The 72,089-nt window shown below is 34.4% G+C and overlaps 4 protein-coding genes and 1 pseudogene across 6 annotated transcripts; 3 read left to right on the top strand and 2 right to left on the bottom strand.

Moving 5' to 3' along the window:
* The window catches only part of LOC145580766 (endochitinase A2-like), a 15,907-nt pseudogene extending 10,512 nt beyond the window's left edge, over positions 1–5,395 (top strand).
* A 26,232-nt stretch (positions 5,396–31,627) lies between these two features.
* On the top strand, positions 31,628–36,412 carry LOC145581850 (SAGA-associated factor 11-like). Of its 3 annotated transcripts, none has more exons than XM_081638878.1 (4): positions 31,628–31,726; positions 32,079–32,152; positions 35,304–35,615; positions 35,758–36,412. In XM_081638878.1, the coding sequence occupies exons 2-4, from the start codon at positions 32,108–32,110 to the stop codon at positions 35,938–35,940; spliced, it is 540 nt and encodes a 179-aa protein (XP_081495004.1). In that variant the 5' UTR covers positions 31,628–31,726; positions 32,079–32,107; the 3' UTR covers positions 35,941–36,412. The 3 variants fall into 3 exon arrangements, with proteins under 3 accessions (XP_081495004.1, XP_081495005.1, XP_081495006.1); XM_081638879.1 differs by having other exon boundaries at positions 31,632–31,712; XM_081638880.1 differs by having other exon boundaries at positions 31,651–31,716.
* Positions 36,413–40,267: 3,855 nt separating this feature from the next.
* Positions 40,268–46,820, bottom strand: LOC145580765 (protein neprosin-like). Its single transcript, XM_081637876.1, has 7 exons — positions 46,674–46,820; positions 43,397–43,489; positions 43,107–43,313; positions 42,697–42,855; positions 41,464–41,517; positions 40,815–40,952; positions 40,268–40,663 (listed from the first exon to the last, which is right to left on the bottom strand). The coding sequence occupies exons 1-7, from the start codon at positions 46,818–46,820 to the stop codon at positions 40,268–40,270; spliced, it is 1,194 nt and encodes a 397-aa protein (XP_081494002.1).
* Positions 46,821–58,060: 11,240 nt separating this feature from the next.
* On the top strand, positions 58,061–66,397 carry LOC145580764 (B3 domain-containing protein REM7-like). Its single transcript, XM_081637875.1, has 6 exons — positions 58,061–58,123; positions 63,013–63,379; positions 63,540–63,655; positions 64,793–65,039; positions 65,811–65,944; positions 66,152–66,397. The coding sequence occupies exons 1-6, from the start codon at positions 58,061–58,063 to the stop codon at positions 66,395–66,397; spliced, it is 1,173 nt and encodes a 390-aa protein (XP_081494001.1).
* A 352-nt stretch (positions 66,398–66,749) lies between these two features.
* On the bottom strand, positions 66,750–68,693 carry LOC145580763 (protein STRICTOSIDINE SYNTHASE-LIKE 13-like). The gene is made up of 4 exons (XM_081637874.1): positions 68,323–68,693; positions 67,810–68,094; positions 67,425–67,592; positions 66,750–67,162 (listed from the first exon to the last, which is right to left on the bottom strand). Exons 1-4 carry the CDS (start codon positions 68,691–68,693, stop codon positions 66,754–66,756), a joined length of 1,233 nt encoding a protein of 410 aa, XP_081494000.1. The 3' UTR covers positions 66,750–66,753.
* Positions 68,694–72,089: the final 3,396 nt, after the last annotated feature.

Genomic DNA, 72,089 nt, shown 5'->3' with positions numbered 1-72,089 from the left:
CGTTTCCCAGTAAAGCTGCGTAAGTGATAACGAACACTAACAGGCTCAACGTCAAGAATTTCGGTGTCGGCAGGGATATCAGGGTTAGTAGGGTGAGAGGCACTTTCGCGGTGGGCAATAGTCCTATGTATCATAAAAGCGCGTTTTTCTTCTTCAGAAGATAACGTCTCAAATGGATAATCAATATTATCAGAAAGGGAAGATGAATTACCCTGGTTACTACCAGTTTCTTTGCCTAAGGATTGCCTAATTAAACGACGCCTAGCAGTACTAAGGTTAGGGAAATTCTCTTCGACACTATCTTCAGACATTTAATTTAAAAATGAGAAAATAAAACAAAACATGCAAAATCAAGGGGTTAAGGAGCAACAATACCTTCGACAAAAGTCGCTGATACGATGAACTTAAAGTGAGAAGTGACGAAGAAGAAAAGCACGCCGAATATACTGAGAAGCGTAGACCGAAATCAAGAAGAGTCAGGGAAATAAACTTTTTGTTGAAGAACAATTAAGACTGAGAAAAAACTTTGGAAGAATGAAAGTGAAATGAAAAATGGCGAAATTTTTGATCTAAAAGGAAAAAAAAAAATAAAAAAAAATAAAAATAAAAAAAAAACTGAAGAGTCAGTTGAGGTGAAAGGCGGTTCAGAAATCCAACGGCCCTGAATCAACAACCAATTTCAAAAAGTAGCGGCAGGATTTGTGACACGTGTATTAATTTTCCCGCTTCAAAAAAAAAAAAAAAAACGGTTACGCTTCCATATTATAACAAGTAGACCTTGTCTGCTATCGGCATATTTTGTAACAAGTAGACCTTGTCTGCTATCGGCATACAAGGTCACTTGGGGGGGGGAAAACGGAGTTTTTCGCTCCCACGAATTTTGTAACAAGTAGACCTTGTCTGATATCGGCATACAAGGTCACTTGGGGGGGAAAACGGAGTTTTTCGCTCCCAGGAATTTTGTAACAAGTAGACCTTGTCTGCTATCGGCATACAAGGTCACTTGGGGGGGAAAACGGAGTTTTTCGCTCCCACGAATTTTGTAACAAGTAGACCTTGTCTGCTATCGGCATACAAGGTCACTTGGGGGGGAAAACGGAGTTTTTCGCTCCCACGAATTTTGTAACAAGTAGACCTTGTCTGCTATCGGCATACAAGGTCACTTGGGGGGGAAAACGGAGTTTTTCGCTCCCACGAATTTTGTAACAAGTAGACCTTGTTTGCTATCGGCATACAAGGTCACTTGGGGGGGGAAACGGAGTTTTTCGTTCCCGGGAATTTTGTAACAAGTACACCTTGTCTGCTATCGGCATACAAGGTCACTTGGGGGGGAAAACGGAGTTTTTTCGCTCCCGGGAATTTTGTAACAAGTAGACCTTGTCTGCTATCGGCATACAAGGTCACTTGCGGGGGAAGAACGGTTAAAAGCCAATAATAATGCAAACGGTTAAAAGCCAATAATAATGCAAATGGATACAGTGCAGGATTATAGTACAAAGATTGTCTTCTTACAATCACAAAATAGAAATAAAAACAATGAATAAGAATAAATCTTCTCAGCAAAAGAATATAGAGCTTGAAGGAATATAGTGAATATGAGTCTCTGAGATGTTCTCAAGCTTCGTCTGATAATATGTGAGTATAAGCCAAGCAAGTATAACGAACTGCGGCAATGGCAAGGTCAATAATAAAGTTTTGTTAACGCACAGTGCTTGACAGAATACAAGAAATGTTGTCGCATGAAATTTCCAACATAAGATGAAATTTGAAGAATGAGAAGTGGGACCCAAAGTTTGTTTAGTTCAGTTTGTTGCCTGTGTTAACTGAGAACGATGATGTATGATCATGCGTCCTCACTTGGGGGGCTAATTGTATGGGATGATATCTGAGTATGACCGATATCTTGTGAAGGCACGTGACCAGGCTCTAAACAGTTATGAGAGGGTGCCGATATGTTCCAGAAAGATGACATGTCGGCTTGTCGGAATTCAACACGTGGCAGCAGAAGCACGACACTTGGCACAGAAGGCTCTGCATGGATGAGAGCCACCTGTCAAGGTAAGTCATTATAAATAGTAGGTAAGACCTCATTAATGGGGGCATGAATTACTCTCTCTTTCTCTCTCTCTACTTTCTCTCTCTTACTTATCTTCTTTTCTTAAACACTTTCTGACTTTATCATCGGAGTGGTTATCCCCGGATCACCCCGGGGTTAGCTAACTTCTTTTCATTGTGTAGGTCCTCAGCTTGTCGATAGGAGTATCAGGATCTCAGGTCCGAATTCTTGGGGAAGTCATGATTAGACGGAAACACATCCCTAGTAGTACGAATAATTTAAAATAGTACAAAAGGGCGTTACAGTATTATGTAAGTTACGAATAGTCGAATACATAACTAATTGATTGATTTGTGAATGGTAAAAACAAAAGGTGGATGGCCAACTGCAGAAGACGGACCGTATGCATGGGGATATTGCTTCATTAAAGAAGAAACCACAACCGATTATTGTGTTGCTTCAAATGAATGGCCTTGTGTTCCTGGGAAGAAGTACTATGGTCGAGGACCTATTTAGCTTAGCTAATACGTATTTCATTCACACCCTTTCTAATTAGTACATTTAGGCGTAGAAAACGCACCCTAATTTTTGTTGGTACGTATAATACCTTTTTCTTTGGTATGTCAAGGTATTGTATAGGCTTACCGGAGTATTTTGCTTTTAATTTTATTTAGTCTGTTTGTCCCCTCAAACAATTATATTAATTATTTTCGTAATGATTTAAGAATTACCCTTAGTGTAAAAAAAGACCAATTAGAACAAAATTTAATTCCGTTACACTAGCTAGTCTTGTGTTAAAGTCTTTATTTTGGTACACAAATCGTATGTGTCCTAATGTCCTTTATTTGTGGGATAAAATTTGCAGCAACTACAATTATGGACAAGCAGGGGAGGGACTAAACTTGCCACTTCTTTCAGATCCAGATCTAGTCGAAAACGACCCGATTATTGCATTCAAGACGGCTATTTGGTTCTGGATGACACCCCAGTCACCCAAGCCATCTTGCCATGAGGTAATGACTGGGCAATGGGTACCAACTCAGGCAGACAAAGATGCAGGTCGAGTACCAGGTTACGGCGTAACCATAAATATAATTAATGGTGGCCTCGAATGTAACATACCAGAACCAGATACACGAGTTGAGAATCGTATTGGATTTTACAAGCGTTACTGTGATATTCTTAATGTTAGTTATGGTGACAACCTCGATTGCTACAATCAAAAACCTTTTAATTGGGGGTATTTTCTATCTCGTGGAGGTGCATTTTCGGCCTAGCTACATCATCGATCGATCTTTAAGTTGATTATGGTCTAGGAGTATGTTGTATGTACTAGTATAGTAAGGTCATTATCTATATGTATGTGCAACATACAATATATAATAAGGTAGCGTTGAACTCCATAGCATGTATGTTGCATAATCAATAGTCATGGTCTCATGGACCTCGTGATGTACTAATCTTCTAAAATAAATAAATAAACGGGTTTACGTACCCTCCACTTTATTTATGATGAATTATGGAAGGCGGCACTTTAATTACTTACTCCATTTTATTTATTTATATTTAATTTTAATTGAAACAATTGGCCGAGTATATATAGATTGCTAAGTATGTTTGTGTTTAGAAGGTTTTTTAAAGATATATTGGAATATCAAAAGTTAGGGATAGAATTATCAAAGTAATTTATTTTAACGGTTTTACACAATACATACAATAGATAAATTTCAGCCTCAAGGACCTGTTTAGTTCAACTCATTTTCACTTCAGTTCAGCTCTAATCAGTTCAGTTCAGTTCAGTTCAGTTGCTAATTTCCCTCTCTCATAAAATATTCAGTTCAGTTCAATTCGGTTCATTTCAGTTCAGTTCAGCTCATTTAGTAAATCAGAACAGACTCTTAGATCTCCTATGTTATATGGTCCTATCTCCTATGGCTATGAATATACTAGGCCGTCGCTCATAACAACCTAAATGCTACGTACACCTTGACGAGGATGCATGAAAGGAGATTAGGGGCCATAAGGCAAGCTCACCTCTAAACAAACATACTCTCAAATATGGAAGTGTCACTCTCACTAATTCAATGCCAAACTTAGATTATGTTGTTAATTTTACTTAATTACTTTGACTTTTCTATACATTGAACCACTACTTACTAATAAGAGTCCATTCAAACATATAAGGATGAATAGTAAAAAGGAATAAAAATCAAACGTCAATTCAAATGTCCTACAGTAGTCTAATTATTTGACTCACATAAAAAACATGGTAATTTTACTTAGAAACCCAAATTCGATTACATTCCAAAAATACCGTAAGCGCAGCCTCCTTACTATAAAAAACATTCGTATCTCAGGAATTCAAGCTCAGTAGAAACTTCGTAGAAGCTAACTAATTAGTTAAAAATTTTAGACATTGACATGTAGAAAATAGTAAATTTATTAAGAAAATATTATTCAATTTATCATATGGTCAAGGTTGACTGATGAGAGATCTAACTTATACTAGTTGATTTGTCCAAATTAAATAATCAATAATACAATGGATTTAAACTTTGCTCGTAAACCATCTAAATTTGTATCGAGAAGTTCATTAGTAAAATTAAAGGTTGATAGCTATAATCGTTTCCTCAAAAAGAAGTTGATAGCTATAATCGCACAAAATTGAATATGACTATGAATTCCAGATGAGGGAGTAACGTTAAAAGTATATAGAAATAATCGACAAGCTAAGTGATTGATGTAAAATGTAACGAAAAGTCAAAGTATGTAGGATATAAGGGCACATAGCAAAGTAGCATAATAAAAGAGAAAAATTGACTAGTATAAACCTAATACTTAGTTAAAACTACATAACACAAGCAATGATGCAATGTGCAGGAACAAATACTAATTCAATTTCAAACCATAAAAATTCATTTACTTTTGGTCAAGCTACAAGAAAAGTTAGGTGAATTCAAATAAAGCACAAACAAAATTGGCACTATATATATGGACAATAATGTACTCCTATATCCTTAAACTTCACAAAAAGCTTAATAATCAACAATAATAAGCATTAATCAAGCATTCTAAAAGGTGTAGGTACGTACGTACTAAGTGAAAAAAATGATGAAATTCCAGCAAAAAAAAATCACTATGTTTATCACAATGGTGGTGTTTCTTGTACTCTCAATGCTTTGTTCAGCGGGTGAGGCGAGGCCGTTAATGGATGGTTATGGCTCCAACAATGGTGTATCAGTGTATCATTCGACGGTATATGAAAGCGCCAAGGGCAAACTGGCATTTTGGCTCCAAAAATTGGCATCAGGACCAAGCGATGGAGGTGCTGGTCACTGATTTTACATCTGTGATGGACCAACCATGCATATATGGTTTATAAAAAAGAACTTGATATATGTAAATATGTTCGGATATGATGATAGGAAACATTTTCTTGTACAAAAAACTATTGTTATTATTTTTTTTTTATTTGTTTATTATTTCATTGTATTTGGCCTGCTGGTGGTCAAATAATTTGATGACCAACTTTGAATGATGGTGTATTTTTTTTGCTAATGTTCTAAGAATTCTATGGAGTAATTAATTAAATGTTAGCTATTATTCGTTATGTTAGTTCCAATTGGTGGTTCGTACACCCGGCCGGGTGTATTATGCGCATGGTACACCCCGGCATGATACACCCGAATTAAAGCGGAAAGAACATAGTATAAATTATAAAGAACATCATGAATTTGTAAAAAGAACATATCACTGAAATATAAAGAAAACAATAATTTCTGAGAACAGTTTTTTTAAAAAGTAAAAGATAATTATTAATTGTTTTTACCATAAATTTAATGTCAAATCATTTTAAGATATTAGATATCAAGAATTCTTCTATTTACCATTTTATTCACACAGGTATAATTCAAAATTTCATTTTTAAATTTCAAAACTTCAAAATTCAAAATTTAAGAACAAGTAAAAAGAACATAATTTGTATTATTGATATCCAAAGAACATGATTAGTTTTTTTTCAAAAAAAAAGAGCATGATTAAATTATATACCTTAAAGAACATTATTTGTAACGTAAGGAACATATAATTTAGACTCAAAAAACATATTGATCAAACTCCAAAAACATATTTTATTCCAACTAAAAAGTGATAAAAGAACATTTATTAGAATATAAAGAACATCATTATCAACCTTTGAAAACAACACCAAATTAAAAAAATTGAAGAACTCATCATCTTCAACCTTTGATTATATTTTTTCAACAACGAATTCGTCAATTATATCTTTCAATTAAAACATTAATCGAAACAATATAATCAACTCCGTAATAACATTAAATCACTTCGAAATTCAAATTTTACCATAATTTCTCGCTATATAAATTCAAATTCTCTCTCTTAACAAAAAATAAAATTTTGTTTATCAAAAGTATTATAGAATGTAAATAATAAATTAATTCATAAATCAAGGAATAAATATAACAAATTAATCCCTCAAATCAAAGAGAGAACCATTTTGATTTTTTTTTCTTGTGTACTTTATAGTTGTATCCAATGTTCTTTCCACGTTTTTATAACTCTTGTATTTTGACCAGGTGTATCATATCCCGTTTAATTTTTTTTTTTTTTTGCAGAAAGCTCACACCCAATCAATTAAAAGTTCAATTCTAATACACTTTTTAAAAATGAATAAATAAATATTGTCTATATTTCATACTCTCTTTGTCCCTAAATGATAGTCTATTGGTGAAATTTCACATCAGGAATTAAGAAATTTAGGGGTTATTTGGTTGACAAAGCAAAACGGGGGAAGTGAAAATTCATGGGATTTTATAATATGGAGTGTTGTTTGGTTGACATAAAAAAGTAAAAATGGGGGAAGTAGGAATACATGGGAATTTCCACTTCCCACAAAATATAAGAAGTGAATTACCTAGCCCATCCCTTGGTCATTCAAAGTTCATGGGAATTCTAACTTCCTATTGCACAACCAAACAACTTAAAAAAATTCCTAGGAATTTCATTTGGGTAATGATTTCCCATGAAATACAACTTCCTACGGGAATTTATTTTCCGTGTCAACCAAACGAGGCCTTAAAATAAGTAGTAAAAGTGCATTGGAAAGGTAAATTTAGATAGGGTATGCAAAAAATTAGAGAGAAAAAGTAATAAAAGTATATGGAAATACAAAATTTACACAAGGAATTTAAATTTGCACAAATATTATTGCAAATTGGAGGAAATTTTGGTAAGTACGAACACCCTTAAGCTTTTAGGATAGTACGACTTATTTTTAGGATATTATAGTACTCCCTCCATCCTCAAAAGTTTGATGAACCCTCATCGCATAGCTGCTATTTGTTAGCAAATAAATATGATGACAAAAAGTATCACTACATGCATATCAGTGACAGGTGATAGGTATTTTGGTGGAAAATATTCAACGACATAGGATGAAAAGAAGTATCATTACAAATATAATAGTACATCTCGTCAAAAAAAAAAATATATATATATATATATATATATATATTATATATATATATATATATATATATATAATAGTACACAAAAAGTACTATTAAGACAACTTATACTTTAATGGTTAATATACATGTATAATAGTACACAAAAATGTACCACAATATGTAGAAAAACATCAAATGAAGAAATAAATAAAATGCCTATTTAATTGCCATACTATATGCTTGCCTAATAAATAGGTGCTATGCGCCTAAATGCATTCCAAAAGTTTGACCCTTATGGCCAAAATTTAATCCCAAAATGATCATCCTATTTGCATTAAAATACCTTCCAATTCGCAATCATATTTATGCAAAATTAACTTTTCCATGTAATTTTTACTCTTCCATGTACTTTTATTACTTTCTTTATCTACTTTTTTGCAAACCTCATGTAAATTTACCTTTTTAATATACATTTTTTTTAAAAAAAAATTAACTTTATTAATACATGTGAAAATTGTCCATAAATAAGGTGCTTTTTTAGGAAATAGTAATTGACAAATTAAATTGGTTTATATCATTAAAGTTCATTTACTCATAACACAAAATAAATGTGTTGAAAAATTGAAAATTCATTCCAAGTTTTCACAGTTTAGGCTATTCCTATTTCGCTCGCTGGAACGACAGTAATTTCCCTAAAATCGAAAATCCAGAGATAAAATCAGGTTGCACATAAGGCGGCCAGCTTATCAAAATATTCCAAAAAAGAAGGGGAATCGATTCACTCTTGACTTGATCGAGATTGGGTTGGTGTTCAATGTACCCGGTACAAGATCGAAAAGAATGCCGATTCTTGATATAGAATTTTTCGAGAAAAGGTCCCAGACTTCCCCTGATAGTACTATCAGACGGGAGCTCGCGGTTGTGTGTAGACTACCGAGCTCTTAACAAGGTGACCACAGGTAAAGTGAAGGGTCGGCGAATCCGCTTTTAAAGTAACTAGAGCACGCAAAAAGTAAGAAGCCGCCCCTTTCTTTCTTTTAGAACCTTGTGAACGGAAGAAAAAAGGGTGAGAATTCTTCGTTCCCTTTCGTGTGGATTCCCACTTGATTGATCAGAAGAACGGTCTACTTCTTCCCTCTTATGCTATGGAGGTTGTTAGAGCTACCAGTCTATTTCTTTAATTATAAACAAAATAATTTTATTTACAATAATTTCATATTATTCCATCTAATTCTAGGGTTCAAAATAATATAATTTCAGGTATTGACTTTTGTGATGTGGTATATTTATTAATTTTATATGTTTAAATTTGTGAAATTAAAGTTTTATATACCATTTTTACTTATTCTATTAACACAAAAGTAGAATTCTTTTACTTCTATTTCTTTAATTATTTAGTTTAGTTATTATTCTTTATTTATTAATCATGTTTGATATGCGACATTTCTTGTTTTGAAAAATGCTGAATTTCTTGTTGTCAATAACTTATTCAAAAATAATTTGACAAATTTTTTTATAATTTTGTTCATCGATAGATTTTTTTTATAAACGGGAAATGAATAATGAAATCAATAATTAGTTTTTTAGTAACATATTTTATTTTTGTTATAGGTTTACTCTGAGGGGGTGAGCCTTGTTGTCTATAATGTGAACATGCCACACTTGTTCGATGTCCGCTCTTCACCTTTTACGGTGGAGAGCACATTATACTGCCATGACCAGCAGAACGTAATAATTGATTTGTCAATTTTATTTAGAATATAATATACTACTTGTATATTTTTAATTATATATATAAATTTAGAATATAATTGATACTTTGAAAGTGGTTGATAATCGTACCAACAATAAAAAAAAATACAATATTGGATACATTCTGATTTAGACCGAACCAAAAATTTGACGCATACCTTGAAATAAAGTCACTAATTCACTATATATGTAAAAATGCAATGTTCAAAACTATTTAATTATAACAAAAAAAAATTACGTGAAATTATTTGCAAATTAATAATTTACATGAATTCAACCTACAACAATTTACAAATTTATATTATTCATAAGTAGTATATTAAAATCATTTTAAAATACGTTTTCCTTTTGGTTACTAAATTTGAATCATAAAAAATTGAAGTATAAAATTTTGGATGTTATCCATAATTTTATACTAAAAGAGAATCTGTATAAAAAAAAATTTCTACCTATTTTTCTATTTCAATTTCTCTAATATATATTTCTTATTAACTCAAAATAAAATGATCATTTTCCAGTAATATGTTTCATTAACTATCAATAAAAAAAAGTTAATAACTTTTTATATTTACAGAAAACGAAATTGGAAAAAATAATATTCACGAGTTTAAGAATTTGATCAACGAAAAAGAAAATGTATAAACAAATATCATTTGAAAATAAATTATTAATATATAAAAAATTCTTAGATTATTAATCTTATTTTTTTTATATTATAATTTTTAAAATAAGACATATTTATGTATCAATTAATTTTAGAGTTTGATTATAGGAAAATGATATACATATAACATGCGTACCGACGATGATATGATTTAAGATTTTCGATAATAACTTCATCCTACGCTGGATTTCTAGCCATGGGTTCGGAAGGAAAGTAAGGCTGCGCTGGGTTTTGAGATTTTTTTTTTTATGGTTCATAAAGCATAATGTTAGGAGTCTTTGGAAAGTGTTGGGGGTAAATATTTCCTTTTCTTTTCTTTTGTTTTCTTTTTGTATAATAAGAAAAAAAAAAATCAAATGAAAATATAACATTTATTAGACTATTTGTACGTGATTTTGTTAAGCAATTCAAAATTAATACCAAATTAGGAAAGATATTCAATTTTCACGAGTTATAGCTCACTCTCTTACAATTTTACCTAGCATGGTGTATATATCTTAACTTAAGGACACTCATGTTAGATTTTTTTAAGCAATTGACTAACTTTTTCTTTGATATATTTTAAATCTAAATTAAATCGCGATTTGTTTTCGATTTTGGACATGTTTTCGATCTTATTCCGGTTGAGACTTGAATGAACAGGGTTTTTTTTAAAAAAAATGTAGTTATAGTTACTATATACTCCGAAATAATTAATGATGACCGGATCTATTGATGACCTATAATAGTTAGAGTAACTAAATTATTACTCGATCCCATATTCCATACTCAATGTGCTTGCATGACTAAATGACTTTTAAGCTAAATTTCAACTTATAAGTTTTTTTTTTTTTCTTAATGTATAACAGTTATACACATTTTAGTTTGGTGTCCTTTTTTTTTTTCCTTTTTTTATGCAGGTATATCATCCTTCAAAACTAGATTGTAATTAATTACTTTCTTCATATAGATAAACAAAATTATGTAAAATTTTCTTTTTCATCTATTTCAAAATACTTTTTACACTACTATTTTAAGAATGACTCCACCAATATTTATGAAGTTTGTTCCTCACAAGCAACTATGATCCTATCAAATGATCTAATAAAATAACAATTGACAACCAAACACTATACAAAAGTGAGTACAGTGTAAACACCTTTCTGGAACAACTTGATTAATTTTTCTTCACATTTATATACATAATTACATTTGATATAATTTGATAATATTATAGGATAATTGATTTAATTTAGTTGACATCCATTGTACAAATATTAAATCTAATTCTATTACTCGTTGAGAAAATCAGTAGAAATTTATCACGCCATGAAAGTTCTCACTAGTTGAATTTATTACATAGTACAGTAGTAGTTCAATTGAGGTAAATTTACATTCATCTTGGTTTAAATAACTAAAGAAAGGTACAACTAATCCGTACATTACTCCATAAAGTAAGATTGAACCATTTAACCATTTAGAAGTTAGGAACCAATCAAGTTTTCTTTAATATTGCAAGGAAAAAAAAAGGTTAAAGAAAAAAGGAAAAAAAAAAAAAAAAAAAAGACTCCACCATGAGAAAATTCCACCGCCCTAAAAAACCCCATTTTTTCCAACCCCTCCTTCCTGAATTTCCCTACAATTTTGTAAGTTTTTCATGTCTCACTCTTTTTTAATTTTTTTTTTTCATTTCATTGATTAATTTTTCATAAATTGTGGTGATTTAATTTATATCTAAGTATGTAAATTTGAAATTATGTTAATCTTTATTTTCTTATCAAAGTAGAAAAAAAAATACGTCATTAATGTTAGTTGCATCCTTGACCACTAACTAATTTTACAATAATAAAAACAACAAAAAAAAAATTACTAACACAATTGCATGATTTTTCTTAATATGTTTTTTAAAGTTAAATACGTTTTCCTAACCATGTTAATTTATAATGTGATAAACTTATGCAGTCAATTCCAAAATCATTTCTTAAAAACTTGGGAAGAAAAAAGCTAGAGAAAAATGATGAAAAGAAGGCTAAATTAAGGGATAAAAAAGGCCGAAGTTGGGACGTTAAACTAGTAACATCAAGTGGTGATATTAGACCACATTTCAAAGATGGATGGGAGAAATTTTGCAAAGAATGTGATCTTCATGTTGGTGATTTCTTGGTGTTTAGGCATCAAGGTAACTTCATTTTTGATGTTTACATCTTTGATCATACTGCTTGTGAGCGCGAGCTTCCGATTTTATTAGAGTCAAGGTCAAAAATCAAAGCTTCAAAGAACCCTAATAAGGTCAAAAGTCCAAGAATCACCAAGAAAATGTTGAAAGGTTAGTGATTTATTTTTATTTGTTAGTAGTTGTATGTATTGTATACAAGAGTACGTACAAAAATTTTCAAAAATAATTGCTACGAAAACATTGTTTAAGTGGTGTTACACAACATGTGAGAATTGAATAATACAAGTAATTTAAGGTGTTCTATGTACGTATCTGGTTAATTTATGATCTTATATATTGGTTTAGTACTAAGTATATATTAAAATTTGTAATTTCTCTTAAATTATGATTTGAGCTTATATATATTTTGTTGTTACTAATACAAATCTAACAAAGGATAATTGTTGAATTTTTTTTTCTTTTTAAAAGTTGAAGATAAAGAGGAAATAAAGACGAGTGAAGATGAGAATTCTACTTTCAAGCCATCTAGCTATCCTTATTGTCGTACTATTATGACATAAGGACCAGGTGCACACGAGATGGTAAGTACTTTCTCCTTTTTATTTTACTTTCAAGCCATCTAGCTATCCTTATTGTGGTACTGTTATAGTGTTATGAGTCTTATGACATATGGACCAGGTTCACACGAGATGGTAAGTACTTTCTATAGCTCCTTTTTTTTCACTCTACTGTAAATTTTTATTAATCGATAGAATTTTCCCTATATTAAGACTTAAGCCAAAAATTGTACATGGGTTATTAAGGCCCTGTTTAGTTCGTCTTATATTTGCTTATCTGAACTTATCTGATCTGGTTTGATCTGATCTGAGCCGATCTGGTCTGGTCTAGTCTAGTCTGATCTGAACTGGTCTGATCTGATTTGAATGTCAGGTTTGACCAAACTTTGACCTTAAATATTCGATAATTTATACGGAAAAAATATATCAAATGGGGTCTTGTTAGATTCGTAATAATGTGTATTTTATTAATATGTGATTTTCAGAATTTTTTTAATTACGAAATTAAATATATTTAGCGATAAAAAGCTGCACATAAAACGATGATCTGATTTGATCTGAACTTATTTTTTCTGATCTGATTTGATCTGAACTTATTTTGAACTAAACAAGGCCTAAGTAGGCTTGATAGTGGGACTCTTAAGTTTGTAAGAAGAGAAACTTGTCAAATTTGATATGGAGCAATATTAGTTAGTTATCTACATTATACTACTTATATCAACTTTATTTTAATCTTGATTAATATTAATCGTGTGAATTGAAACTAAGGGTATTAATGCTCAAATATATATATGTAAGTTAAGCTAGTAAGAAGTACATTATTAAGGCCCTGTTCTTTTGAGCTTCTGGGCAGAGCAGAGCAGCGCAGATTTCAGGATAGCAGAGCAGAGCAGAGCCGAGCTGAGCAGAGCAGATTTCAACATTATTATTAATACTATTATTAATGTTATTATTATTATTATTATTATTATTACTATTATTATTATTACTATTATTAATGTTATTATTATTAATGTTGTTATTATTATATTATTATTACTATTATTATTAATACTATTATTATTATTATCTCAAAAACAAAAGTCATACAATCTACAATAAATTAGTGGAAAGCCGAGATACAATCTGGGCCCCCACTCCTCTATCTACAATAAAGTCATACTATTATTAATGTTATTATTATTAATGTTGTTGTTATTACTATTACTATTACTATTACTATTACTATTACTATTACTAAGTGCATATACTATTGATTTAGGTGAGTGAAACATAAATATATGTATACCATATTTAACATATGTTAATAGTAGAAAGATAAAAGACAACGGTTTACTCATATTTATTTCACAAAAATTTTAAAATAAAATGATTTAATGAGTAATAATGATTTTACTTATAAATTTGTCTTAATCATATATTTTATACCCTAAATATAATAATGATATACAAAGTACTACTTGAAAACAACCTCTTTTTTTTAATTCTTAAATTGTATGGAAAGATTTGAAAAATAATTCAACTCAATGAACTAACAATCAATACCCACATACATATAATGTTTCTACACATTGTGATTCTAATATCAAATGTTTATAAAAGAAATTGTTATTAATTGTTATTATTATTATTTATTTTTTGGAAAGAATTGTTATAATTATTAGAAATTATTAATTAATAATATTATTAAATATTAATTCTTAATAGTTTGAATTATTAAATATTAATAATGATAACTATTATTATTAATTATTATTATGATTAATAAATATTAATTATCATTAATATTAATAATTATTAAAATTATTTTATTAATAATTATTATAATTATTCAAAATAATAAATTATTATCATCCATACAATATTAATTGTTATTATTATTGAATATTAATTATCATTATTGTTATTATTAATTATTATTTGAAAATAGAGTAGAGCAGAGCAGAGCAGTGCAGAGCAGAGCAGAGCAGATTTCTTTTGAGTAGAGCAGAGTAGAGCAGATTTGATTTAAGCAGAGCAGAGCAAAGTAGAGCAGAGCAGAGCTGCTCTAAAGAACGAGGCCTAAATGCAAAAGTACAATAATGCAAAAGTACAATAGTTCTATTCATATATATATATATAGCCAAAGAGGTTTATAATGTGTTTAGGGACTTAGGATTCGACGATGAATATTACAAGTAATACATTACTCAATTCGTTATACGAAATATATATTTGCGGTGTGTTTGGATAAAGAAATGGGAAAGAAAAAAAAAAGGAGAGGGAGGTGAAGGGGAGGGAAGAGAAAAGGAGGGGAGGGAAAAAAGATGAATTTTCCTTCCAAATCTCTCTATTGTTAGAGAGATCAATTTCTCACAATTTAATCCCTTCATTTCTCTTTCCTCCAATTCCCCTCCTTCCTCATTTCTTATCCAAATGAAAGATAGTTCATCCCTTCATTTCCCTTCCCTTCCCTTCCTTTCCCTCCATTTCCTTCAATCCAAACAAAGTGTTGGGATCGGTTGCACTCTAGATACACGTATCCCCTCATTTAAAGGTGTGCATCTTCAATGCGTAAATAGTAATTAAGTGTAAAAAACTTTCAGGAACTAAAACGACAAAAGTAGCTAGTAGTAAGAAATTTTAATATACCATCCATGACTTAGGCCTTTGAATCTTTGCACGCAGCCTCTTCCTAGGGAGTTTGCGGAGAAGAATGGTTTGAGTAAAAGATGGTGCGAAATGGAACTAATTGACGAGAAAGGGCATTCTTGGAAAATGCTATTAAGACATTACAGAAAAGGAAATTGTAGTCCATACATTGGTAGTTGGAATGCATTCCGTAAAGCTAATGGCCTCAACACTGGCGATGCTGTCATTTTTGAACTCATACACTCTGGTGAAAGGCCTGTTATGAGGTTTTACAGTACGAGTAAGTTTTACGTTATATTCTTTATACGGATTATAGGCAATGTTCACTTCAACTTATTTAATTAAATACAAAGTTTTTATATATAAAAAAAAAATTCTAAAGGTGACTAGTTTAGACAAGACCAAAGTCACTAGACTATATTAGATTAGACCACATCTTTAAAATTGTATTTGGTTAACGTTATACAATATGCTTTTTATTTTTTAATTAAAAAAAAGTTAGGAAAATTTTATATTTGGAAATTAAGAGTAATTACAAGTCTAGCAAATTTGATTACGTATGATGATTTCAAGTTGTGAGCAAACACATTTTAGCACAATCAATACTTGATATATTGAAGGAAAATTTGTTGAAAACCATCTTATAAAAACCAAATTTTGTTGAAAACTATCTTATAAATTTTTTTTTGTGAAAGCACGCCTGTTTTAAAATTTTTTTTGTTGAATCCCCACCACTTTTCGGATTTCGACTATTAGTTGACATTTCCGGCGTTGATTAGCTTGTGCACCTCACGTGACCCACTTAACCACACTTTTTCATTATTTCCCCCCCTCCATTCATTCCCCCTTCGTTACTTACATATTCCGTGTAATTGTGTAAAAGGCTATAAAAACCAAATTATGATAAAGAGGAGTGACGAAGAGGGGAATGAATGGAGGGAAAGGGGGGAAAAATAAAAGAAAAGTGGAGTTAAGTGAGTCACGTGAGGTGCACATGTTAGTCAATGTCGAAAATATAAATAATTAGTCGGAACGCGGGAAAATGATGGGACTTAACAAAAAAAAAATTTAAAACAGGTGTGCCTTAACAAAATTTTTTTTTAAAACGGGTGTGTTTTGACAAAAATAAAATTTATAAAATGGTTTTCAACAAAATTTGGTTTTTATTAGATGGTTTTCAACAAATTTTCCTATATTGAATAAATTTTTGTATATTAACTTTGATGGTTGAAAGATAATGTAATAGTAATTAATACCATATTAATTTTCTTTTGCAGAGAAGAAATGATGACATTTCAAGTTCTGCTAAAGACGGTCCGATCCGTGTACTTGAATGTGGTGAATGGGAAATTTCAAGTTGTACTCATGATCTTTACTCTTGTTCTTGAAATAATTGATAATAATAGTATGGTTTACGTTTGTCAATTTAAATTTCTTTAAATCTACTCCCTCCATCCCCTTTTGATAGTCCATTGTGGGTATTTTTCAAGGAAATTAACAAACACAAATAAGAATAGTAAAAGTACATTGAAAAAGTAAATTGATATTGGGTATGCAAAAAAATAGAGAGATAAAGTAATAAAAGTACATGGAAAAATAAAATTTATATGGGAAAGTTAAATTTGCACAAATATTGTTGCAAATTGGAGGGAATTTTGGTAAAAAAATTAATATTAATGGTTGTTGAAAAAAGCAAATGGGTTGAACATTTTAGAACTAAAATTTGCCCATAAGAGACTATCATTTGGGGACGGAAGGAGTATGTTATAGACTACTTCCCCCTTAAGATGTACGAAGTATTACACTTTTACTTGCATACACATGGCACGTCCGAAGTATATAAAGTGTATGTCTAGTTAACAACTTCATGTTAGGTCAATAGGCCACATTTACATAAGTTATCGATTTTTGTATGCAGCCCTTAGGGCTGCATATAAGAAACTAAAAATGGAAATAATTGACAATAAATAAACATTTATTACACCGATTTACTCGTAAATTGTCGATAAATTGCCAACTTAATACTAAAATAGGAAGTATATTAAATGCGTATATGCAGTCCTTAGGGTTGCATATAGCATTACCCTTTTATGTTAATTAAACAACATCAGACCTAAGCATTTAATTACTTATCTCTACCTTTTAAAAAGTAATCCGTATGAGATAACTCTTTATGAATAGTGTGTGAATAATTATACCCTCTAAAATATTTATTTACTTATTTATCCTCTTTAATGTTAATTGCCACTTCTTTTGAACACTTAAGAATAGTGTGAGGACATTTATACCCCTAAGAATATTTGTTTACATTTTTTAACTCATTAATATACTACCTGCGTTAACAGTTATTTGCAACAAAGGGGGGTAGTACGGACTCGTAGGCAAAACTTTTAAAGTATGATTATTGAAAAATAAGGGCACTTGGTTAAGTATTAATCCTACCTAAAAAAAAACAATTAAACAAAAACCCATAACCACAGAAATCTAGAACCAGAACCACCACCGACAACCACCAGAACCACCGACACTCATAACCCAAAACCACTGAAACCCAACCATGAACCAGCCAAAACCACCGAAACCCAACCACGAACCCAACAAACCACCCACGAACCCAACAAACCACCACGAACACAGAAATACCCAACAAACCTCCACGAACCCACCCAAAACCACCACAAACCAGACAAAACCACCACGAACCCATCAAATCAACACGAACCCAAGAAACCACCACGAAATCCAATTAAATCGAAACCACCACGAATTGAATTACTCCCAATTAAGCAACCACCATGAAACCAGATCTAAAACCCCTAAAACCACCCACGAAACTCACGCCACCCCTACAAATTAGATCTGAAACCCATCCCCATGAAACTCACGCCAACCCCACGAACTAGAACTGAAACCCCTAAAAACCACCCCAACGAACTCGGATCCACGAAATTGACGAACGCAATTCCACGAATTCGGACCCATGACCACATGAACCCAAATGAACACAAACGCAAGAGGAGAGAGAAGGGGGGAGATGAACCAAAATGTAGGATTAGGGTTTAAATTCTTGAGATTTCAATTGAAGAAGGGTTAGGGAGATGAATGATTTTGATGAAGCTAAGATGAATGATTTTGGAGAAAATGATTACAATAATTAGATTCATTAGGTAAAGAGTTAAATCAGGTTAGTGATTTAATTAGATGTCTAAGTTGTTTAAGTAAGGGTAATATGGTCATTTTGTTGGCAAAAAGTTACTAAAAGTGGAAAAAAAAAATTGTTGCACATAATAGATAGCACCGAAAATGGCAAATGTTGCAAATAACTGTTAACGGAGGTAGTATATAATTATCAACAATTAAATTTGTGACTTAAGGTCAAACTGAAAGAGTTCCCCGAACATAGCAAGTTATAGCACGTGCATCATGCGTATTAGCCACACTGGTATTATAAAAGTACAAATGTGCAACCAAATAAGTTCTTGTTGAGCTCATGAGAAAACCCACACGTAAGTGGTGTGTTGTCCCACATTAATTAAGTGTATAAGTGAGAGTTTGTATTGGGATGTGTATCCCACATTGAAGAAAGAAGATAATTGATGTGTCCACTTTATAAGGCTAAGGGGCTACTTACCTTATCGCCATATGGTTTTGAGGTGGAACTTCCTTGGTCGTATAAAGTGGACAGTTGTAACGGGTGTAGTCCAGGCCTGTTTATCAGCTCTTAATTACCATATTAAAACAATGGCCAAGTTTACGCAATACAAAATAGCGAGTAACTTATTTTTATGGTTTACACTACACATCAATTAAAGTAGCATTGTAATAAATCTAGCAAAGTCAATGCACGACTATATTTGGATAAAACAATGAAAGTGCAATGATACTGGTTTTGAAAATATAAAAGGCATTTATACAAGACCCTATTATTTTCTATTTAAGGAAACCCTTAAACCAAAGGGAACCTTACCCTTTATAGACTTAAAAATGGAGGGTTCCTCTAAGAAGTTTTCTCTTATCAACTCCCATTTTTTCAAGCCTCTTTTGCCGGGTTTCGATTCTAATTTCGTAAGTCAATCTAATTTCTTGTAATTATCTTAATCTCTCTTCCTTTAAACCATAATATAATTAAGCTATATATCTTTGTTGATGAACTAACGTTTAATTAATTAATTAATGGTATGCGTAATTACATAAGTATTTTGAATTAACTATATAATGTTGGACGCGCACAGGCAATTCCGAAGTCATTCAACAAGTATCTAGGAGAAGACATTGAAGAGGCTGATGAAAAGATTGCTATATTAAGAAACTATAAAGTTAAGGATAATTTATGGATGGTAAAAGTGTGTTATTTTGATGATAAGTTGAATTTTAAAAATGGATGGGAGAAATTTTGCAAGGATCATGGTTTACAAGTTGGTGATTTCTTGGTGTTTAAGCATCATCAAAACTTGGTTTTCGACATTTTCGTCTTCGATTCTTCTTGTTGTGAGCGTTCATTTCCTGGTTTCAATAATCCAACTACAGAAAATGTGAGATCTTCTAGCTCAAACATTCCATCTAAGAAGGGCTCTTGCAAAATTGAGAAAGGTCAGTTCCTTCATTTTTCTAGTTGATAAGTACTACACAAACTCCATCTAATCACTTTTATTATATGAATAATTTAAATGTAAGAAACGATATATTTAGTTATGATTTTATTTAATTTGTCGTAATGTATATTAGCATAATATCAACTAATTTTACTCATTGATAATTGTAAATATTAAAGTCTTTAATAGACAAAAAGAACTGAGGAAATATTTTTATTTCATTGATAATTGTAAATAATAAAGTCTTTAATGAAGAAAAAGATATGGTCAAATGTTTGTTTATTTCATATGACACAACTTACAAAAAGAAAGTTATTCCATACCAATGCATAATATACATAAGTTGTGTCTTTGCATACATGGTAAATTTAAGTACGTATTGCAAAAATATGCTCCATATTATAAATATGGGTAATGTTATATGTAGCCCTAAGGGTTATATATAAACATTAAATAATTCTCTTGGAAACTATAAATTTATGACAAAAACACGTATAAATCAGTGTAATTACTAATTAGTGTTTAAATTTTTTTGATTTATTAACTTTTTACCATATTCAAGTGTAAATTTATTGTTTATATGTAGCCCTAAGAGATATATATAACCATACAAATGTGAATTTCACAATTAATAACTTTAATACTACTCTTCGGTAAATTTTCCATTTCAAATTTTGACAATTAACTCAATAATTTTTCAACATGTCCTAAATAGTAAATGTTTAGGATTATAGTAATAATTTAACAAATAAACTAGTTTTTGGGCCCGAACGATGCCTCGAATCGGATTATTACATGGAACTAATAATTAATATACGTTGTAATTTATGATTCAATTTTCTTGTAATTAAATTTGTTGTTCATATTGTCATTTACAACATATTAATAATTTATTTTCAAAAGATTGCATAAAAAATCATATAACTTTGTGGTAAGATACTTAGGGTCTGTTCTCTTCATATTATTTTCAGTTCAATCAATCAGAACAGGCCGTTAGTTTTAGAATTAGAGGTTGGGTGTTCAAATCTTATAGTGAACTTTTTTTTATTATTATTATTATTATAGTGAAATGAAAGACATATGGACATAATATGTAGATGAGTGGGTGACGTGGCGCAGTAAAGAGGGGTTACGTGACACGAGGACGTTTTTAAGAACGTCTTTTAATATAGTAGTATAGATTAGTGAAATAATGATGCTAAAATATTTTGTGCTTAATGACCAATATATTGAAGGGTTGAACAAGCCAGTAAAGGACCACGTCAAGGTCAATTCAGCATCGAAATTTACCTTCAAATCAAGGGGATATCCGTACTGCCACAACGTTGTGAAGCCATATTGGTTTAGCTGGGGAGGATTGGTAAGCATATAACTATTAATTCCAAATGAGAAAATACAACTTTATCTTGATGATAAACAAAATTTGTTTATCTAACGACATTTTCGTAAATAAATCAACAAAAAATCTCAGTCAGCATGACATTTTCGTAAATAAGTCAACATTTATGGGACCCGCATATTAATAAAAGTTGTTCTCTTATTTACAAAAATACCATGCTGACTGGGATGAATTGTTGATATATTTACGAAAATGTCATTAAATAAACAAATTTTGTTTATAATCGAGATGAATGGGGGCTCCCACAAGTTCCAAACGGAGGAAATATTAACTAGTACTACGTATTTTAAATTTCGCCAATTATTCGTACAACAATACATATGTTTTATTTTTAAATAATGTTCATATTTTGTAGCCTATTCCCATGGAATTTGCTAGGAAACACGACCTAGCAAATAAATGGTGCGACATTACAGTAATAGATCAAAAAGGAAAGGAATGGCTACTTCCATTGAGGCACCATAAGCGTGGTTCTAGTGTTTACATCGGAAGGCCATACGAGTTTCTCGTTGTTAATGACCTAAAACCTGGTGATCCTATCGTCTTTGAGCTTATTGCCTCAGGAGATTTTCCAAAAATAAATTTCTATAGTAAGTCACTCAACTCTTAATATCCAAGCATTACATTTACGTAAATATGTACATACATGTAACATTGTGATTATTCATATCGTATTATTAAAATTATAAAATAATACGGAGTAAAACAACTCAAAAAAGAAATAAAAACATTTAATATTGTCCTAGCAATATTAGTTTTTTTTTTTTTTTTTCTTCTTCTAATAATAGTAGTCGGTAGTAAAATTGAGGTAGAGGTGTTGTATTACGTACCTAAGCTAACGCATTAAAACAAGTTATTGCATTTTGCAGAGTTGAATTGAGTTGATGGTGTGCAGATAATTAATGGGGCTCAATTTAACAGAGAAGAGTTTATCAATTAGTTCCTTTTGCAGCAATAATTAAGTTGATGGTGATATTTTGCATGACTTTTCAAGTCCCTTATAAGTTAATGTAGACAATAATTAACGTTTTTTTTTTTTGAAAGAAGACAATAATTAACGTTACATTTTGCAAATTGTAGTATGTTAAAATGTACTGCATTAATAAATTAGATCAACTCAATCGACATTTTGTGAACGAAGTATTCGCTTTATGCCTACATATCTTGTTATATAAATGAATTTGGAATTTTTTTTTTTTTGGACACATAATTTGGTATTTACGTAATTACATATATAGTAAACTTATGTATATTTTTTCTTATAACTAACAAAACCTATGATATATACTTCATATAAGTTTTTAATTGACTTGGTCATTATCGAAGAAAAAATTGACCACATATGAATCCATCCCTTGAATTTGATCTTAGATGTAATAGGTAAAATTACTAAAATATATCTTACTTATAACAATTACTAATCTTGTTTTTGATCTTGTTTTTAACGTGGGACTGATTGTCCCTACCCATTATTGGGTAGGTTATTATCTTAACAAATGGATTCAAAGTCAAATTTAGATATGCACGTACAACACATATTGAATTAACTTTCTCTTTGTGAACCATTATAATTTCATCGATATATTAATTTATTAGGCCATACAATGTTGTGTGGGTACCTCAATCTCTCTTAAAGCATTCTACCGGAGTAGATTCTAACTAATCCGGTCAAATTCAAGCCAAGTTAAGATCCATTGCCCAACAAATATATGTTGATGCATGCATTTCTTGAGCTCTGATCCAAATCTAATCTCAGTAGTTAAAATATAATACTTCCTCCATTCCTTATTTACATGCCTATTTTTATCATTTATTATTACTCACATAATAAATAGAAATAAACACTTAAATAAGGGACAGAGAAAGTACTTTACAACTCCCTTACCAAATAATCCGAAATTTGTATATCAAATGTACTCCAAAAGGGCAAGCGCAATGTATAGGCTCTCCATTTCAATTTTAGAATGAAATAAAATAATGAAAGTGCAATAGTCGTAGAAGTCGTAGTTGTGGCAGAATAATAAAGTACCATCTGTTGATTTACCTAGAGCATTAATCACTATTTATTTTCTATTTAAGGGAATCTTGAAATCTGAACCAGGTAAACTTACACACTACTCTTAAACTAAAAATGGAGGATTCCTCTAATATGAAAACATTCTCTCCAATCAACCCCCACTTTTTCCAGCCTCTTCTTCAAGGATTTCAATCCAATTTCGTAAGTCATTTTCCCTTAAATTATTCTCTCTAAAATTTTTATATATTTAGTAATTAAAGTTCAATACTTATCAAGGTAATATATAATTTTGTAAATTAAGCGGTCAGTAAAAACGCATATTCTTATTGTGGATTATATATTAGTAAATGTATGTACCATATTACGTACGTACACTATTAACCCTAATTATATTGTTGCACTATATGTATGGCAGTCGATACCAAAGTCATTTCTCAATTATATAGGCGAAGAATATAAAGAGGAGGCTAATGAAAAGCATTCCATGTTAAGAAACCAGAGAGTTAAATCATCAAATAATTATTGGTTTGTTAAAGTGTGTTATTATGATGATAAGTTGCATTTTAAAGATGGATGGGAGACATTTTGTAAGGATCATGGTTTACAAGTTGGTGATTTCTTGGTGTTTCAACATCATCAAAACTTGGTTTTCGACGTTTTCGTCTTTGATCCTACTTCTTGTGAGCGTCCATTTCTGGGTAATAATCATCAATCATCTACAAAGAAGGTGAAAATTTCCAATTCAAACAATCCAAAAATCAAGGATTTTTTCAAAAATGAGAAAGGTCCGTTATTTGTACTAATTTGGACTTTTGGCTGATCTTTTTGATATATTTGCTTTATAATGTTACTAAATACAACGTATTAATTATGATTTGATGCTTTTTTTCTTCTTCTTGTATTTAGCTAAGCATAATACAAGAAGGTTTAATTTAAAATTTTAAAGTTACTCAAGAAAAAGGTTTAATTATTTGATGCCTTAGCTTTTTTTTTTTTCTTCTTGTATTTAGCTAAGCATAATACAGTGTTAAAAATAGGTCTATAATAATAATAAAAATAAAATAATAATAATTATTATTATTATTAATGTTTGGATTAATTCGGCTTTCTAAGAAAATTATTTATTTATTTATTTTTGTCTTCCTATATTGAAGGGTTGAAAAGGAACAAAAATTACAAGGTCTACTCAACGTCAAAAGCTACCTTCAAACCTAGGGAATTTCCGTATTGTGAAACCTTTGTGAAGCCATACTGCTTAACATGGGGAGGAATGGTAAGCTACTAAGCATACCGACCATTCGTGATTAAATATACACTAGGTATCGTATACAGTTATATATTGTACGTACATAAGATCAATCATGTTCTTTATTTCTATACAATAAACTCGTTCATTGTATACAAACTTTGCCTAATCGCCTTCCTAGTCTGTCTTTATCGTGGAATTTTTTTTACTAATGCTATTGCAATTGGCATATATTTGATTTGTAGCCTCTTCCGAATAAGTTTGCAAGGGACAATGATCTAGTAAATAAAAGCTGTGACGAAATGGTGCTTAAAGATGAAGAAGGGGAAGAATGGACAGTTTCATTAAGGAATACTAGAAAGGGTCGTTCAGCTTATATTGGAAAGTGGATAAATTTTCACAATAAACATGGCCTGAAAACTGGTGATTCTGTTGTCTTTGAGCTCATTGAATCAGGAGAAACTCCAAAAATGAATTTCTATAGTACGTTATTAATTTCTTATGATTAATAATTTTAATTGTAGAGTAATTGATTGCATTGATTTGATTGATGTATAATTGAATTGAACTTATTTTAATTTGCAGAGTTGAGTTGATTAATTAGATTGATCCGGCCTTTTGCAAAGTGGTCTATGGTAAATTAATCGTATCAATTGCAACAATTATAATGAGTCGGATTGGAGTTGAAGACTTGAAGCTCAGTCGTGACATCCCATAAAAGTTTTCACAAGATAGCTCATTTGGTGTTTTTGACTTCTATTGCAAGATAAATAGGATATTTATTTATCTTAATCAATTGTACATTATTATGTGCTGCCACTTTTGGAACTATACTAGACATAAATAGTAAATTGATTAAATAAAATATCTTAAAAAAAATAAAAGGACAGTTCGTATGACTTTTTATTTATTAATCAATGTATAATCAGTATATCACCCATATTACGAAATTAATTTAGTGAAATAGATGGAGTATGAGTACCTTAATGGGGCGTTTGGTAGGAGGGATGAGATTGAGTGGGATAAGAAGGTGGATTAATAGATGGGATAAGGATAAAAATAGTGTATTCTATTGTTTGGTATGAGTTAGGATTAGATTGGAATAACAAATAAAAATACAAAATTACCCTTACTATCCTTTTTTCACTCTCTTCTTCTTTTTATTTCATTAAGGGTAGAAATGTCTTTTACCCATTAAATATAACCCACATCCCTTATATCACCCCTCTTAGTTATTAATTTGGAGGGATAACTCCCTTTTTTTATCCCTCTCCTAACCCCCCTCATAATCCCTATCCCTCTAAACAAACAAAGGACATGTTAAATCCCTCCTCTTTTATCCTATCCCCCTCACTTTATCCCTCTAAACAAACACCCTCTAAGGGTATAGGCTTACTAATACTCGTCATTTAGGATTCATTTGGTTGAACCTTTTGGAATGGAATTATAGTCTATTCTAAATAACTCTTGGCGCATAGCACCTATGTACTATATTTTTAGCAATACACCATGAAAAAAAAGTATCATTTTATAGGTAAAAAGTACCATTAAATGTTTTAGTGGTATAAACGTTTTGCTGATAGTACAAAAAAGTATGGAATTGGTTCATCAAAATATTGTACCGCTGTGAGATATAATAGTACTACTAAAATATAATGGTACAATATACATGCATAATAGTATACAAAAATGTACCACTGTAATCGTAAAAAGTACCATTTTAAATGCCAAATGACTTTTTTACCCTCCTATTTGCAAAGAAAAAATATAGGTGCTATGCACCAAGATGCACCCATCTATTCCATCTGTTTTATTGTTTGAAATCTCATATCAGGAGGGTTTGTCAATTCACTACAATCTCACAGCCTCACATCTACCTCAGGGCCATCACCCCATAAAATTTACAATACATTTCTATAATGACATGTACTCCGTATTCCGTACTACGTAAAAATACATTTTAAAATATAAATCAAACAAGTTAAGACACGTACAAGATTTAGAATTCATAAATCCATTTTAAAAAAGGAAGTGTAAAAACATTTCAAAAATTAAACCAAAACAAGTATGAGTTTTATAATTTATATGAAGTACAAATTCTTAAATAGACCTAGTAGTCCACAATAAACTTATTGTGGACCAGCTACCTCTCACGTGCGTGGGGAAAGAGGCAACCAATTCAGACTACTTAATTTTCTACTCTGTATTTATTACCTTCTTCGTTTGATTCCCCTCTTTTTGTTTCCTCCATTTTCTCTCTCTTCAAGGCTCAAATTCTTCCTTTTCACAGCTACAACTTTAAGATTGTTCAATTTCTTCTTCAATGGCAAGAACAGTAGGTGGTGGAACATTTACGAGGAGAAAAGGTCTTCGTTCTTTAGACGCAAATTGCATTAATCAACCAAATTCTGGTACGATTATTTCTTCAAGTTGATTTTTAATACTTTTATGTTGATTAATTGTCGATTTTCTTCGATTGAAGCTATTTGCATGATTTTTTTTTGTTTGAATTTTGTTTTGTATTGAAGATTTTGAAAATCTAGGGTTTCAGTTTATTCGATTCATTTTTTATTCTGGTGTTATTCGGTTTTTTGAAGGTTTATTCTGGCTTTTTAGCTTCAATTACACCTAGTATCTACGATTTTTTTTTTCACTTAAACCTAGTATATACGAATTAGGGTTATATTTTTAAAATTCATGATTAATTTCAATTTCACTATTTATGTTTTATAATTAGGTATTTAATTGATTTATTTATGGTTCTGATTTTGTATTTTACTATATTTGCTAATTTGGAGAGTGTAGTTTGGTGATTGTTGATTATGCAAAGCTTAGCAGCTACTTGTAAATACTATTTAGAATAGACTGTATACTTCTTGCTTTCTATATCGTTTATGGCATATGTTGATAGCTTGAATCACTGAATGAGATTATTGGTTATGATCAGAACTAAAATTTGCTTCTCCAAACTGATTATTTGTTGACTCATTCTGCTAGTGTTTAAGGAGATTATGTCTTGGGCAAGTGAGGCAAGTGTGTGGTGGTTTGTAAGGTCTGGTTGGTGCGGCAATGTTGGTGGGGTGACATGTGTGGGCTGCTACTAGCAGCCATGTGAATTGTTTATGCTTTTGTGCGGGTATTGTGGTAGTTGTCATCGGTGGAATTGTTGATGGTAGCTGTTGGGACTTGCGAGATGGAGGTTAGGAATTTTGTTGTTGTTGTTGTGTGGTGGATTGGTTGAATGGAGGGAGGTGAGTGTGGTGTTATTTAATTTAAGGGGTGGTGGTGTAGCCGTGTAGGATAAGATTAGGCAAGCTCGCTTGTTTGTTTCTACTGCTTTGTTGCTTAACATCAAGGAAGTGCAAAGTAAAATATGCAAATAGAGCAACTATGATTCCAAAAAGAGTTACTATGTATATGAATAAGGTTGTTTAGTTATTTAAGGGTCACGATGCATATTAGATGACCATTGTGCAAATAATAAGGTGAGGTCTATATACTATATACTCCTTTTGTTCTAAGAACTTGAACTTCTATTGGGTTTAGGTTTGAACATGTCAGCTAGAGCTAGTAATCTAGTTAATACTTTCAATTTGAAAAATATGGTCTATCACCCTAGATAATTTGACATTACTTAATGTTGTTTATGACTAAGATATTTTGTTTGTTTTAAGGGTGTCACAGACTCATGGTCATTCTTCTTATTTATGTTATTGTCAACAAGATGTTCTTTTATTTCAATGTTTGGTTTAAGCAACCAAGGGGCAGATAGAAGGATTGTCCATATATATATATAAATATAGGCTATTAGCTCAAATGGTAGAGCAATGTACAATAATGTACATGGTGTGGGTTCAAGTCCTACATAGCCTAAGCTACAACAATGCTTGTGTGTTGCTATCATTGATGAGTTGTGTTTTGGCCATTGTAGGCAGTAGCTTGTTAGCATCAAACTACATAAATACCTATTTAGCTTGCATTGTTATCCTATATCGTAGTATAACAAATATAACATACAATGATAAGATACTCAAATTTTATTAATAAAGCTGCCTTTTTACATAATACAACCAATAGCCTAAGCAGGATTTGAACCTACATCTACTGTGAAAGTACACCGTACTCGACCATTTGAGCTAATAGGCATAACAATACATTAGTTATAATAAAAAGGATAGCACCGAACATTTAAGCATTGACAATCCATTCTATCAATTGTTACCTCCACGTTGAGTGAGCCAATATATGCTTTGCAGAGTCTGAACAAAGGGAATAGATGAAGATTGAAACTTTGAAAGTAGTCTAAGAGCATAATATATATATATCATGAGTATTTAATTATATGCGAAAAAGGTATTTATATGACAAAAAAAAGGTCACTATGTATTAAAAAGGGTAATTTTGATATGGTAATTTAATGTAGCTAAGGGTGACTATGATTTTTAAAATGGTAAGTATAACAAATAAAAGAGTTATTGTATTTTAATTAAGAAGAGTGACTTATGAGACGAAAGGGTCACTATATAGTGTTACACAAAGACCACTATATTATTAATAAAGTTACTACTCCAAATATAAAGGTTACTATGTCAAAATTAAAGACTATATGTTAATTAATGGTGAAAAACTGGCAATATAGGGCTATTAAATAAAGATCACTATTTAGAAATAAAGATCACTATATTATAAAAAAAGGTTACTATTCCAAAAAATATATATCTCAAAATCAAAGTTACTATGCCAATTATAAAAGACACTCTATCATATAATCAGTATTTAAAGATTTAAGTGTTTCATTTTCTTGATTTCTTATCTGTTGATCACAAGAAACCTTGATACAAGGGAACGTGAACAAGAAAGCTTTACAACAAAAAGTAGCATTTGGTGTAGTTGAGCAAGCTACCAATTATATTTCAGTGAAGGCAGCTATATAGATCAGAAACTAAATCACCTAACTATATACATTGAACCTTAAATAATATAGCAACCTTTCTACTACACTAATATAGTAATAGACATAGTGACCTTTATTTAAGCATGTTGTTAGCTTTCTCCCAAAGTCTCTATACTTCCATTTCACAGGCCTTCAACTGGACGAAAACCATAAAAACCCCAATTTTTGTTAATATTTTTTTTTTGATTTAATTATCTTTTCCACACCAAACTTCACTACTAACACTGCATAATTAATAAATCAGAAAAATTAATAAATCTAAAAAATAACACAAATCAAAATTCTACTCACAACACAATTTATGTAATTTTCCATCCTTGAAACTACATAAAATTACCAGAAATTAATACCATCTTCAGTCATTTAAACCTCAAATTATACCCTAATGAACCCAAAATTGATAAAGAAAATTCCAATCGATTCTTGTTTAAGAAAAATTAAAATCCCTAAGTAGACAAAAACCTGATAATTTGGGGAGAATTAAATCAAATTAAGAATATAATCAATTTTTATTCATGATATTTAATCGAATTTTTGGCAGAATAAAATCAAAATAAAGAGTAATTGATATCTTCATTGTTATTTGTGTTTGGTTCCAATTCATAATTTGATTTGTTGAGATCAATTGCAGTAGAATTTCGTTCTTCAATTCATGAATTTGCTTCGTGATTTCGGGTCGATGATGTTCAATGCAAAGGAGAGAGAATACAATTGGGGCTTTTGTTTGAATTTAAATGATAGAGGACTGGGGTTTTATAAGGACTTTTGTTAAAATTGGGCTGGATAGGTGCGCTGGGCTATTTTGTTCAGACAATGGCACGTGAGACCATAAGGTCCACAATAAATTTATTGTGGACCAGGTCCACCCAAGAGTTTTTATATATGAAGTACCTTTTGTAAGATTTGGTACCAATCCATTCCATCATAACAAATCAAAAGACCCCTTGGTAACGTAGGCTATAGGGTTGTTCATTAGTCCAAGGCCGGACCAGAGTAATCCGGATTGAATGGAAGATTGAAAAATTGAATTTCAAGAATCGAAGACCGGACCGATTAAGCTAAGACTGAATTCGGACCGGATCGAAAAATTCGGTCCAAAACCCGATCCGGATTGGGTTGGACCGATTTTGGAATTTGATACAAAAATTTAATTTTTAGAAAATTCGGAAAAAAATAAAGGAAAAATAATATTTTAACGTCTTCTTTTTGTATGTTTAGTACAAAAAATCTCTTACAACCAAATTTTTTCAAGCTTATCAAGGATAATCTTACTACTCCGTAAATTTAAGAAAAGGAGCAGTAACATTTTGGGTTTCTCTCTCTCTTTCCCTCTCTCATCGGCTCATGCCATTAATATTCCAACAATAAACTAAGGTAAGTGTTAATTCATCAAATTATTATTGCAAATAGTATAAAATCGGGGCTTTTTTTTTACCACAATTGACTAACTCACATATTTGTTGTTGTCAATGGCTAAGGAGGAAGAAATGGGTCGTTTGAACAAGGTTTCCTAATTTGTACTTGCTGCTTAAACTAAACCCACAAATTGTTAGAGAGAAGAAGGGTGGAGTGAGCACTACAATGGTGGAGGGAGCAGTAGAATTGTGAAAAAAAATAAATAAATACCCTAATTTACCTTTTAATTGATTTGATTTTGAGAGGTTTAATTTACCCAATTTTTCTTTCAATTGATTTGGGGAGATTTGCCCTAGAGGGAAAGTTAGGGAGCTAAGAAAAAGGTTGGAAAATTACCCAACAACGGGCTGCAAGTAGAGAAAATGAGGAGTCAGCGCCTGAAACTTTGAGTCAATGCCGGAAAAGAGGGGAGAGATTTCATCAAACGAAAAAAGTGATCGTGGCGGTTTTTTTTAACAAAGATCCTTTTAAAATGTTTTTTCTCGTAAAATGAGGCATTTAAAAAGTTTTTTTTGACAAATTTTCCAAAATTTTATGTATAATTTTAAGCAAAAAACCGGTCCGGTCTAAGATCGTTTTTATAAGATTTTGGACCAAACCGAACCGAAAAAATGTCTAAACCCAAAACCGGTCTGATTGTCCGGGTCGGTTCTTTTTCCCGGCCCGGACCAAATTTTGAACACTCCCAGTTGGCTGTGCAATTGATGCAAAAAGTTGCAGTATTGCCAAGCTGCCACAGAGGCTGAGGGACTCTAGACCGCACGCCTGCTCCTCCGCGCAATCGGCTTGCCGTCTTGTATTCTTCGTAAGTAAGTCGACGTTTTTCTCTCTCCTACTTTGTTTAATCATCAAGTTTTAATGATTGATTTATACCAATTTTATCTCTGATCATCACACATTCAAATTCAATCATCTTCATAAAATTTCATCTCAATTCAATTCGTTTGTCGATTTCTCCTATCTTCATAATTATTTTTTGTATTTTTAAGTTTTGATTTCGAGAAGTATAAACAACTGATTTGATTGTACCAATTATTTCTGAGGGTTTTGCAATTTTGTAATTAATTGTGTTGAATTATCTTGTTGTTGTTTATAATTCTTAATTTTGTTGGTTATATAATCCAAGAAATTTAAATATATGATGTTGTGATTCTGTTGAAATTGAAATCAGGTGCCTGTTACCTGCAATTAGTTGTAGCAATGTCAGTGCCTAATGAAGATAGTTCATCTTCATCAAACTCTCAGGTACTTAGCCGATTTCTGTCTTGCGCCGTTACAATTTTCTTGTGGTTTTTGGCTTATAATTTGATTTTAGTTATAAGTTATAATTGTGATCTGATCACCAACAGAATAGACAAATCAGTCACTTGTTTTCGAGGCTAAAACGAATCGTTGGTGGATCGGTTGGTTATTGGTTATAGCGTATGGATGGAAATAGGAATACAAATTGACATAAAGTACAATTGGCATGTTGTTTAATGGTATAGGGATTACTAGAAGACTAGTATGCTGTAATTGAAAAGGAAGAGGGAAGTGTTATCGATGGATTGTTAGTAAATCCGTAATTGGTTCCCAATCTATTCTCACTACAACCCAAACACAGAAACGGGAATTGTCTAGTGTCCAACGTTGGGCCGACACTTTGCAGTTCTAAAGAGTTTGTCTGATGTATCTGCACCTCTGCATTTCCCTCTATATGTACAAAGCTCAAACAAAGCACATTACTTCATATTTTGGAACTGCTCCTTTTCTTAAATTTTACTACTCCGTAATAACTTAACCACTTAGATAGGTATAATAGACTAACCTTGGGAGGGGAGGGACACTATTGGCATCGTAGTGTATTTCAGTTACGAGGGAGCTTGGGGAATAAGTTGAGGAGTTTACACAAAGAGGGAGGAAATTAAGTAAAACATTATTATATAGGGTGGAGATCAGTGTGAAAAATAAGCAGAATATTTTGAGTGGTTGCTTAGAATTGGGAGTGTTCAGTTGCTTGAAAAATTGGGATTGTAAACCCCATTTGATGATTTTGTTTCTATGAATTTCAGTTACTACTTCTATCAACTTTCCCTCTAATTCTCTTCGCCTATCTCATTTTTATTTTCTGAATTTTCCATTCTACTATAGATTGAACAACCCCCCCCCCCCCCCTCTTTCTCTCTTCCACCCGCCTGTCCCGTTTGTATAGATAATATTTATCCTCCTGAGCTTGATTGCTACCAGAATTCTTATCAGCCTCAAATTCCTAATTTTTAATGGATACTACTGTAAGGGAAAGCAACCTTATTCTTGATCATTGGAAAAGGTAGAGGGATAAAAAGAATACATGTAGGTTGCTCACCTCAAATGTGTTAACAAGTCTTTTTCTCTGCTAACTTTTATTGAGATGCTACTATCTTCTATAACATACCTGCAAGTGATATCTCACTGCACCCAAGGTAGACAATGTGTCTTGAGTGAAAGTTTCATGTCCAGCTGCAAGTAGCAAACTATTGATGAAACATCTCTGAATTCCATTCTTGTGCCAAGGGGCTAGGCTAGGCCCTTGCTAGCTCTCGTCCTATGCCTTATTTATTTTTCCAGGAACATTGGACAAATCACTATTTGGATGTATTATGATTCTCTAAGCTTGCTTGAGGATCAAAGCTTGATCGAAGACTCCTATCCCTTTATAACGAGTCTCTGACACAAACATTAGGGAATATCATTGCAGAAATAGGCTGATAACAATGCTATTTATGTTCACTAAGTTTCATTAGCTATCCCTGTTCCACCAACAATGCAATAAAAAATCGGTAGAACTTAGACAGAACATCGGTGAAAACAGACAAAAGAACCATAGAGATTATCTATAATTTTATAGCTGGTGAAAGGTAAGAGCACTGCAAATCTGCAATACTCTAATTTTTTTTGAACCTTTTCTGCCAAATCAATGTAATTGAACCTCTTTGTTCTGTTTCCCAATGTCAAATAATGGGGCAGAGACCAAAATTCTTTGAAAGCCGACCTATACATAGAACTTAAAATGTTATATTTTGGGCTTACTACTTTACTAGGATCAAAGATATCCTCGTATTGATCAACCCTCACAAAGCTTCACTATATGTATTGATTATATTCAAAGTGACCATTGGGCTATTGTAGGAAATAAATTAGATGAATAGTTTCTCCATAAATGACTCAAATTCTTGCACCTATCAAAGGTATAGTTTATGAAGGAGGAAATATTTCTGTAGAAGCTGCACAGGTTTTATGTTGAATTCAACCTTGATGGTTAATTGCTGATGTCTTGTTGTGAAAGAGGCACTTGATTGAGGTTAAAGGTCTTTGAATTAAAGAACTTGTATGGTACTTCCTTGCTTAAAATTGATGAGCCCATGAATTATGGACTTTGCTTTGAAATATGGATAGTGCTGAATGGTGGTATCTGGTCATCTCTGTAATCAAAGTGCGCTTGTTGCATCAGGGATGATGTTGATTGATGAGAGCATATCTATCATGTTTTATATATCTGTAGGTTTGTAGGAGCCTGGCTAATCAAGCAAGAGATAGTGGTCTGGTTCAAGATGAAAAATTGTTGCTGCAATTTATAGGAAAGAGTGATTAGTGAAAAAGATGGGGCAACAGAAAGACTTCTGCTGCTGATACTGTAAAAAAATTACTACCAAGATAATTGAGTGTTTGCTTCCTTTTTTTGTGTTGAGGGGTAGGGGTGGGGATGGGGTTTGAGGTGTTACTGTAGCAACATGAGCAAACGTGTTTTGACAGCTTTGGGTAGCATTGCATTTTGGGTTGATTTACATCATTTTATGAAATCAGACCCAGGAAGGTTAGCATGTGTCTAAATCTATCTAGCATTGCATTTTGGGTTGATTTGCAGCCTTCTGTGACATACCCGTCAAGGTTTTTATGTATCTGATTCTATGATCTGCGTACAGATCTGTAACACGGAGCTTTTGGGTTGTTTTTTTCTTTTCCAAATTTAGTTAAAATGCTGAGGTTGTTTCTTTGTACTATACACAATAAATTTCAATTTTTATTTTAATTGATGTTTGATAATATCTGACGCAAGCTAATAAACAAAGAAAGTATTCATTCACTGATGCTTCAGTGATCTAGGATCTTTATTTACTTGTTCAAGGTTTTAGTGATGTCTAGAGGTCGACTTTGGAGCCAGATATAAGTATATAACATGTATTGAATATGAACTTACGACATTGGCTCTGCAGTGGATCAGAGATTTTGAACACGAGATGGATGTAATATATTAACTTTTTTTAAGTTGACCACTCGTATGCTGACCATTCATGATAGCTGAACCTGTGTTTTATATCTTGTTTGTTACATGCATACTGTGTTTTAATTGCTGAATGTATGAGGTTTGTGCTTGCAGCTTCCATCACAATTATTTGGTGACCTCTTGGATTCAATCATTGTTGATGTTGCATCAGAGTGTCACCGTATTGCAAGGCTTGGACTTGATCGGAATTTAGAAGAAGAGGAAGAAGAATTGAAGTTGTCAGTACAAGCCAGGGCAAAGGTTGCTGATTCAAGTAATAGTGGCGAAGTAAATGGAAAGCACGTAGTGGACATATTTGGACAAACTCACCCAACTGTAGCAAACGACGTATTTGATTGCATGAACTGTGGGAGATCTGTTACGGCTGGAAGATTTGCACCACATTTGGAGAAATGCATGGGAAAGGTAATTTGAAACTATAATATATACTGTAATTCCTAGTAAAGATGTGGAAATTTATATTGTAAGAAACTGTTTTGCTCTTCAACAATTTGTTTTCTTTTAGCTGATCATTTGTCTGAATCTATTAAACCTATCTTTGTTACAGGGTAGAAAGGCCCGTCTTAAAGTTACCAGAAGTAGTACTGTGGCACAGAATCGATACACTCGAAGCAGCCCAGTTCCTGTGTATTCCCCTTATTCAAATTTCCCAGCCACAAATCGGTTATCAAATGGATCGCCTGGTGGTGCAGGTGATGAATTCCTCAACGGCACAGCTGAAGATCCTTGAGAACTGAATTAAAAAAAAAAAAAAAAACAAAACAAAATTGATGTGGCAGACCAAGACTATATATGCAAGGCTTGTACAACTTCGTTGGCTGCCATAGACTGCAGGGTCTGCAGCTCAGGGTATGTAGTTTACATGCAAGTAGTCGCAGGTATATTTTTTCTGAAATGCATGACAGCATGAGTAAACTGGACCAACTCCTTCGTTGGATGTTAGATGAACAGCTACAGATATAACTATATAAGTTCCTTTCACATCAATGGGATGTAATGCCATTGGACGAAATTGAGATACGAACAGGTCATATGGATTGTGATTGGTTCAGGCTAGATTCGATTGAAAAATCATGTAGTTTAGGTCATTTTAATCTGGATCACATAAGGTCAATGGTTTTCAATCACAAAACTTCCTCATCTTATTATAGGTTATCTTCTCCTAATTATTAGTTGAAGCTTATTATTTTTATTGATTCGTATGTTAAGGTCATTTAATTTATATGATATTTGTTGTTAAAATTTTGATATATCTGCATGAAATTGCTGAAATATAATATTGTGTCTTTTTTTGGAAAATTAACAATTTTACATGCTATTCTGCCAAGGAAGGGAGTCATACTCACAAGCCAATTCAGCTAGACGATCTTGAACATCTGAAATTCCCAAGTTTAGTATGAACTAGTGAGTGCATCAGTTTAATTTAATTCTTAGTGTACGATATCGTAAGAATCCATTTCATGAATTTTTTTTCATAAAATTTGCCGCATTTGTAAATTATTACTCGTATTAATTACAACATGCTGCTAATATGTATCTTATTGGCAATTATTATTAAATCAATGGTTTATATGTAGACGACACTTGCTAGAATAATCACTAAATTTGGGAAGTTACAGAGATTAATTAGATAATGCGCTTAGTTAATACTGATGATCGAGTTTGTTACGTAGAGAATTTGCTTACTAGTAGTATGATCTGTGTAAGTATAAATAACATTGCATACATGCAGAATTGAACTCATATACTTCAATTTTTTCCATTGAATTAGCAAAAGAATTCATAATTTTTATATTTGATCTTCATTTCACAATTAAGGCAATATCTTGTTACATTAACGGCCATGGCATCAACTCAAACTTACGGGCATCAAGGCCGCTTTCCTCGATCATTGCTAACATTCTTGAGACTACTGATAACATGGTAAATTAAGTTCTTTTACTCGTTTTTTTTTTTTTTTTTTTTTTTTTTTTTTTTTTTTTTTTTTGAGGAAACATGGTAAAATAAGTTTAATGCAATGGGTTGATACTAATATTGCTTTTACTCATATAACTCATAAATAACTAATTAAATACTCTATGATCAATTATTTATTTTTTTATCTATTGTTCTTGGATTATTAGTAATATGGAATTTTCACCATATGCCTTTGAGTTTTTTGTTTATTCACCATATATCCCTGAACTTTTTTAAATTCATCATATACCCCTGAATTTTCACAAAAATACACCATATACCCTTAATGGCTAATGATTGTTAATTTCGTCAATCATTAGGGTTAATTATGAACCAAAACCATCCTACATACGTTCCCCAACCCCCAAAACTACCCACATTCCTTTTTCCTATCCCCAAAATCACCCTAATTTTCCTTTTCTCATCCTCAAAATCAATCATACGGATATGATTATGGAGATTTGGAGTGGTTTCGGGGGCTGGAGAAAGGAGATGAGTGGTTTTGGGGATGAGGGAGAGAAATATAAGGTGGTTTCGATGTATAATTAACCAAATTTCACTCATTTTATTTTCATTAGGGGTATATGATGAATTTTTGTAACAACTTAGGGATGTATGGTGAATTTGAAAATTTTCATGAATATATGGTGAATAAACAAAAAACTCAGGGGTATACGGTAAAAAAACCGTTAATTTTAATATACAATATTAATAAATAACTTCGTATATAGAATCGTTGTGTAGTTTATATATTTTCTAGTCAAACAATCCTGATATGTTATGAAATTTAAATTAAAATTAGTTTATTGAAAATTAATTAGTTCGGTATCTACAGGTAATCCTTATAACTTTAAATTTATACAGCTTAAGTTAAATTTATTTATTCGATACAAATAGAGTTCATAAATTCACCATAATCATTTTATTTGACATAGCTATAGTATTAGGAAAATAATGAATTATGAACCATTTTTAAGTATACGAGAGGTCATAAACTCATAAGTATACATATGTCTTGTGTTAGAAACATGAACAATACAAATTGAAGTATACGAGATAATTATTTTCCTAATTAATATCTTTTCTATACTACACATTTCTTATTTATAATATACTCTGAAAAAAAAGCTACACATATAACTATTGTATGTGAGTCCTACTCCGAATTTATTCCATGGCATGAAAAAATGTGAAAGAAAGTGTGATGGAGAAAAAAAAAAAAAAGGATTTTTCAAGTTTTTTGGGTCTTTAAAATGAGGGGTCCTGTGTTGATGGCTTTCTGGCATTTCCTTATCAACGGACCTAGATTTATGACATCATATTGAGGCAAAAATATTATTTTTTATTAAGAAATCACAAAAATATAGCTTAATGAATGTTATTAAGTTGATAAAATAGAGGTTAAATTAATTTTATTTGACATACTTCGTATATATCTTGACATCTTGTATTAGATACTTGAATTATACAATTTTTTTTTTTCCAAGTTACAATAAAAAGTCATTATATCTTTCGATAAATAAATGTTTATAATCTAGTTAGTTTATTAGGGGGTATTACACTAGTTGCATTGAAATTTAATTAGTTCATTGATACTTAATTCATGTTCGTGCACAATCTAGGCACCTTGCATCCTTGCCGGTAGTCTATGGAAAAAAAGAAGGCCCAAAGAATATCCCCGAGCTCATGGGAAATAATGTTGTAGCCATTTCTGTAGCAATTTTTATTGTTGTAATCGTAGTAATAGCTTATTTTTGTCGTTATTATTATTTAGTTGGACATAGACATTATGTCCAACGTAAATTATCCGTAGAAATATATAGGAGGTTTCCATTAGATATATACTCAGTAGATAGGCAGACAGAATTTATTAACGAAGATTGTGCCATATGTATTTATCCGTTTGAAGATGGAGAATTGCTTCGGATTCTTCCAACGTGCAGACACAACTTCCACTGCCATTGCATTGACGATTGGTTTTCAAAACGTGACTGCCGATGCCCTAATTGTAAATATGATTATTCCAAGGGAAAATATTGTACACTAGAGTATATTAGATTTTTTCTTTTTGGATCATAATTCCTGTTGTACTAGTTAAATTGTAATACAACGATTTTGTTTGATTACATTATTGCGTCAAATATTTATAAATCATATGAAAGACAGTCATTTTTTGTATAGTGATTGGGCTTTTTCATATTGTCCCCTTCAAATTTAGTGGTGGCATGGAACGTGATCATGAAAATTAGTAGCTAAATGAGGTTGACATTGGGGAAAAGGGTAAAATAAAGAAAGTCATGCCTCGACATTTTCTTTCTCTTGATTTTTCTTGATAATTCTGCAACATTTATCTAATGTATCCGCAATACTTACCTAACAATCTAACATACCTATATGCTTCTCGTCCTCCGAAAAAAAAAAAAAAAACTTATATATTTAGTAGTCACTTAAATTAAGGGTCATTTGATTTGCACGGGTAAACGAAATAAATGAACAAAGGGATTGAAAGAGAAAGGAATAAAAAATAACTTTTTTTTTTAAAAAAAAAAAACCTTTACATTTACTATGTTGTTGGTTTTAAAAAAAAAAAAAAAAAAAAAAAAAAAAAAAAAAAAAAAGTCACTAGTCCCACCATCACGCCACCACACAGCCACCTATTTCCTCTACTTTCCACCTTCTCCAGGCACCACTCGCCACCCCTCCCCCACCACTTGTCACCCCTCACTGAGTCACCGCACCTCCCCCCACCCCTCGTCACCACTCCCTTCCCCTGAACAACATCCCCCACCATACCCCCGTACCTAGAAATAATAAACCCCTCCCCCTCCCTAAAAAAACCATCGGTTGCCCTTCACCCCACCCTCGAAACCCTAGTGTTTATTATTTCTAGGGGTTGGGGGGTGTTTTTCAGGGGAGGGGTTTATTATTTTCAAGGTGTAGAACTAAAGAACAGTAAATTATAATTTTCAAATTAAATCATTTCCTAACCGATAGATAATTGTATTCATTTTGATTGGTAAATTTTCCAGGTCCAAAATGCTTTTCAAACACCAATAATAATCTTAGGAAACTTGATATGAATGAAATGTTTAAGAACTTTATTAATGTTTATCAATAGAAATAGTAGCACTACGTACATATGGAGTAGTACCACCATAGAACATTATGCGTCCATATTTATTAGTCCATCCATAATCAGTGACTTTATAATGTGGATCATCATTATACGCCTCAGTTTCTTTGGGGTCATAATATTCCTTTAAATTTTCATCCAATATTGTAATTTCATTCACAATAGCAGCATATCCTATAGATGCGACACCTCTGTAACCAGTTCCCATAGGTGGTAAAGGTTGATCGACAGGGCCATATGCTTCGCCACCAAATGAAACAAATGTTGCTGAATTTGCCAATCCATTGAATATCTTTCCTGGCCAAAACCCTTGTATGGTGTTTTTAGACCCTACTAAAAGCCACCAATTTCCATCTTTCGGATCCTTTGTAATTACACATTAAACATACCAATCACATAACTAATTTAATACAAAAAGAATGGGGGAGCATTTATAAATCAACAACTATGAAGAAAAAAAAATTAATTTAATAGATTCTTAATACATAACTAAAAAATCAAAGTTCAGTATTTACCTTAAATATTTTGACGTCTATACCATATATTGATCTTCCAAGTTTTGACATTGGTTCAAGCACGTCGTCAACAGGTGATTCTTTATTAACATTAACAAATCCAGAACATAACATATAGAAACAATGTGATGAACCACCCTATAAAGATAATAATTAAAGAATTAAATTATACTTCATAATGGTATTTTGGGCACATACAAATGTAATTTATTCAATCGTCAATGACACTTGAAGAATTTTTTTTACATACATATTACTGAGGCAAACATATTAGCAACTAGCTTAATTAGTGTAAAAACATGTTACTCCATACTCCTTATTTAAGTTTATAATAAGGTTCTCTTATTGTATACTTCATAAAAACGAGCCAATCTTGGATTTTAAGTTTCAACCAAAAAATTTGGTCTTCTAACATGGTATTATGAGCAAAAATTCCAAGAAGGTTGCCGATTTAAATCTCATCAACCTTCTTTGATATTGCATCCATATTTAAATTCAAGTTCAAATGACTCCCATAAAAATCCAATTTTAGTCTTCTACCATTAGTACATTTTTTTCGCTGGAGTTGGCCTTTTAACAATAAGCAATATTAAGTACAAATCATAAGTATAATAATTAAGATAGAAAAAAATAGATATTGTATACTTACATTGAAATACTGGAAAAATCGAGTACGATTGTCCTTGTTTACTGTTGGATTAATCTATATTCATATGAAAAAAAGTGTTTATCAAGCGGAAGGTAACAAATTTAACACAATTATTTAGCAAACTGAAAAAAACTTGGTACAAGATAAAATACAAGTATTAAGGAATTAGCTAGCGAACTAGCGTAGTACATATAATGCTTTGCGGTGACTCACAAAAGCAGTAGATTTTATGATGATATAAAAGTATAAGATGATGATATGCTAATTTAATGTTTCTCATTCAATTTAGTAACAGAATAATATTGTTGCTTTTCTTTCACTTAATACTGTTGTGATGTGCCATTAAACCATGTCTTTCGATTTATTTTATCATGGTATATGTTATTAGCCAAACAAATACAATAAAGAGTTAGTGAAATAATAAGTGATGGCTTCAAATTTTTATTGATATATAGAGAAAAAAATAATTTCATAGAATTATATTTATTGATAGAGAATATCCATAGAATGTTCTCATCTTAGGTTTAGGATATATTTTGTATAAGATTATCTTTATATCTGTACATATCTTATAGTTACCTAATATGTATTAGGTTTCTATAAGATATGTACAGATATAAAGATAATCTTATACAAAATATATCCTAAACCTAAGATGAGAATATTCTATGGACATTCTCTATCATTTATTTAAAAGAAATTTGTAAGAAACTACCTATTAAAACACCTTTTTTTTTAAAAAAAAAAACTATCTTTATAAATTTTTGTTTTGTAAGAACACACCTAAAATCACAAAATTTTTGCAAAATAACACCTTAGGCTGTTTCAAGGTATTGACCCTGTTTTTCAGGCGTTGACGTGCTCAACCCCTCCCTTTCTTTTTTCCCCTTTTCCTCCAATTATTTTCTCTCTCCTCAAAACCACCAAAATCGTGGCGGCCTAGCTAACCCAAGACGTGTCTTAAAACCGCCAAATAGTGTAATTGTGGAATTTTGATTTCTTTTAACAGTTTTCATGGAAATCACTCTCCCTAAATATAGTTCCCGTTTGACTTATTACAGTCTCTTAGATGTGCCTTAAAACATGTATATCTCTTATTTCATATGCGTATAAAATATAAAAACTTGATATTATATACGATGTAATGAATCTAACAAGATCCCACATGAATATATAATCTCTAATAAATTAACGGGAATTTATTGTCAATGTTTTCGAAATTTGATGACTTACCATCCATCCAGCTTTTATGGCATCATCTCCATTCATAAGTGTCACTCCACCCAAAGTATATTGAGAATCACTAACTTTAGGGTCATGATAACTGAATGTACCTTTTGCTCCATGATAAATCTTTGTACTTGGATTAGGAGATGTTTGAACGACAGCAAACTGAGAAAAAAAAGATATATCAAGCTTGCATTCATTAAGGTCATCAGAAAATTATATACACACTTGGATTCATGATGCACCTAACTAACTCGAGGTTAGTTTTTGCTCTTCATTCAATGACTAAATAAACAATAATCACCCAATTAAGAAAAAAAATATCGTGCACCGAGATGTATATATATAACAATATTAATGTCTCTTAAAGCCGGCATTCCGTTTGCAAAATTTATAACTAGATTAAAAACACTTACATGATTTTCATCACTATTGCTTTTGGTTCTTGAAGTATAATCTTCTGTAAACTGTTTTATTTTCTTAAAATCATTCTTGCTCACTCTTTTGATAGGAACTGTTCCAATTGGGCAACCTTTACCTCTTGACTTCATATTGGTGAGTGTCACTCTTTCTTGGGGAATTGTTGACGACACTACTTCATAAGCGAAACTAGATGGTTTTATCTAAATTAATAAAAAACATAAATAAGACAAATGTAATAGTGCTTGGATATTTATATTGACAATATGAATGTATTCGCTTGAACCTCGGGATGGAATGTGTGGTTTGCCAATAGTGGATGATCGAAAGCAGGTTGTTTATAAAAGTCTACACAATCATATATGTCTCCATACTCATTCTGCAAATCAAATCAAATCAAAATATTTAGTTTGTTACCTTTAACTTGAAAATTGTATATTATTATTGTCCAAAATAATAAAATCATATAAATTATATTATAAAAAAAAAAAATTTGACAAAATAATCCGAATACTCCGTTCATATAATATAATCTCAACTTTGATTATTTCTTAATAATCCCAATTTTATACCCCACTATTTTTAAAGGAAAAATTCATTTTATAAATCTCAACTTTGGGCGGTTGACTTTAAAAAAAACCCCAACTATGCGTTATCCTGGAAAAATCCCAACTTTAATACCCATTTTCTTTTAGAGGACCCAACAGGTCACCAAACGTGCTATTCCAGGTTTCTAGGCCACGTGTCACACTCTAATTGGTTCAAAAAATAAAATTAAAAATCAGAAAATTAAAAAAAAATCAAAAAATTTAAAAAAATCAGAAAATTTAAAAAAAAAAATCAGAAAATAAAAAAAATCAGAAAATTTAAAAAAAATCAAAAAATTAAAAAAAAATCAAAAAATAAAAAAAAATCAAAAAATTTAAAAAAAAATCAAAAAATTAAAAAAAAAATCAAAAAATTAAAAAAAATATCAGAAAATTAAAAAATATCAGAAAATTAAAAGAAAAAAAAACCAGAAACAAAATCTAAAAAATAAAATTAAAAAAAAAAAAAAAACAACCAGTAGCCCCACCCTTGCCCCCCTCCCCCGGAAAAAACCCCTCCCCTGCTAGAATTCCCCCCTCCCGAAACTACCTTCCCCGACCCCCCTCCTTTAATTGCTGGAAAACAACCCCCACCGCCGCAAAACCCTCCCCCCTCCCTAGATTTATCCCGTAAAACCACCTTCCCCTAATCCCCCACCCTCGAAAATGACCCCCCTCCTTTCCCCCATCCGGTGGGTCGATTTCAGGGGTGGGGGAAGGAAGGGGGGTGTTTTCGAGGGTAGGGGTTTGGGGAGGGGTGGTTTTACGAGGAGGGGGGAGGGTTTCGAGGATGGGGGAAGAAAAAAGGGTGGGTTTCGAGGGAGGGGGAGGGCTAGGCGCCGTATTCCGGCACGGCAGGAGGTGTTTACGGGGGTGGGGGCGAATTACCGGCGGGGGTGGGATGTTTTCCGGGATGGGGGCTGCTGGTTTGGGGTGGGGTGGGGGGAGGGGTGGATTGGGTAGTTGGGTTTTTTTTAATTTAAATAAATCAGATTTTTTAAAAACAATTATTTTTTATTTTTTGAGCCACTAACTGTGTGACACGTGGCAATTTATAAAAAAAATTAAAGAGTTAACTTTTTCTTCAGGTAACCGTCGGTCATTTGGGTCCTATGAAAGAAAATATAAAAGTTGGGATTTATCGGAGATAACGCGTAGTTGGGATTTTTAAAAGTAAACCACCTAAAGTTGGGATTTATAAAATGAATTTTTCCATTTTTAAATGGTCCTTAGTGACTTGAAACTGGCTAAACATACATATTAACATTTGTGACTTGGGATAATTTGCACACATGTCACCACATGAGTAGTCAAAAATTAAAAAAAAAAAAACCCACTATGACCCCCGACAGCCCCCAGCCACCCTCTCCCCTAGCCCATCCAGTTATCTCCACCAGCTAAGCCTTACCCCGCCGGCACCAGCGAACCCAACTAGCCCGACGAACCAACCTACCCCGTCGTCGAACCCACTAGCCCCATGACTCACCTATATCCCCTTCCTTACCCATGATATGTGGCCGGATTCGAGGAAGGGAAGGGGTGGCTTGATATCAACGAGGGAAAGGGAAGGGGTGCGTGGCCAAAATAGGGGAAAAGAAGGGATTTATGTGGTGGCTGGAATCGGGGGGGGGGGGGGGGGAGGGAGGGAGGGAAGGGAGGAGGAGGAGGAGGAGGGGGAGGGTGGGGGTGGCAGGGGCTATCTCCTACAAGGCTAGGTTTAGGTTTTTTTTTAAAAAAAAATAAAATAATGTTGGTTTGTTTTTTTTTTATTTTTTGTTTAGTAAACTAATCATAGAGTGACACGTGTCCAGTAACTTATACTTACAAGTTGGATGAGTGGTTGAGACCATTCAAAATGATCGGGGCATACTTGGGAGTATTTTAGGCGAAAGGAGCAAAATTCAGATTATTCTGGATAATTTTTTCTATTATAAAAAAGATTATTTAAGAATTATATTTTTTTTATTTGACTTTTCTAATAAAAATAATATATACTTCGAAGTGTTTCTCGTATTACCTCTCTTTTTGTATGATTTTAGAACTTTATTTTTTATTATTTTGGAAAAATAATGGTTTAAACATGCATGTAATCATATTTTTAAAAGCATATAAATAATTTTTGGTCATTTGTTCACAAAATTATTCGAAACAATAAATCTTTAAAAGAAAAAAAAATTACTTTCGGATCTGTGTTCATTAAATGAATCTGGATTTGATCCAGATCCTACCTTTTACCAACCCTATTTGCAATTAGGGGTGTCTGTTCGGTTTTCGATTTGGATTTAGTCCAAATCCGAAATATAATTCGGTTTTTAATTTTTCAATATAATCCGGTCCGAATTTCTCTCCCACTCCAATCCGAATTAAAATTCGGTTATTTGGATCCAACCCGAAAATCCGAATTATAATACATTATTTTTTAGTGTCTAATACAATTATAAAAATAAAGTTTTTAATATAAATACAAGTCTTCAAAATCATGATTAAAATAAATAGTTCAACATCAAGTCATTAATTAATTTATACAAAGCCTCCCTAATTTATTTTATGTAGTATTAAGTATATGAACTAAACTTCAATAAACAAAGAAATCCATAATTATACATACAAGATTAACTTTACAATTCGGTTTTCGGTTTGGATTGGATCCAATTAGGGTCAATCCGATCCAATACGAAAAACCGAATTTTCAAAAAATCTCAATCCGATTCAAAGTTCGGATCCGATCCGAATTGATAATTCGATTTGGATTGAATTGGATTGAATTTCGGTTTTAATCCGAATTATGGACACCCCTATTTGCAATAGTGAAAAGCTTCAAAGATATTTGTTGAGAAAATCACCAAATAATAAATTTGTGCAAGAACCAATGGTCAAGCTGATTTGTAATGAATATAAATTATTTTGAAAATTATTAACCTAATCGAGAAGATTTTTAATACTCCACAATACATTCTATAAAAATAAATAACTTACCTTAATCGTTGTAACACTTGTTTTCTGGAGGAGTTTAAATTGTTTTTCATAATCAAACACCTTTCTAGACACACGACGACCGTTTGCTCCATAATTCTGTAGAACTAACAGCAAAGCAACCAAGTACGCTAGACATTTTACAACCATCATACTGCAAATTAAGTTTTCATAAAATTAATTAATCAATAAGCTAAGAAACTATTTTAAAGTAAAATTAGTATTACCTCATACACACCTTATAATTCTTTCAAAAAAAAAAAAAAATTTACAAACCTTATAATTTTCCTTCTACCAAATGCAGCTCTTAATGGTATGACATTATCAAGCCTTGTGTTGTGTAAAATATATAGTAAGAGAAAATTAATACTCCTTAAATGTTTATGTGAAAGTATTTAATTTTTGTCACCTATCATTAATTAGAGATATTCTATCCAAAAGAATCATTAAAGTTATGGAAAACATTTAATAGTACATATACAATATTAAATACAATTGAATGTTATAAGAAAATCAATAATGTAAATTATTAAATGTAATTTATAATAAGAAACATCAATTATTATCACTATTAAATCCTTAAATGTTTATGAAAAAAAAATCAATAATTAAACACTATTAAATGTTATTAATTAAACACTAAAGTCCCGTTCACTTCACCTTATATTTGGTAAACTAAAATTATTTTTACTGTTTTTTTTTTTTTGAGGAATATTTTATTTCTTTTTTAAAGATATTGAATTTAACTAAACTGAATTTATTTTTACTGAACTGAAATTAGTTTTAATGAAATGAAATTATTTTTAGTCAATATTATTTTTTTTTTAAGTGAAATGAAGTGTTCAAAAGAAAAATCAATAAAACTATAATAAACATTATCTTCTCTTTGTTGCTCGACTTGGCTTCTTGAGAGTGGGGATGAAGCTAGAGTAAGGAAATCTCCGCCTTGAAATTATCCCTAAGCTAGTGGAGATTGATTCCACAATTCCATAATTTTGAAATATAATTCTTACTATGTGTTTGGGTCCAATTCAGTCTCAATTGGGCCTGACCCATAAACGATTCAATTACAAGCCCAAAGTCAAAGGTTCAACTCTCTATTCCATGCCAAGTCGGAATCAGGTCAAGGTCCAGTCAACATGGCAAGCCCATTTGGCTTTGGGCCCAGTCCTCCTGTTGAGTACAGCTATAAAAGCCAACAATTATACCTTCTTACATTCATTCACATAGAGCCTCAAACAATTAATTCTCTTGCATAAGCTTTCTCTCTCTCTAAACACTGTTTGACTTCGGCATCGGAGGGACCTTCCTCGGCACAACCCCTAAGGCCAGTTTACGTGTGTTTGCTGTGCAGGAAACCCTCGGCGCAGCATTCTTTGGACTGAGTTAGTCTTCATCCACTTCACAGGACCTTCGGCAAGGTCCCATTGTTTGTACCCACAATTTGGCGCCGTCTGTGGGGAGGACTTTCAAGAATCTTTAAGCTAATCTCAATCTTGCTCTCACCTTAGTGTCAATGGCTAAGAACCGCAAGAACAAAAAGTCCGAAAGTGGCCCTTCTCCAACTAAGAAAGGTCGCATGGCAATGACGCCGGGGAAGAGGCCCTTAGACCCTCCTTCTCCGTCGTCGTCGCCTTCCCCGAGTAGGCAATCCCCCGGGGAGGCCAGCTCGGGAGGGGCATCTCAAGGGAGATCTCAATCTCCCTCCACCCGCTCTAAGCATAGGACGAGTCCTCCTCGGTCCAGTGCTGCGGCTCAGTCCAACCTTAGGACTCAATCTAATGCTCGAAGCCAGCCTTTGAGTATTCATTCTCACTCTCGTTCTCAGCCGAGGACCCCTTTAACGGGGCCCAATTCGGAAGAGGTAGCGAGAGCCCTTGCAGTGCTCATGGACTCCATGAGAGCCCAAGTCATGCCACCCCCGCGCGACCGAACCCCTCCGCAAACAAGGAATCAGCGGAGGAGAATCGATCAAAAAGGGGGAAAGCCCTCTTCTCTTAAGGAGTTGGCTAGCGAATGGGAGGAAGACACTTGGAAAACCGAGCGAGAGAGAAAAAGAAACTCGCACTATTTCAGGAAGTCCAACACCCAAGCCTACTAAAGTAACAAAAGCAGCAGTTCTGCCTCTCGGCCAGAGACTGCCTGCCGAAGCGTTTATGACCGTCTCGACGTAAGGGAGCCGAGTGTGCACAACCGCCTCTCTTTCCCTGACCAAGCCGAGACTCATCCTGAATCTTCCCGGCCAGGGACAAAAACCACTTTTACCTCTCTGAGAGGGCGAAGCGCGGTCCCTTCGGCTAGGAATAAAGGAAAAGCCATAATGCTTCCCACTAGTTCTCCATTAGAGCAATGGATTCTGGAAGAGCATGTGCCGACGGTTAAAATCTCGTCGCACATTACCTATGATGGGACTTCGGATCCAAAGGACCACATTGCCTCCTACGAGGAGCATATGCATCTGAACCCAAGTCCGAAGCGACCTGGTGCAAATACTTTCCCACCACTCTCAAGGGGGTCGCGCAAGCGTGGATCTCCAAGGGGGTAAAGGAAGGATCCATAACTGGGTGGGACGATCTGTGCACCAAGTTTAAGAGCAAGTTTTCTACGGAAAATCGTCGGGAGAAAACAAATGCAGAGCTCATGGGCCTGCAACAAGGGGAGGCCGAAAGCCTCCGCGACTACCTAACTCGCTTCAGCAACGAGTCGTCCAGCATCCCTCGGCTGGACCAAGGGTTGGCCGTTTTTTCTCTTCAGCACGACCTTCAGACTGGACCGTTCTTCGACTTCATGGTCATGAATACCCCTTAAACCTTGGAGGAGGCTCTGAATGTTTCGGATAAATTCATCCGAGCCGAGGAGTAGAACAAAAAAAAAACCAACCTCAAACTGGGGGCGGGAAACAAAAACAACAATCGATTGAAGGCCAAGGCCAGAAGTCGAAAGGAAAGGCGAAAGCCTCAGAACAACCTTAAGCCAACGAGTCGAAGAAGGACAAATCTGCTCCTCATCTGGGCAGATGTGAGGCTTACACTCCGCTCACCCTCCCGCGTGCTAAGATCTACAGCGTGATGAAGGGAGAGCAGATTTATCGAAAGTCGAGACCACTTCCCCAGTGGTATTAGCAGAAAAATAAGAACCTTTGGTGTGAGTTCCACGAGTCACCGGGACACAACACCGATGAATGTATCCAGCTGAAGGACCAGATTGAAGATATGGTCCGGAAGGGGTACATGAAAACATACATCGCGGATCACCGCGAGAAAAAAAGAGGCTGAGAAGTCTGAAAAAGACTCTCGGAAAGAGATAGACTTCCCCCAGAAGAACAACAACAAAGCGTCGGAGGATAAATTTCCTCCGATGCATGTTATTTCTGGAGGGACATGTTCTCGGAGGGAGCACAAACGTCACCTTAGGGCTCTGACCCACCAGGTGAACAATGCTGACATCCAACCTCCCCAGTCGCCGGCGCCGAACATGACGTTCACATCCGCCGACTACCGAGGGGGGACGTACCCTCACGAAGATCCGTTGGTGATTGTCGCCACGGTGGCCAACCACAACGTGGGGCGAACCCTCGTCGACGGTGGTAGCGGAGAAAACATTTTGTTCCGAAAGGCCTACAACCAAATCAAGCTGAAGCCCAAGCACCTCACGCTGGTACTCTACCCGGTATCCGGATTCAACGGGTCTTCAACTTATCTAGACGGGAAGGTCACACTTCCTGTTACCATCGGCCGCGACGAAGCAGCCAGGAACGTCATGGACGAATTCTTAGTCATTGACGCTCCCTCAGTGTACAACGTGGTCATGGGGAGGCCTATGATTCACGAAATTCAAGGGGTAGTCTCCACGTATCATCAGATTATGATGTACGTTTCAGACGCCGGCTACCCCTAAAGAATTGAGGGCAACCAAAAGGAAGCCCGAAGGTGCAACTACCTCAAGCCATCCACCAGTCGTTCGGAAGACGACGACGAGGATGAGGAGGAGAAAGAAAGAGAGCCGAGTGCGAAGAAGCCGAAAGGCCTAAGTGCTTCGGCCCAAGGTTCTCTGGCCAATGAAAAACGGTCAGAGAAAGGAAAACTTGGTTCTTCATCTGAGCCGAATGACTCAGGGAGCCAGCCGAAGAAAAAGTCTGGGACGCCTGCTGATATTGACAGCAGGCTAGATAGTGAAGAATCCGGCCCCAAAGAAATAGAGCTGGATCAGCAGACTGAAAAGGTCGAGTTGACCGAAGGAGACGATGAAAAATATGCTACGATCGGGTTGGACCTTGATCCGAATGTCCGCGTTGAGCTCATTCAACTCCTTCGTGACATCCGAGATGTGTTTGCTTTCTCGGCAGCTGATATGCCCGGGATAAGTCCAGATCTCATCTCTCACAAGTTTAATGTCGACCCCTCGTGTCGGCCAGTTAAGCAAAAGAAGCGGAATTACTCCGCAAGCAAGAACCGAGACATCGCGGCCGAAGTCAAAAAGTTGCTTGATGTAGGTTTCATCGAACCCTGTCAGTATCCAGAATGGCTGGCAAATGTGGTGATGGTTCAGAAGGCAAATGGCACCTGGAGAATGTGCGTTGACTTCACGGACCTAAATAAGGCTTGTCCGAAGGATTTTTATCCCTTGCCGAGGATCGATCAGCTAGTCGACTCGACAAGTGGCCATGCTTTGCTTAGTTTCATGGACGCATTCTCGGGGTACCATTAGATCTTCATGCACCCCGACGACCGAGCAAAGACGGCATTCATCACGAACGCCAGGGTATACAATTACAAGATGATGCCCTTCGGATTGAAAAACGCGGGGGCAACTTATCACAGGCTGGTGGATCAGGTTTTCGCCGATCAAAAAGGCCGAAACATGGAAGTCTATGTTGACGATTCTATCGTCAAAAGAAAAAAAGATTAAGATCATGTTAAGGACCTGGCTGAAACCTTCGCCACCTTAAGGAAGCACCAAATGAAGCTGAATCCGAAGAAATGTGTCTTCGGCGTGAAGTCCGGGAAATTCCTCGGCTTCATGGTTAGCAAAAGAGGGATCGATGCCAATCCCGCAAAAGTGCAAGCAGCGCTCGACCTTCCCGAGCCGAAAACAAAGAGGGACGTTCAGCGGCTCACCGGAAGAATGGCAGCCCTGTCGAGGTTCATCTCTAGAGCCTCGGACAAGGGATTACCCTTCTTTAAATCCCTAAAACTTCCAAAAACGAAAGAGCTCATCTGGGGAGATGAGCAAAAAGAAGCCTTCAAGCAGCTCCGAGAGCATTTGGCTCAACTCTCGATGCTGGCTTGCCTAATCGAAGGAGAACCTTTGTACTTATACGTGGTTGTCAGCCCAGCCACCATCAGTGCAGTGCTGCTGAGGGAAGAAGAAAAAGTTCAGCAGCCGATCTACTTCGTCAGCCACACTCTGACGGATGCCGAGACTCGCTACCCCCTACTCGAAAAAGTTGCATTTGCAGTAGTGGTAGCCACTCGGAAGCTGAGGCCCTATTTTGATTGCCATCAAATAGTGGTCTTAACTGAGCAGCCGCTGGAAAAAGTTCTCGGCAAAGTTGAAAAATCTGGTAGGCTGGCCAAATGGGCTTTCGAGCTCACGGAGTTCAGCATCAGCTACCAGCCGAGAGCAGCCATCAAGGCTCAAGCCCTAGCGGACTTCCTGGCCGAATGCTCGTACCAGGAGACGCTAGATGTGGAAAAGAAAATCTGGACCGTTTTTACGGACGGATCCTCCACCGTAAATGGTTCGGGGGCGGGGGTAGTGATAACCTCTCCCGAAGGCAAGTCCTTTGAGTATGCACTAAAATTCGCTTTCAAAGCTTCGAACAACGAAGCCGAGTATGAGGCAGCGGTTGCTAGCCTAGAACTGTGCATCTCCCTAGAAGGCGAACATGTCTACCTCAAGACAGACTCTCAGCTTGTTGCATATCAGATCAGGGGCGAATCTGAGGCCAAAGATCCCTCAATGATAGCTTTTCTCGCTAAAATCAAAACGATTATTGCAAAGCTGAGAACTTTTAAAGTTCAGCTGATCCCAAGGGGTCAGAATGCTCAAGCCGACGCACTCTCCAAACTTGCTAGTTCAACTCTCACGGAGCTGAACCGATCTGTATATGTGGAAGTGCGCCGAGAAAGAAGTGTCGACGAAGCACCTGAGGTGTGCAGCGTTGACCACGAACCAAGCTGGATGGACCCCATCCTAGCTTTCAAGCTTCGAGGAGAAATTCCCGAAGACAAAATCTTAGCTTCCAAACTGAAGCGAACCAGCTCAAGGTTCATTGTCTTTAGAGGAGAGCTTCTGAAAAAATCCTTCTCAGCCTTATTGCTGAAATGCGTGGGTCCAACAGATGTTGATTACATCCTTCGGGAAATTCACCTCGGCATCTGCGGGAACCATATCGGGGGAAGAGCTTTAGCTCATAAAGCATTGAGGGCAGGGTACTAATGGCCCGCCATGATCTCAGATGCTAAGGAACTGGTCAGAAAGTGTGAAAAATGCCAAAAATTCGCACTAGTTATCCATCAGCCAGCTAAAGATCTTTAGCCGATCCTGAATCCGCTTCCATTTGCCCAATGGGGGTTGGATATCTTGGGTCCCTTCCCAGATGCTCCATACCAAAAAAGATGGTTGATAGTCAGCATAGACTATTTCAGCAAATGGATTGAGGCCGAAGTAGCATCGAATATCACAGAGAAAACTATCAGGAAATTCATCTGGCAGAGTATTATCACTCGCTTCGGTATTCCAAAGGTCTTTGTCTTTGATCATGGAAGGCAATTTGACAATTTGCCACTGAGACATCACACCAACTAGTTTGGCATCAAGTTGGCATACTCAGCAGTGTTTCACCCACAAAGCAATGGTCAAGCCGAAGCTGCAAACAAGCAGATCCTCAATGCTCTGAAGAAGAAAGTTGAAGATCAAAAGTCCAAGTGGATAGAGGAACTCCCCGGAACTCTCTGGTCACTTCGGACAACTGAAAAAGACGCAACGGGCCACTCACCTTTTGAGCTGGTGTATGGTGCCGAAGTCGTTCTTCCAGTAGAAATCGGTTCTGAAAGTCTGGGAGTGCACCACTTCTCGGCTGAGAATGAGCAACTTATGAAGGAGTCCCTCGACTTCCTTGACGAAGTAAGAGACTCAGCCCGGGATAGAATGGTTGCATACAAGCAAAGAATCAGAAAATTTTACAACCGAAGGGTTCATGCGAGGCCTCTCTAAATTGGAGATCTCGTCCTTCGGAATGCTGCTGTAGTTCAGAAAAACCGAATTCATGTGAAACTCTCAGCTACTTGGGAGGGACCCTATGAGGTCTATAATGAGATTCAGCCTGGAACACACCGACTTCGGCAGTTGGATGGAACGGAGCTGAAAAATCACTAGAATGTTGATGTACTTAAGAAATATCATGTGTAAGCCCTTCGGGGCAGAACAGTCTTTGTAAGTACGTCTTCAATTATTAATGAAAGGCCTCAGAGCCACCATTTCTATAAACATTTGCAAATTTTTATTCTTTCATTTTTCTTTATTCTACCTACTCTTTAAGGGTTTTCTTCAGCATTATCTGAAACCTTCGCCCTAAAGGCACCAGGTTTCAGATTGCCGATAAACTCGCTTAAAAAAGAACATCAGTCTTTCAGCCAAAGCAAACGCTTCGGTAAGAATTGTTCTCCGAGGCAATGAGTCCATGGACGAATCTGGGATATTGCCTTAACTGTGTCCTGTATCCCAGAAGGTTATTGTCTGAGGCATTGCCTTAAGTTGACCTTATGTCTCAGGCATTAGACAGAAAATCAAGAATAATAGCATAACTATTAGAAATTCTTCGAAATATTAAAAGCTTCGTCTAAAATTAAAAGAGACAAGCAGTTATCTCAAAAATCCGAAGACAAAGTCTACAGATTCCTAGGGGCAATAAACACTACAAGTGCAAATTATCTTCAGCTGAATACTTCCAGAACAGAAAGTCTTTTTACTTGGCAAATTTTTTAATGCACAAGTTTAAAGTAAGAGCAATGGAAGAAAAAACATCAGATTAGTGAGAAATACGCTCGGATTCCGAGCTACATCAAACTAAGTGTTCAGAATATAATAAAACATCGGCAGCCGCCCACAAGTGGAAAATTACAACTGCTGAATCAAGTACAACTAAACAAAAACAAGTTAAGAGTTTGTACACGAAGGCAAGCTGAAGCAAAAAACATCTAAGGCAAAAAGGCTAAAATCAGATTGCGGCAATTTGGAGGTTAAGCACATGTCGATCCGCAGGATTCTATGGACGGCTGCCCGAGTTCCTATGCTTCAGGGATGTCTAGCTGTGTTGAGCTGGAACCCAAGGGACCACCAGTGCCAGCAGAGGACGAGGCAGCCTGAGCAGGAACCTTATCAGATTCTCTCTTCTCCTGGGCCTCGGCTTCCTTCTCCTCAGCTTCAGTCGCCATCTTCTCCAGTTTGGCATCCCAGCGAGCTAGAAATTCGCTCTCAGCTGGATGGGCGTTATCCAAGTAATAGCTATCCCCATTCTAGGCCCATTCTTCAACTTGGTCCCAGTTTATCTCAGGATTGACGTGAATAGCAAGACGCCGAGCCACTTTGTAACCAGTGTTAAAGCCCACGTCATACTCGTCCTGAGTATAAATCTTGACGTTCAGCTCTTCCTCAGCTTCAGCCAGAGCCGTTTCTTAGTCCCCTCAAACTGGAGCTGAACCTTGGCAGCCTCATCCTTCAGATCTTTCAGTTGATTCTGGACAAGGCTTGTTGCAGACTGAGCTTGAGACAATTCCGTCTCTTTTCCTTCTAGTTTGCCTTCCAGCTCTTGCAGCTTCTTCTCATTAGTCTCAGCAGCGAGCTGAGCCTCAGAGAGCTGGTGGTCTTTGTCTGCAATGGCCTGGTTCAGTCGGGATGTATCATCCTCCAGTGCCTTGATTCTCTGATTAAGCTCCGCTTCTCGGCTGGCCATTTGAGAATCGACTTCAGCTTTAATTTTCGCTCAATCCGAGCTCGGAAAGTGGGGATGTCAACTGCCCTATACTCATTCAGCAGTTTCTCTCCTTCAATAAAGGAAGGGAGAACGTCCTTCTCTATTTCGTCGCAGAAGACGTCGAAGGCAGTGACAATCCCATCAGCTCGAGCTTCAGCTTTAGCCTTCCTTTTCTCGGCCGCATCCAGCTTGGCCTCCAGCTTGTCGCGCATGGCCATGGAGACTAGATGGTTATGCGACAGCTGTGAAAAACAAAAGGGTTATTAAAAAAAAATTAATTTAAGACTGAGAAAGGAGACTGAAGAGGTTACCTGCATCAGGAGTCTTTGGCTGTCGATAAAAGGGTCAGGGACCCCATCTGCAACTTCTGGAGCCCTAACAGCAGCTCCATAAGTCCAAAACTTCATCCTGTCCAACTTTGAGTTGTTGGCAGGGTCCCCAAAGTAAATAAGGGCGTGGAGGCGCCACTCATCCAGCACGCGCCGAGCCCGGGGGGGGCAAAAGGCACCGTCGGAGCGGTGCCAAACCCCATCTCAGAGGAGTGAAAAGTCCCAAAGGAGCCAACCGCTGAAGAGGAGGGCATGTAAGTCTTGCGCTGTTCAGCAGCCCTCTGCGCTTCGACAGCATCCCGAAGCTCCTTTTCAGTGAAAATACGTGGAGCCTCGGGTAGGACTTCCACGTCAGGATCATCTCCCTTCGTCTCCTCAACTGTAGACCCTAGCTTCTCAACCTCAAGTTGAATTTCGGCTGAGAAGGAGGCCGCCATGTGCTGTGGGGAAGGCGCGGTATCTGGAACCCCCTAAGCTTCAGCAGCTTGCTCAGGGGTCTGTTGGATAACCTCTTCCTCCTCACGAATTTCAGGCTGGGGAGGAGTCTTTTCAGGGTCGCCACCTTCGACGATCGGGGTCTTCGGAGGAGCATCGGCCGCCTAAGGGTCATTGATTGTGTCATCATCAATCCGAGGCCTCTTCGGAATTGGTGCTTCCCGGAATCTTCCAGGGTTGATGACAATTCTTTTTCGGTTCAGCATCAGTCCCTCTTCGTCTGAGGGGACCTCCTTTTCAAAATAAACCTCCTCCTGTCCGGGCTGATCCTCCCCTTCAAGGTAATTTCTCTCCTCTTCCTCCTCGTCCTGCTTCAGAAGAGGACAGGGGGGCAAGACGTGAGAACCAAAAAAAAAAAAAAAAAAAAGAGAGAAAAAAAAAGAGAAGAGAAAGAAGGAAAACTGCTAGGTCAGAAAGCTTACCGTGGTCTCCAGCAACCTTGCGTCTTCAGAGTCCTCCCTCGGCTCCTCTACAACAGCGGAAGTCCCCTCTCCGCCGTCAAAGGCTCTAGCTACCCGAGACACCTCAGCGGCGGTAGCAGCAGCTTCTGCTTCTTCAGGGGTTAAGAGGAAGAGTGGATCCTCTTTATGCCACCAAGGCTTCTGCTTCAGATACTCGAAGGCCTGGGTAATAACAAAATTCTTCGAGTGAATGTGCAGAGGTCGATCCTTGGAGTCGGTGATGGGGGGCTTGTTGTTGGTCACGATCCTCCCAGCATTTATCCCGAGCCGCCGGTAGTCTACGCTGACATTGCCCTCGTGAAAAACTAAGAAAAAGAAAAATAAAGCATAAGTGCAAAGCAAAAAACACGCTGAAGCGCTGAAAGGAATAATAAAAGGGGCAGCTAAGTGGGTCATCAGCCCTAGCCGAAGGTACTTACTGTCTTTATATTTTCGGCTGAGGCCGACAACAACGAGCATGCACTCCTAAAAGACGTAGTGAGAGTCTGGCAGCCAGGACTCTAGCACGAACTTTATTCGGCCAGTCCCCACGGGATTCTCCATTTTCCCGAAATAATTCAGTTGCCTGTCATCCTCACCACCAGCTGCTTTAGGCCTTAGGTTTTGCATCTTAGGGTCAGGCCGTGACAAGTAATGGTCAGGCTGAGGGGGCCCTAACCCAGATCCACTGGCCTCGCTAGTCCTTATCCGAACTATCGTTCGGCCACATGGTTAAATACCCAGGTAGGCTCTCAATTCTCCACCAGCCAGGGCCGTGTTCACCATACCTGCTCTGGGTGTTCGACACCAGCCGATGCAACTTTTTAAAACAATGGATGCTCGGCTGCAGACGATAGAACAGACACACCCAGAGGTAGGTCATCATCCTTCGGATGCTGACGGGAGTCAGCTAGCATAGGGAGATGTTATAATTGCTCAGCACCTCCACAACAAAGAGGTGTAGGGGGAACCGAAGCCCATACTGCAATTGTCGAGTGTACACCCCCACATAGCCCGGGGGTGGACGATGGATCCTATCATTTTGGGCAGGCATTCGGCACTAGTACCCATCATCCTCCAGGATGCCATAGAAGATCTCGAGTTATTCGGCAAAGCAATAAGCTTCACCGTTCTTCGTCCACCAATAGTATGGGGGATACTCCATCAGACCCCAATTATCTTCGTGACTCCCCCATTAAGCAGCCCCAGGGGGTAAGTCCCAGACTGCGGCGGCCACCTCTTCCTGTTGGCCGGAGGAGCTCGCCTCTTCTGTCCCTCGAGGCGCCGCCGCCCTGGAGGTACCGGCCTCCCCAGTTTCTCGGGGAGGCACCACATTCAGCGGGACGGCGGCAATTCCCCCTTCTCCGCCTAATTCTATCTCGTGGGTGTCGTTCTCGACCTCGAGCCATGACAGAAATTCAAGAAGAAAAGTCGAAGCAAGAGAGCACTTTGAAATTCGAGAAAAATCAAAGAAAATTCGAGGAAAATTACCTTTATCCGAAGCGGAAGTTGCCGACCCACAAGTCTGGAGCAAAAAATTTCAGTTTCGGAGCCTTAATTTCGGAGATTCAGTGAAGTTTCAAGTCGGAATCAAGGGTTTTTTTTGTGCGAGTTTGGAGTGTGATTTTGGTGAAGAAATGAGGGGAGAGAGTGCGAAGTACGGTGTATATTGCCAGAAAAAGGAATTCTGGGAGTCCGCGCCTTTAATTTCTCATTAATCCTCCATTAAGTAACCGTTAAACACACTCCCTCCAAATTAACTACCCAGCATCCGTTCAACTTCCTCCATTATCTTCTAAACCACCGTTATGTCCTTAATTACAGTTTAAATTCAAATTTTTTGGATTAATTAAATCATTTACTTCCCTCCTTTTCGTCAATCAAAACCCGACATGTCATCCCTCCAAATCGGGTCTGGGGGGGCAAGTTGTTTGGGTCCAATTCAGTCTCAATTGGGCCTAACCCATAAATGATTCAATTACAAGCCCAAGGTCAAAGGTTCAACTCTCTATTCCATGCCAAGTCAGAATCAGGTCAAGGTCCGGTCAACATGGCAAGCCTATTCGGCTTTGGGCCCAATCCTCCTGTTGAGTACAGGTATAAAAGCCAACAATTATACCTTCTTACGTTCATTCACATAGAGCCTCAAGCAATTAATTCCCTTGCATAAGCTTTCTCTCTCTCTAAACACTGTTTGACTTCAGCATCGGAGGGGCCTTCCTCGGCACAACCCCCGAGGTAAGTTTACGTGTGTTTGCTGTGCAGGAAACCCTTGGCCCAGCATTCTTTGGACCGAGTTAGTCTTCATCCACTTCACAGGACCTTCGGCAAGGTCCCATTGTTTGTACCCGAAACACTATGTACTAGACCTAGTAATACTTGATAAAGTAACTTTAGTTTAAGCAAATTCCGTTAGTAAAATATTAAGGACACCATTCTTAATGTTGCGTTTAGTTGGGTCTTTCTCGTTATAAAAAAAATAGAAGGCCATAGCTGTTGGTTGTTTTTTTTCTGGTTGCCAAAAAATAAATAAATAAAATATAAATAAATAAATAAATAAATAAGTATAGCCTTGTGTTGATTGTTGCACTTGCACCTTTTACATTAAAACTATTAGTGTCAAATTGGGTACCCAGATGGAGTTTGGGTTGACTCACGATGGGTTGGGGTGTTTGGGGTTGGATATGACGGGTCATTTTATCCTAACAAACCAAATCAAATCGGGTCAAGCTTAATTATATTCGAGTCAAAGGTGGGTCAAGGTATGGTTAGGTACAAATCGAAATTGGGTCAAGTCAAATTCGGGTCGAGTCATATCGAGTTCAAGTAAGCTCGGAGTCGGATTTAATTGGGTTTATTTGGATCAAAATGGATTTTATAGACTTTGAATCAGGTCATTTCAGATTCGGTTAGATCTTAGTTCAAATCAATTCAGTTTCAATATTAGATCTCAGTTCAAATCAATCATGTAATTTTAAACTCATTATAGAGCTACTTTCTATACAAGTATTTTAATATCTTTCAATCCTATCAACCCCATTTTTTAATTGTTAGTATAATTTCTCTCTTCTACAAACAATTAAATATAAACCCCATTAACTACACTTTATATTCAAAATCTCTCGGTCTCAGCTCCACTATTATCAAAAAGTCGTTAACTAATTAAGTCATAAGTTTTGGGTCGGGTTCAATAGGGTCGCGGGTAGTTTTTAATCGGGTAAAATAAGGTTTTTTTTGGGTATAAATGGTTTCGGGTAGATTTCGTTTCGGGTTAAATCGAATCCAAGTCTTGAATTGTCGGGTTTTATTGGTTTCGGATAGATAATGAATCGATACCAAGTTGGGTTTGGATCGTAAACTTCCAGGTGAAATCGATTTCGAGTTAACTTCAGGTTGATTCCAGATTGGATTTGGATTAAAAATTTTCGGGTCCAACTAGTTCGAAAATATTTCGGCTTTAGATAAACCTTTCAGGTCGGGTAAATTTTGGACACCCCTAATTAAAAGCACTAGCAAGTAGCACTGTCAAATTTCAAACCGAAATCGATTAAGTGCCCGAAACCAAGTAACCAACTGACCTGAATGAGAACCGAATCGTTTAAAAACCGATTTTTTGAAATCAAAAGTCGGTCCGAACCGTATTTTGGTAAACCCGAAACCGAACCTATCCGAATAATGTTAAACCGTATCGAAACCAAACCAGTTCTAAACCGAACTGAAATAAAACCGGACCGTTTTTAACCCGAAATCGAATCTAACCCAAAAGCCGTTCTAAACTGGACCGAAAAAGAATTGGACCGTTTTTAACCCAAAACCGTGTGAATCAAGATAAAACCCTTTACATCGAATCGTTAACAAACCACAACCCGTCTGCACTGAACCGTTTACTACTTGAACTGAATTAAAACAGCTCAAGAATAAACTAAACCAAAACCGACCCATAAGACACTTAAATCGATTTAAAACCGAAACGTTTTCAAACCGAACCGATTTCAAACCAAATCAAAATCGAACTGTCAAACCGTGTTGACAGTTTTACTAGCAAGAAATGTTCGGTTGAAGTAAGAAATGTTCCAACTAGGGGTGCTAATTGAGTTGAGCAGCTCGCAAGCAACTCGTACTCGACTCGGTCACGCTCGGTCAAAACTCGACTCGAGTTAGCTCGACTCGAATTCGACTCTACTCGAGATGTTAACGAGCACGAGTTGAGCAAGCTCTAACTCGACTCGATAAGCTCGTGAGCAACTCGATAATATAATATTAATACTTCCTCCGTTTTTTTTATTATTGCACCATATGGGTTGGGTACAAATATTTTGGTAGTGGAAAAAAGTAAGAGAGAGAAAGGTAAAAATACAAAATTGCCCATGTGACATATTGATAAACTAAAAAGTAAGTGTGAAAAAGTAAGGGTATGTTGGGTATTTGTAGTGTGAACACAAATAATTTTTTTCCTAAAGAGAAAATGGTGCAATATTTGTGAAACTTCCTAAAAAAGCAAGTGGTGCAATAATAAAAGAACGGAGGAAGTATAGAATTTACAAACAAAGTTACTATCTTTAAACAAATTTGACACTTATTAAGCCTTAATTTATATCATAAAAAAAGAAAGTGTGAATTTTTAATAAAATCTATATATAATAAGGAAAGCAATATAAATTGAACAAAAAATAAATAAAGGCATATAATAATAGAAGGACCAAAATTTTAACGAGCAGATTGTGAGCTACTCGACTCGACTCGAAACTTTAACGAGCACGAGTCGAGCAGGTTTTATTTGCTCGAAACTTTAGCGAGCACGAGTTGAGCACATGTAAAAAGTTTTCGAGTTGAGTTGAGCACCCCCAACTCGTAATCGACTCACTCGATAAGCACCCCTACTTCCAACTTTATCCATCGGTTTGACGGTTTGACCTCCCTTAGTCCCCGACCAAAATGTATGTGATTTTTCACCAGTTCAAAAGTCATTGTCAGAACTCAGAAGTATTTGAATCCAAAGTCCAACTTCCTTAATACTTCCCCAAATAGTCAAGACCCAACTACCCACATTTACCCACAATCAATGCCTAGCCCACCCCTCCAATATTAGTACCTCGTTTATCTACCTCTAGCCTCTAGCCTCTAGCTAGTGCTTTTAATGTACAAGATTTTTTTTAAGAAAACCGTATAATCGGAAAGATTAGGTTTGTCTTCCCTTAATACTAAAACCTAAATTATCGAATAATAAAAGAAATTACGGAGTTAGAGAAACTTATCTCAACAAAATGATCAATTTCTTGATGGGTGTATGTAAGATGACTAAAAGAGACTACATAATCTACAACAATTTCTATGTAAATATGCTTAGATTATATTGTACTGAATGAAACATTGAGTTAACGTTTTGAGTTCAACCAAACCATTTTTTTTTTTTTTAAATATTGCTCTCTTTATTTTATTTTTTTAAAATGTAATAATTTGACTTTTACACTGACTTTAATTTGGAATTTTTTTTTTTTCACTAATGTAAAAAAAATGTTATCATGCAATATGGTGAAGGATTAGATACAAGTAGATAAATTATCATAATATTAACATTTTGTAATTTATTTTAATAGACAATATTGAAGATATAGTCAAAATTGTGTACTATACTACGGAGTACAATTAAATGTGTTTGGTCAAAGTATTATAATTTATAAAACAGAAAAAAATATAATTTTCTTTTTGGTACGGAGAAAGAGAGCATTAAGGGGTATACCCTTTTCCATCCATATAAATTTACACAAGAGTATTTGTAAAAAACATTGAGTTTACATCAAGCAAACAAAATTACACAAGAACATTTCTCTAGAGAAGCTAAATGAGGTTATTCCACCCTAGGAAACCACACTTTTTTCAGCCTCTCATCCCCGGTTTTCTTTCTAATTTTGTAAGTCCGCCTTAAACTATTCTCTGTCCTAATCTAAATTTCACTATCAGCATGACAACTATTTCTCATGTCGTATAAACGGGGTGTAATTTTCATTCTTTTACGAATTTTGTCCTTCTTAATCAAAAGAAATACTAAACGTAGTATCTACATTTTGCTAAGTAATATTTTATTTTACCTTTGCATGCAGTCAATACCGAAGTCATTTTACAAATATCTTGGTTTAGGAGCAGAAATTGGAGAGAAAATGGCCTTATTAAGAGACAAAAGTAAGAAAATTTGGGATATTAAGATTGAGTTAATTAATAATAAGGTGCAATTCAAAGATGGATGGGAGAAATTTTGCAATGACCATGATTTGCAAATTGGTGATCTTTTGGTGTTTATGCATCAAGGTTACTGGGTTTTCGACGTTTTCGTCTTTGATTCTACAGCTTGTGAGCGCGAATTTGCAACAATTGATGATGAATCTAATCAATTTAACTACGTAATAGTGCAAGCTTTAAGCTCTTGTGGCTCGAGAAATAATTCTGGTGCCACTCTTAATGAAGCCAAAGGTATGTGTTTATGTTCGGTTTTTATTGTGAAATAAATAACGGATAAAACTGGAAGAACTTTTAGAAACGAATGAGTTCATACAAAAGATAATACAAAGTACAAGTAATTTATTTATTTTTTGTTATATGTTAAGTTAAATTATTAGCAATGTCTATGCAGATGTGCATGTAGGGTCGTCAAGGGAGAAAAATAACAACGTTTTAGAGCAAAGAAATATGGGATCTAGACCAAGTACTTTTGTTCTACATAATTGCAGCTACAAGTCAGTTGCACTAGTAAGAAGTCTAATACTCTCTCCGTTTTTAAATACTTGCTTCACTTTTTTTTTCGGTCATTTTTAAATATTTGCTCCATTTCCTTATTTGGAAATCTTTTTACAATTTTTTTATTCTTCCACCTACACCACTATCTCCATATTTTATTACGAAGTACTTTCTCCAATTTCTCGTAAAACTCCGCGCATGGAGAAATGGAACAAGTATTTAAAAACAGAGGGAGTAACGATTTATTACTTCATCCTCCTTACTCTCTCTGTCCGTTAAAGATTATGTGATTTAATTGTTTTAATTTAATTTTTGGGTCATTCCTAAAAGCTTTTCTCATTTTTATTTTATCTGACGTACATGATTCTAAGTTATGTTACACTATCATTACCACAAATATTTCATATAGGTGTAATAATTTCTGATGATTATATGGTAGTCATCCTTAAAACGACTATCATTATACTAATTCTTTATTGGCTGATTTTGATTCATTTTTTAATGTCAAAATTAATTATAAATCATCTATTTAATTTTTAAAATACATTTATTAATTTTGAATTAATATTTTAATACTACCTCCGTCCCCGAAAGAACGACTTATTTGGCCTAATTTTAATCCCAAAAAGAATGACCCATTTGCATTAAAATCCCCACCAATTTACAATAATATTTGTGCAAAATCAGTTTTCCTATATAAAATTTTGTTTCCCTATATACTTTTATTACTTTATCTCTCTACTTTTTTACAAACCCCATGTAAATTTATCTTTCCAATACATTTTTACTTCTTTTTATTTAACTTTCTTAATACCCGCGAAATCAACCCAAATGGGTCGTTCTGTCGGGGACGGAGGGAGTAATATTTCTAAGTTTTTATTATTACTGAAATTTAAAAATAATTCATAAATTGACCATTAAAATATTAAAAAATAAATTTCAAAAATTAAAAATATTTATAATTAATTTTGACATAAAAAATTAATGAAAAATCAGCCAATAAAAAATCAGTATAATAATAGTCATTTTAAAGATGAATACCATAGAATTTTTAAATAATCTGTATCTTTTTTTTTTTTTCGTCTTAGCAAAAGAAATAAATGATATGCTAAAATTCTCTGTGTAACATTTATTTTCCTTTGCGTGCAGTCAATCCCAAAGCCGACAAATCTTTCTGTAGGATCAGAAATTGAAGAGGATAAAATGATCTTATTAAGAGATAAGAGCAAGAAAATTTGGGATGTGAATTTCGAGTTTAGTAAAAGTACGGTTCAATTCAAAGATGGGTGGGAGAAATTTTGCGAAGACCATGATTTGCAAATTGGTGATTTCTTGGAGTTAAAATATCAAGGTTACTTGGTTTTCGACGTTTCAGTTATTGTTGATCCTACTGCTCGTAAGCACGAATTTTCGACGCTTGATAAAACTTTAATTTTTTTATGGAAATTTTGTTTTCAACTACCATTTAAATGATCACTTTTGAAAACAATTACCATTTTTTTTTTGTTTTGAAAAAACTACAACAAAAATACAAAAACTTTGAATAGCACCACATTTTGTTTTTCCGGAAAAAAATCTCCGTTTCAGGGCATATTTTATAAAATTTTCCGCTAAAAAAGTCCAAATTAAGTGACAATATTGGCCTACATTAACCCTGAATTAGGTAATACACATCAATTGCCCTAAATTCCCCAATTTTGCAAAACCCTAAATTCAATTTTTTGCTTATGAACCCTAATTTTAATATTCAATTGAGAAATTAAAACATTTACAATGCAGAATTAATGACAATTTACATGTAATTATGTTTGGCTACCGAATTTCCTTGTTTTCTCTACCGCAATTGATTGAAATCTTATAAAATAAGCTCTCTCAACCGGAGATTCTTGCCGGAAAATTAATTGTGGTAGTGCTACTCAAAGTTTCCGTGGTAGTTTTTTCAAAAAAAAAAAAAAAAATATGGTAGTTGTTCTCAAAAGTGAATATTTAAATGATAGTTGTTGGCAAAATTTCTTTTTTTTTATTTTTTTATTTTTTATTTTACCTTTTATGTTATATAGTCACTCTTTAAATAGAAAGAATTTTTAGAAATGAAAGGAGGAGCATATAGATGTTACGGAGTAAATATTTTGGTTATATGTCGATTTTATTAGCAATTCGTATGCAGATGTCGATGAAAGGTTATCAAATAGAACAGAGAACAACAAGGTTCAAGAGCAGAAAAATATTGGTTTTAAATCAACCGGGCATCCTTATTGTACTTTTGTTTTGATGAATCATAGCTACAAGTCAGCTCAACTGGTAAGTGTACTTTAGTTGTATGTATAAATAAACACGTACGTGACATATTGTCGTGTTAGATTACCTTAGATGGGTAATAAATATACTTCCTCCATTTGAAGTTGTTATGTATATTAAAGACGAAAAATCCTTGTATGAGTTAGTACTATTTACTAAGTACTATATATATTTTGTGTCACCTATTATAATTATGGTGTAATTGTGCAGTTCATTCCATTGGATTTTGCAAGAAAAAATGGGCTAGACAAGAGGCAATACGTGGGGATAATAGATGAAAAAGGACGTAAATGGGTGCTACCTTTCGAATATACCAAGGGAAAATATGCTTATATTGGAAAATTGCGAGGTTTATATGTAGCCAATGACTTCAAAATAGGAGATTTTGTCATTCTTGAGCTCATTCAATCCGGGAAAGAACCTGTCATTAGATTTCATAATCTTCTAAGATGGTAATTAATTAAACTTTTGTACATAATGTAATGTCAAATGGAGTAATTCTTATCATCTTAAATGAGGTCACTTTTGTACTAGATTCTTTAATTTACCGCAGGCGTTTAGTTTTTTTAGCTCACTTTGAAATCTTAAATTAGGTTTTGAATTGAGTAATCAAGTATGAGTCAGTTTTGTCAAATCTAATTGCACGTCATTTCATGAGCTATTAGATTACGTATAATGTTTAATTTATGTATTATTCAATCAATAATCACTCTAAAATCTAATAAATCAAGCTCTTACATGAAATTCCAAAACATCAACACAACTCTCCTTAGAAAAAACAACATACATGAACAAAACCACCCTAATTTGGCTTAAACTAATGCAGGGTAAGGCAGAGTAGCAATGTGGTTATGAGCCACAGTTCCTATCCAAAGTTTACCATTAACCTCTCTAACTTCACTCACTAATTGCATCACAACACCTTGTTTATCTTCCAACACTTCAATGATCTTCCCATCCTCATTGAAGAGCGAAATCACCGTGTACATCTTCATCCCCATTAGCCTAGCCAGGATCTTCAAGGGTAGTGGCAGCCGAAAATACATTCGCCTTAGCCACGGGTTGTTGATCATCACCTCTTGTGGTGCTGTCCTGCAACAATCTATAGCTACCCAAAATTCGCCCTTTTCGTTTAGTCTTACATTGTCTGGAAATCCTGGCAAGTTTGCTACCACCTCTACTTGTCCTGTTTTTGAACCTTCAAGCCACAACTTCATAAGCCTGCGTTACATGTAACAAGTTTCTTAGCATCAGCCGTCGAAAATATTGTACTAAAATACTAATCACTCGTCATATGAGTTATGATCTAAAAAATTATCTAGGCCATGTTTAGGAAATTGAGTTAAAATATCATAATTATCTGGTTCTTATTTTTGTGACGGTCCAAATAGAAACATGGTTTATTATTTAGAGATTAGCGAAGTGTTTCTATTACTAGTAAACAAAAAACATGTCATTAGAGTGAAAGGAGTATGATTATAACCTGCAATTAGTAGTTTCAGTAAAGAGGAGAAAAGTTTGATCTTTTGATAATTGAACTCCATTAGGAAAAGCCAAGCCATCCAATACAACATGTGTTTCTTTGGTAGATGGATCATATCTTAGCAGCCTACCTGTGGCTTCTCCCTCCAATAATATCAAGAAGTGGTGCCTGTAATAATCCAAAATATCGACACCTTTAAAACTTCATCGTATAAGTATTTTGAAACAGAGAAAGTAACTTGATATAGTTGACAGAATAATATAAAATACGAGTTACTACACAAACAAGTAGTGATATATATACATCTCCAAGACATAACTAAGTGATTTTTGGCGTATTTAGGTACATTTGAATCATTGATACAAAATGAAGAAGATATACTTACACTCTATTGTATCTCTTGCTAGTATCAGTGAAGAAAATGGAGCCATTTTTGTGAATATCAAGATCATTTGCAAAAAGTATGGGATCTCCATCAACATGGGTTGCCAAAGGAGTAGCAAGACCACCTTCAGGCCCAACAACAAGAAGCCCATAATATGCATCAGCAATGTACAAATTTCCTGTTTCTTGATCGAACCTAAGGCCCAATGGGCGCCCACATAATTGCTCAAACTTCCATTGCTTTGCTGTTGTTGAGTCAACTCCTTTCCCACATAATTTCATTGACCTTTCAAAATGCATTAGCAAAATTTAAGTAATCTCAACAATTACATTAAATGAAGTGATTTAAAATCTTTGAAAATAGTTAAAGTATCATAATGTAAACTGATATGGTTTTTCGAGTAAAGAAAAGCACACATTTATTGTTAGATTGTCTTCTCTCAAGACTGAGACCTAACTTATTGTAAACCGATATAATTACTGGTTAAAGCATTGCATAGTAGAGAAAACTAACCAGGTTGATGTCACTGTCGCAAATGTTTCCCACCCAATTTTCTCACCCATCCACCTTACAACTCGACCATCTGCCAATCCGGTATATGGGCCACGGCCCAATTTATCAAACTCTAATGATTCTGGGCCAAAAACTTGATCAACAAACTCCAATTTACCGTGTTGGCCCAATCGACTTTGATTGTCTCTAGGCCAATTTTTCATTACTTCATTGTAAGGTGCAATTTGATTCTTAATAGGCTTGAACTCATACCCTCCCAAAGGACCCAATTCAAATGGATCCATTATAATAAACCCTAATACAACAACTAACACAAGAAGATAAGGGTGTTGCAACAAAGCCTCATCTTTAATTGCATTTTTCTTCTCCATTTTTGTTAATCTTGACAATTATTTTGGCTTCTAGAAGGAAAATGAAGGATGAAAGAGATGTTATGCAAAAAAGAAGGTGAGAAGTTCAAGCTCCTTTTGGTAGGATTTAGAAGAAGAGCATGTATTACTTGTGATAAAGTTTTATAGTTGGTTTTGGTTGAGGGTAAGTTTGTTCTTTTGATCTGTTGGCCAATGACATTTGTACTGTTTATAGAAACTACATATGAAATGAAATAGACAATATCAAAAGTTATGAATATTGTGTGATATAACCCATGAATGATAGTTTACTTTACATATATAAGAGCTTGTTTAGTTGTTTTAGTACCACTTATTAAAACATACATGAAAATAGAGAAGATGAAACCAAACTTTTGTCATGAATTTAAGTCCCACTTGTATAATTGTTTCATACTCGTATAGAAGTTTGTTTGGGCTCTTTCCATGCTAGAAATACATAATGCATGATAATACATCAAATATATCTTTCTAGCTTTATGTTTATCTACTTTAAAAAGAACTTTGTTTTGGCTCTTTTAGATAGTAAGTTCACTTATTTACTAAAAACATAAAGAAAGATGTGAAAGATTACCTCAAAACTAATTTTGAAATGTCAACCAAGTCACCCTTTGTATGATGTCCAATTTAATTGGCAATTTATTGTGTTCATCTATTGCCGATTTATGTTTGCATCCATGTACTCCTATTAATATATGTCACAAGCTTGCTGGAAATGGAATCTCGTTAAATATCATAGGAGTAATATTTCAACAATAATTATTTAATTTATGGGAGATCTTTTTAGATAAGTATGTTTTGAATTTCCGAATATATAATGGAGTTTTTTTTTGGTATTGAGACATTGTTTTATTACAACACTGCATTAGTTACTCCATATATACAAACAATGCAAGAATCCAAACATCATGACACATAAAAAGAATTAAAGGGAGTACCACCTACAACTCTACAAGGATCGCATTAGCACGAAGGGTTAAGTATTGGCACATGACTGCTATTTACATGGCAAGTAAATAGTAGCTACAAGACAGAAGAGTAGTAATTTTTTTTTTCTAGTGGTACAGATATTGTATAAAATACCACTGTTACCTATAATGATTATAAATAGTACCACTAATTAAAACAACTTATACTCTAATAGTATAAAATACATGTATAATAGTACATTAAAAAAACCACGGTAAGTATAATAGTAAATTAAAAATACCATTGTACCAACAAAAAGTACAAGATTACTCTTATAAATAATGTGATGCCAATTATACCCTTCAAAATGTGTATTTACATATTCTCCCTCATTAATATGTACAAGTTTTTTAAATAAATAGTGTTTGGATAATTATACCATCTAAAATGTTTATTTACTTAATTGCCCTCATTAACAAATAATTACCTTTTTTTTACTCTTAAGAATAGCGTGTGGACATTTATACCCCTAAATATATGTGTTCATGTATTTTCTCTCATTAATAATATTGCCAATAACTAAATTTGTGATGTAAGGCCAACCGAAAGAGATTCCGGATATGACTAGCTATGGCGCGCGCATCATGTGCGTTAACTGCCCTAATTTTGATAAAAAGTAGAGCAATTGAGGAAATTTTAGTTCTTTTAGCCATATCCATGGAAATCCCTCAAATATATTGGACCATTTCTTTTTTAAAAAAAAAAAAACAAAATAAGATTGGAACATTTTTTTTAGCATTTATAGTGCATAAACTACGCCTTAAATTCATATTGCTTTGTGTTAAGTGCAACTAGGCGCATAGCTACTATTTGTTTGAGATGCATATTGGAGGGCTAATTAGTAAATTCACTTAATTTTAGTAATTGAATTACTAGTTTCACCTTACATAAAACCAATAATTAGCGGTTTTACGGTGATTTGTTTTACTCATATAAACCGCTAATTGAATTAGTGGTTATAAGGTAAAACCGATAATTCATTTAGCGGTTTTGTTCACATCCTAAAACTAAAATCATTTTTAAATAGAATAGATGATGTGGATGATCTGTAGGGATTTTTTTTTGGCATGTTCACATTTACTGAACTAAGCTGAACTGAATTGATTGGAGCTGAACTAAACTGAACTGAACTGAACTGAATAGAGCTGAAATGAATATTTTATGAGAGAAGGAAATTAGGAGCTGAGTTGAACTGAACTGAATTGATTGGAGCTGAACTGAACTAAACTGATTGGAGCTGAACTGAACTGAACTAAACTGAAGTTAAGCTGAAGTCAATAGGCCCTAAATGTATTCAATTGAAAAATGTAAAATTATGTTTTTTGCTATGTAATTTAAGCATATAAATTAATCATATTCAAAACCTTTGAAATGCTCTTCGGTGTGGCTAGAAATAGATGCATCCAATATTTGATTTGATTTGATTTCTTTTTTTTTTTTTTGGGTGGATTTGAAGATTTTGAAATGAGAAAAAGATATCAAATAAGCAAGAAAATACCCTTTAAAAAGATGCAATCAAATACATGTAAAAATCTTAATACATGTCATCATATTTCTCCATTAGACACTGTTCAATTCACCTTATTTTTGCTGAACTGAAATTATTTTTATTGAACTGAATTTTTTTTTCCTGAACTTAAATTATTTTTACTGAACCAAAATTAATTTTACTGAACTGAAATTATTTTTGCTGAATTTCTATTATATTTTACTGATTTTTACTGAACTGAACTTATTTTTACTGAATATTTTTTTTGAGGTGACGTGAACACTAAACAGAGCCTTACACAAGTAAGGGCATGTTCACTTCAGCTTAATTTCAGTTCAGTTTAGTTCAGTTCAGCTCCAATCAGTTCAATTCAGTTCAGCTCCAATCAGTTCAGTTCAGTTTAGTTCAGCTCCAATCATTTTAGTTCATTTCAGTTCAATTCAGCTCATTTCAGTAAATAAGAACAAGCACTAAATTATAATAGACCTTTTTTAGGTGAAAATTTCAAAATTAGGCCCCGTTGATCACTTCACCTTATTTTTGCTGAACTAAAATTATTTTTACTAAACTAACATTATTTTTGCTGAATTTAAATTATTTTAACTAAACAGAAACTAATTTTACTAAACTGAAATTATTTTTGCTGAACTAAAATTAATTTTATTGATTATCTATTATATTTATTCTTTAAGTTTACTGGTTTTTACTGAATTGAAATTAATTTTATGATTCGAAATTATTTTTGCTGAACTGAATTTATTTTTACTGAACTGAAATTAATTTTGCTTAAATGAAAGTATTTTTACTAAATATTATTAATTTAAGGTGAAGTGAACAGGGTCTTATTTTACAATTTGGCCCTATTCACTTCACCTTAAAAAAATATTAAGTTAAAATAATTTCAGTTCAGTAAAAATTAT

This window comes from Chenopodium album, chromosome 15 (assembly GCF_948465745.1).
Source record: "Chenopodium album chromosome 15, dcCheAlbu1.1, whole genome shotgun sequence".
In the NCBI taxonomy this organism is placed as follows: domain Eukaryota; kingdom Viridiplantae; phylum Streptophyta; class Magnoliopsida; order Caryophyllales; family Amaranthaceae; genus Chenopodium; species Chenopodium album.
The sequence above is the reverse complement of the archived record's forward strand: the minus strand, read 5'-3'. Positions and strand labels throughout refer to the sequence as shown.

Excerpts from the sequence above, each read along its gene's own strand:
- LOC145580765 (XM_081637876.1), bottom strand. The coding sequence starts at position 46,820 with ATGGTTGTAAAATGTCTAGCGTACTTGGTTGCTTTGCTGTTAGTTCTA. Across the intron at positions 40,953-41,463 it reads GATTTTTCCAGTATTTCAAT|GGTGGTTCATCACATTGTTT; the intron begins GTAAGTATACAA and ends TTATCTTTATAG. Across the intron at positions 40,664-40,814 it reads TAGACGTCAAAATATTTAAG|GATCCGAAAGATGGAAATTG; the intron begins GTAAATACTGAA and ends GTAATTACAAAG.
- LOC145580763 (XM_081637874.1), bottom strand. The coding sequence starts at position 68,693 with ATGGAGAAGAAAAATGCAATTAAAGATGAGGCTTTGTTGCAACACCCT. Across the intron at positions 68,095-68,322 it reads GCGACAGTGACATCAACCTG|GTCAATGAAATTATGTGGGA; the intron begins GTTAGTTTTCTC and ends GCATTTTGAAAG. Across the intron at positions 67,163-67,424 it reads ACTGAAACTACTAATTGCAG|GCTTATGAAGTTGTGGCTTG; the intron begins GTTATAATCATA and ends CATGTAACGCAG.
- LOC145580764 (XM_081637875.1), top strand. The coding sequence starts at position 58,061 with ATGGGGGATACTCCATCAGACCCCAATTATCTTCGTGACTCCCCCATT. Across the intron at positions 63,656-64,792 it reads GCTACAAGTCAGTTGCACTA|TCAATCCCAAAGCCGACAAA; the intron begins GTAAGAAGTCTA and ends CTTTGCGTGCAG. Across the intron at positions 65,945-66,151 it reads GCTACAAGTCAGCTCAACTG|TTCATTCCATTGGATTTTGC; the intron begins GTAAGTGTACTT and ends GTAATTGTGCAG.
- LOC145581850 (XM_081638878.1), top strand. The coding sequence starts at position 32,108 with ATGTCAGTGCCTAATGAAGATAGTTCATCTTCATCAAACTCTCAG. Across the intron at positions 32,153-35,303 it reads CATCTTCATCAAACTCTCAG|CTTCCATCACAATTATTTGG; the intron begins GTACTTAGCCGA and ends TTGTGCTTGCAG. Across the intron at positions 35,616-35,757 it reads TGGAGAAATGCATGGGAAAG|GGTAGAAAGGCCCGTCTTAA; the intron begins GTAATTTGAAAC and ends TCTTTGTTACAG.